At 36.9% G+C, this 56,549-nt stretch overlaps 2 protein-coding genes across 2 annotated transcripts in view; both read right to left on the bottom strand.

The window, feature by feature from the left end:
* Positions 1-3,279: 3,279 nt before the first annotated feature.
* fndc4a (fibronectin type III domain containing 4a) lies at positions 3,280-24,879 on the bottom strand (the record flags this gene model as incomplete). Its single annotated transcript, XM_083899243.1, has 6 exons — positions 3,280-3,321; positions 4,774-4,907; positions 7,355-7,444; positions 14,976-15,180; positions 16,616-16,731; positions 24,804-24,879. 6 exons carry the CDS (start codon positions 24,877-24,879, stop codon positions 3,280-3,282), a joined length of 663 nt encoding a protein of 220 aa, XP_083755369.1.
* Positions 24,880-50,891: 26,012 nt separating this feature from the next.
* The window catches only part of blk (BLK proto-oncogene, Src family tyrosine kinase), a gene marked incomplete at both ends in the record, with an annotated part of 6,177 nt that continues 519 nt past the window's right edge, over positions 50,892-56,549 (bottom strand). Inside the window, 10 exons of the mRNA XM_083898546.1 lie at positions 50,892-51,094; positions 51,186-51,317; positions 51,707-51,857; positions 52,460-52,536; positions 53,467-53,646; positions 53,750-53,902; positions 55,124-55,273; positions 55,380-55,483; positions 56,295-56,393; positions 56,488-56,549. The exon at positions 56,488-56,549 is cut by the window's right edge and continues 32 nt beyond it. Of these exons, the coding sequence (XP_083754672.1) occupies positions 50,892-51,094; positions 51,186-51,317; positions 51,707-51,857; positions 52,460-52,536; positions 53,467-53,646; positions 53,750-53,902; positions 55,124-55,273; positions 55,380-55,483; positions 56,295-56,393; positions 56,488-56,549 (1,311 nt within the window). The remainder of the gene's footprint in view (positions 51,095-51,185; positions 51,318-51,706; positions 51,858-52,459; positions 52,537-53,466; positions 53,647-53,749; positions 53,903-55,123; positions 55,274-55,379; positions 55,484-56,294; positions 56,394-56,487) is intronic.

Below are 56,549 nucleotides of genomic sequence, written 5' to 3'. Positions count from 1 at the left end.
TAGTGGGTTTCTGACTATGTCGTAATAGGATGAGAGGAATTTGTGAATAAAACCACGAGCAGTTTAGTGCTAAAAAACTGTGTAATAAAGATTTGTACAGCCTTTGGAAACTGTTATGGTTTGTTACATATTTATGCATAATAAACGACTTTGTACAAAATAAAGTCATTTGACTGGACCTTTTATTGAAAGCTTATAATAAAAGTGTCCTCATTACAATGTAGTAGAAGTGTTATTTTGACATTTAATTCTGAAATCACTCGGTAATTTGGTCGGTGTTGACTTTTTTCACTAAGAATTAAATGAAGTGTGTACATTTATGGCTCGTTTGGGTTGAAGCAGCAACATTTTCTTGTTGATGTTTATTTTTATTCGACCTATTAGTATATAAATGTATAACTAGTATACCTACTAGTAGGTTTTTTTGTGTACTTGTACTTTTTTTAAAAACTGTTTTTAATTAAAGGCAAACATTTACATGTACACACTGAATGTATCCGTCAACAAGGGTCAAAGGTCACAAATGCTTTAACTTTCTCACTCGGGGACCTTAATTAACAGAAATTCACCTATAATTCAGGCCAACATTTAAACATTTGAAACTTTTTTTTTTTTTTTAAAATAGCGAGGTACAGTACTTCCACAAAAAAACATACTTGAGTAAAAGTAAAATTAGAAATTTGAATAATAACCTGAGTAACCCAAGTAACTTTTTCCTCTGAGTAATGTTAAACAAGCTACTTTTTTATTTTTACTTTAACTTGAGTACATTTTTATACCAGTACTTTTTCTTGTACTTAAGTAAAATGTTATCAAAGTAGTGGTACTTTTACTTTAGTAGAATATGTCAGTGCTCTTTCCACCTCATGAATAAGAAATGTCCATAAAGATTCAGCTGTGATATTTTTTGTGGGTTAGATTGTAGTATGTTCTGATGAGTGATGTATTATAATATAATATTACCCTAGAAGTTGTAGTAAAAGGCTGAAGCTTCAATAGTTGTAGTATTTCCATAGCTTTTGATCGTTTTATGTGCACACATGTCATTATCAGAATAATAATGTGATGCTTATTATATGGTGAACTCCAGGTACCTTGTTGTGCATAATCCTCCTCCACTCTGTCAATATATTCTTATTGTTATTCTCTTAATTTAATTGTGCTGCAGCTGCCGCAACATCACTGTATGAGTATGAAACCTCATCTGAGCACTTTGAGGACTGGACTCTCCAGAGAGCGTAATGAGACCAGTTTGTCTTATATCACATTCAGAAAGCTGTGTGTAATCAAAGCCTCGGTGAAAGGTGACATATCAGACCTGTAAACACCAACAACACTGGCTCACACTTCACTGAGCAGCAGCCTCTGATAACAGAACTCACTGGAGTATGAGGAGCTAAATTTGGGGGTTATTTCATGCAGCACCTGCACCTCTCTGTTTTGGCTGAGTTACATAATGGTACTACACATATTTGTAATATGAGTGGTTTTCCTCTGTGCTTGACATGCTCTTTACTCACCTCTGACAGATCTGAGCTCTCGTCAGTCAGAAAGTCTGCACGTCAAATCGCCCCCAGCCAGCTGTGAAGTGCTTCATTCATGAAATAGGTGAAAGTAAGAAGAATGATTCCCTGTTACGGCAGCAGTGTATATATACTATATTTAACGCCACGAAGAAGAATAACCTATTTTCATTTCATCCTTACTTAAGAGCGAGTGCAATATTACCAATTAATCCCTAGGAAGCTGTAATTACTTTCTATTTAAAGCTTTGTTCTTTGTGTATAATTAATATTTTTTATTGGGAGCGTTCTCATTTGAGGACCAGGTGAAAGGGCTCCCATTGGTCTTATAGCTTTCAGCTGGTTATAGAGAAATTATTTATATGAATTCATTATAACTTCTTTTTGCCTTTAGTTTCATATAGACGTGTTTGTTGTCAATGGAGAAAATCATCAAATCGTTGGCAGCTCCAAGAAGACCTTTTATTTCCCTTTATCCCTCGCATCAAATCACACATAAAGAATAATACAATTAGCATTTTCACAGTACAGCAATTGTTTTTTATTTCTTTATTTTTGGCATCGAACTCGGCGCAGACATCAAATGCTATTCTACAGGCAAATGACCTGCATGCAACTTCATTTCGTAAATGAATGATTTATGTACAGTAGATGTAAATATGAAATGTGAAAAAATACAATGCTTATCAGAAAATGGTATTTTAATTTGAACATTTGGGGAAATCTAAGCGAAGCAGTTGTTTCTACACATAGATTTATGACACATGTATTGTGTTTTCTCTCCCTTTTAAAAATCTGCCCGTAGCATCCGGGCAATATAATATAATATAATATAATATAATATACAATGGAGAAAATGTTGATTGTTCTTTTTGTCTGTAACCAGTGAATCTTAGGCTAATATCAAAAATACACTGTATAATTAAAATCATATAGACTGGCCTCACAGATATGATATTATGATGTTGTGGTTTTTTCTTGTATTGCAATAAGATACCAAGCACCTGGTAAAGGCATCAGAGTTAACTGAATCACTGCTTAGTGCCTGAGCACCGACTGGGGTAGATTCCTCTATTTTTCTTATTCTTTCGCTTACTTTCTGGCACACTTTTGACGGCCTTACCATGCACAGAAACTCACCAAACTTGGTGTGGACATTGTGATCTGTGGGATTTGTGATTGGGTTGAGTTTCAGGGCGAATTTTGCAGGAATTATATTTAAAAATACATTTTCACATTTTGTGTTCCCACTAGCCACACAGCAGACTCCATATGGTAGTGGCCAAAGGTACAGTATGTTTGCAGGAACTGTGCCCTCCCCCGTCTTTATTCTTGTTATGTCTCCTTTTTCAAGCCAATAGGTCCACAGTGATAACCTGCAAAGTCATTGTGCCACCTACTGGCAGCAGGAAGTCCATTTTCAGTAACAAACATTCTTTTATTTACATGAAGACTTGGTGGCGTCCCTCTTGGGCCACACAATGGTCACACCCCAGCATGCATGGGGGGGGGGAGGATTGAGGTCTGCTGCTAGCTACTGTGTGGTGTGTATCTATGTGTGTGGTTGGTTAGATTTATATATGAATGTTGGATGAGTTTCCCAGTGTGTACCTGTATGTCAGTGTTGTCTTTTTCTACAAATGGTGTGTGCACGTGCATGCGTCCTCTGCAAGACGGTCCTTGTCCAGTCTTTTTCTGTTCGTCAGTGAGAAAGGTTGAGAGTGCTGTTGATGGTAGATGATTAAATCTGGCGTCCTCAAACTTCAATGATGTTGATCGATGGCACCGAGGGATGGAACTGCAAAAGATGAGAAAAAGTCACGACTGTTGAATGTTTTAGATGTTGCTTTATTTATCAATTGAATTCCCCTTTAAATACTCCTTACGTCCACTCTGCGTCATGTTGAGTGTTCGTCACATCACTTATAAACACCTCGTGACCTTTCACTGATTTGAGACGGAGCGAGGTTCTACGCAGTATTGACTGATAGCGGGAAACAGTCTTCTTCGATATAAAACTCGCTTTAACATTTTGACCACATAATGAGGACTGGGATGATGGATGCCACTGACCCTCGGCTAGTTTAAATGATTGAACTCCTTTAAATCCCGGCCCTCCCATTACAAATAATCCCAATTATCGACTCTTCATGACTTCCGTGGTTGTACATCTGACTGATGCTGATGCGTGGTACTAACCCTAAAGGAATGTTGTACATTTAAATCCTCACCATTAAATTGTAGTGACAAATCAGCCTCTGGAACTAAAATCATAATTTACACAGTTTAAAGACAAATGTTTGTGGCTACATTACTCATATTATGGTTGAGTCATGGATTTATTATGATTTTATCTGTAAGAAAGATATATTTTGCATTTGGTGCCCAATTGAAGACAGTTTATATTGTATAAAATGTAATACATTCATGAAATAACAAGTGATAAGATAGGTAAGAGTGAAGCAGTGGGGAGAAGGTTCTGGAAGATAAGCCAGGAGAGGAATGTTTTATTTTGACCTGAAAAGCTATTCAACATAGAGCCTATTGTTCCTTTTTTTATGCAACATAGAGGCTTTTGCTTTTCAATCCAGCTGCAGCAACATCGTAGTGATCTATTTTTTATGCCTCCCTTTGAAATGAAATGTATCAGAATCACTGGGCAGCATTTGAGTGATTGATTAAGCATAATAATAATAAGAACATGTAGATTAGTTTTTAATACAACTACATATTTTAGCATAATCACAGTTATTAAATTAATTTAATTCGGTCCTTTAAAACAATCAACTTCAACTATTGGTTGACCTAATAGTACAGATGCATACAGCCTATACATAATGCATTTAATTACAACATGAATGTTGATTTTTCTTGCAAAAACTTAAAAATAATAACAGTTTTGGTCTGTTGTGAGTTCAGTTCTGGGGAAAAGAAGCCTGTCCAATGCACAACATTTGTCAGCTGTGCTATTGATAATCCAGAGGCGTGTAACGGTTGCATTAAATCACAGCGATCCAAAAGGGAATGGACACGTAATCACTTGTGGATGGGCATTTGCATGCACGGCATGAGCTGGTTGAGCATAATACTGTTGATTAGTTCACAATAACGTGAACATTCAGATCGATTCTGCTGCAGAGCGCACTGCAAGAGGCGTCATTTACTGCACAATGGAAAGAACCTTGAAAGAACCTTTTTCGTTCCAGACTCAGTCTTGTTCTCAAATACACACATAGATGCTCCTGCTCACCTTGCTCCTCAGCAGTCCTCCGCTGTGATGCTCCGGTGTGCTCCTCTCTGACGACGGCTTGGCCTTCTCCTTATTGTTGCTGGAGTCGTTGTCCTTGATGATGTCATACTGCCGGCAGAACAGGGCAATAACAGCTGCCAGGTGGCGAGAGATAGACACGTGTGCCACACACACACACAGAGAGAGAGAGAAAGACTATTCAGTCATGAGGCAGCAACTGTCACTCCCAAGACATGTCGCCACTTCCTCTAGCTTTGCACGTTGAAAGGCCATGTGGATAATGTGATTCTGTTCCCCGAGGGAGAGTGTGATGCCTGAGCCTTTATCAGAAGGGTCTGGAGGACAGATATTATTCCCCCGTGGAGTCTTCTTTGTCGCATTTTACGCTCTGCGGGATGCGGTTCAGGTTTTTAGCCTGGATAATACTGTATTGCCACTGTATTGTGAATTTTGAATATTCAGAAAGTGATGTGTGGTTCTGGTAATATAAACTAAGGAGCTGTGAGAAACACACAGACGTATGTAGGGCAATTCATTCACAAGTTGTTCTCTTCAGGGATGTTGATGCGAGCCAGTTCCACTGCTTACGTGACCAAAATACCGTGGCTTTTCCCTGGATTTCTCATATTTTTAAGGTAGTGACCACATTTTACACAAAAATAAAAAAGGGTGATAAGTTAAATGGCTTTAGTATTTCACAGTTATTGATTCATATCAACAATCAAAACATGCCAACATGTTTCAGGCATGAAGAAGCAAACCTAGCTACAGAAATGTGACTTAATACGGCAAATTAAGTTAGATGGAAGGCAAAGCAACAGAACACAAGAGAGGAAAACCGAAAAGACTAATAATATGAAGCTATATTTACAGTTATAATTCTTTAAAGATCCCATAGAGTGGTCCTATTGCATATATGTGAGCACATTAACTTGTTTTTATGGTAAATTCGCGCTGTTTCAGACTGAAATCTCAACCCCAGAAGAGTGTTCTTCTGGTGTTGTGATTGGCCAGCCAGTGTAGAGCCTTCCCAACAGTCTCGTGATTGGCCAATGCCTGGAAGTGACGTAATTAGCACACCAGCTCTCAGAAGCACAGCTCCCCCCTCTGGAACGGTGGATGCACTGCTCCTCATTATCAAAACATTGTTTTAACAGTGTTTAAAAATAACTTTGTCACGACTCCCCGCCGCAGTCCCTTTTATGACTTTGACCTGGAGTCAGACCCAGAGTCAGAAGACACTGTCGCTCGTGAAACACCTCCACAACGGACGTTATTCTTCTTCTGCGGTTCAATGTACACAACCGGATGTGCCCGGACTAGTGCCCGAGAAATGCTCTTTATGTAACCAGACTGGGTTTTTTCAGAGATCCTGCTGAGCCCGAGATTACAATAAAACACAGCGTTCTCAGCAGTGGCTGAACTGTTTGTTTTGAGCCTTCAGGGCTTCATAAACGTGGGAATGGCGCAGATACACCCCAACAAAAACAGTGCTAATTGCTACTTCCGTTCTATGGGAGCTTTAAAGGTGTCCGCTGCCTTTGAAAATGCCCAAATAAGGTAAAAACCCATTTAGATTGAACTGTCTGCGAGAAAGCAGTCCGTTATGAATAAGCCACACAAGGTGTTTTTTTATCCTTTCACTCCCACTCGTCACTGCCTCTGCATTACTTTGCCTTCTCTCATTAGTATTATTTAACATCTCACTGTGATGCTTGGGGGTGCTCAGGCCTGCTCCTGTGTTGCTGCCTGTCAGAAAACGCCACTTCTGACGGTGCCTCAACACTTCATTAATCAGCACATTTTCCTCAGAGGAGCAGGAAACGCAGCGAATGCTCAGAAAGGCGTGACGTTGGTTTCGACATCGCCTGAAGTGACGAGGCGTTCACAGTCGTCAGGTTTATTCCGGAGTGTGTGTTTGTGTGTGTGTGTGTGTGTTAGGTTTTTGACTTTAACTCCACTTAATTGGGATCATATCGATCTTTTCCGGTCCATTTATTGTGACTATATTGACAAATGTGTCACTATATTGATGTAGATAGTTTACTGTGTGAAACCTCTGCACCGTTAGTTTTCATCATTAAAGGCTGACGATAACTGGTGACACGTTGCAGAAGAGCATTTGCACGTTTTTTGCTGATCAGGCAGAATGGTGATGTCATTTCACTATCGACAAAAGCTTCACAAAAACATGAATTTATAGACATTAGACTTATTGGATATGCAATACGTCAATACCGACTTGAAGGACTCATGATCATAGGTCTCAAACTCGTGACCCCTTAATCAATTTCATATGGCCTGCCACATAGAGGCTTTTTTTTTTTTTCATACATTTTGTTGTGAACTATACTGTGCATTGTTCTGTATCGAAACAGACACTTTTATTTTGAAATAATGTGAAATATAATCGCAAATGTTGTTGCGTAATATGACCAAACTTAAACGTTAAAATCGTCTTTAATCTGCTTCATCAACATTATGTGCCGATGACACCCAGCAACTGGCACTTTGTGGCTCTCAAATCTTCTTGTTCAGTTGAAAGAGGCAAGGACAAAAACACAGCAGTCAACATACGTACCTGCCCACATGATCAAGACGACCACAATAATGATCATCTCTCCTGTCTGTAGATGCCGTGACTTGTCCAGGCCTTGCACAGTGGGGTCATCTAGAAAGAGAGGACGGGTCAGACAGCTGTGGTAAATACCACCAACACTAAAAAAAACTGAATACAAATAAGTGGTGAATAATATGTCCTTTTTGTATGAAATATAACAAAAATATAACAAATTTGATGTTACACTGAACATTAAAATGCAGTCTAACAGAACTAGGTCACAAACCATGGCCCTGAAACCCTGTTATAGACTTGAAATAACAGCCATTTGTCTCAGTAAAAGTGAGACATTTAAACTTTCGCAAAGGCAGGTCAAGTTGCAGAATGGATTTTTATACTGTATATATAAGACATTAAAGTCACATTCTTTCAGTAAATGTGGACATGATCTTTATCTCCCATGACTGTTATGCCACTTAACAAAAAACATACAAAACGTCAGTGTATTATCACATTTTAGTCAATGCTCCTCTAAGTGGATTAGGCCGATTTCCTCTCTCCAAACTAAACTCTCTCTGGCATGGAACTGGTCCAGAGCGACACTCTGACCAATTGCCTCGATTAGTGAATCAAGTTGTCAAAGAAACTGGCTCCAAATACGAGACTGTCAGCTCTCTTCACGTGATTATGCGATTATGGAATGGGTCCTGCATTGCACATTTTTAAGCCTGGGTAAGGTGAATGTGCATATAAGAGGAGGAAAGGGAACTATTTATAAGTGCAGAGTTTGCTATTCACTTGGTTGCAACTTCAGCACACAAATCACACAGACTTGCTTATTGCTATTGACAATTCTAACAACATTAAATCACAACATACATTATCTGTAGTGCTCAAAGGGAAGAAATCTTTGGCAGAACCAGACTCAATTCAATCAATAACATGCTTTTTGAAAAAATTAATATATATATATCTATATATCTATATAGATATATAGATATATATCTATAGATATATAGATATATATCTATATATATATATATGTATTGGGCACTGTGTGTTTGGAAGAAAAGGGATAATTTAATCTATGCTTTACATTTTGATGTTTTCCAGGGCAATTTAGGGCTATTTCAGGCTATTTCAGTGTAGGCCTTTCAGGATATGTCCTGGCTGTAGCTTATACATTTGTTCCAGTAAACTTCCAGCATCAATTCCATCATACTATAATCTAAACTTCCCCTACATAAACTTCTGTATCCTTCCATTAGTCCTACAGATTCCACATCTGCCGACACATTACTCTTAAATGCCAGGTCAGGTTTCAGGTCAGTGCTGCTCAGTGTGACTGCTCTCTCCCCTGCTCTCTCTGTGTGTGTGTGTGTGTGAAAATAGTCTTCTCAGTAATAAACTATTCATAAACTCATCTTCTGCATGTTTATAAAAAGAAAAAGAACAGTTTAATTCATTATGATCTCAGTGTTTACCCCAGTTTCCCATAGTCTGTCTGAGGTTTTTCCCGTTTACCTTTTTTTGGCAATCTACCAATTAACTTTTAAAGGTGTGTATATATATATATATACATATATATGTGTGTATCATACTTGTATATAGTGTGTATTCATGCATATTTGATGCAGTAGGCTTTATACAAGAGAGTGGACGAACACACTTTGAGACATTCTGAGTAGTATGTAATGCTTCTGGCTGTTTTTTATACATATTTCATGTTTTGCGCCTCACTCTGATATGCCGTATGATTCTGCACCGTGTACACAGCTTCACCAAAAGAGTGCGAGTCGATTTAATCGGCTGTAACGTCTTTCCCGGGCAAACTCTGCGATGTCCGTGCGGCTGCGAACTATCAGGAATCCGTGTTGTAACTCTTTTTACTCTTGCATTCTGTTTCTTTGAGGATATTCACTCACTACACATTGGAACCCTGTGGGGGGGCGAAACTCAAAAAGATCTGCACCAATTTGAAGTTGTTTTAACTAATTATCATTTGTGTCACCGGTTTATCACAGTCTGTGACCTTAGAGGGAGCTAACAGCGTGCAGGATGATACACCCCAGGTTTCAGTGTTGTATTGTGCGCCTACGTGCAGCGTCTGAATCGGCAAAGACAGCGCGGCATCTCTTTGAAGTGTCACTCAGTAATTGCGTCTAAGGGGACCACCTACCTCGCTGGTTTGACTCCTTCAGGCAGGAAAATATTCTGTCTTTTTCTTTTTTTTTTGTCGGAAGCAGTTTGACAGCTTGCATTTCCAGAGTTTTCGTCTCTCTATTTTATTTACTCTAAACTATCCATCACTGTGTTTTTAAGCGTTATCTAAACTCTTTAAAAGGTTTCATTTTGGAAAATGAACAAACATGCTGTAGAAGTTGTCGAAATATCGATACATTTTAATTTTATTCTGAAAGCCTCCGCCACAGTAATACTTTAATCACGAAGGGCAGGAAAAGCACATAAATATATTCTCTTGATTAAAAGCTTTGGAACTAATAGGATTGACGTGCACTCTGGTAAGGCCATATTGATCGTGAAAAGGAAAATCCACAGTAGCTTTTTTAAATTCAGATCCTTCCTACATTATTTACAAATATATATTCCGTTACATGTACACTATAATGTAATCGCATTATCAGAAAGAATTAGACAGAGGGAAATATAAAAGCATTATTGATCCACGTGTCATATGCTTCTGGCTCTTAGGAACGTCTGGTATATATCGCCGACCTCAAATCAATTGTACTTTAAATAGGAGGCTCTGAAATGCTGCTGGCAGCTAAATCAAAAGGTTTTGTGTGTGTGTTTTTTTTAAGAAACAATGGTCGGCAACAAGAACCAGAGGAAGAAAAAGAGGTCACATTAAATGCATTCACTATGGTTAATGAAGGATAAATGGAGGATGAAATGTAAACATCCTCTGCAAGTACATGCTCCATTCTGTCTTTTTTTATTTTGCCATTGTGGGAATGATTACTGTGGCATAAAACAGTGTCTCAAAGGAGTATAGTCGATATTGGATAAAAGCCTAGTTTCTCCTGCTGATGACCATGGAGGCCACAAAATAAATAATCTGGACTGTTGTCTTTCTAACTTCACATTTTCTGGCTGCCTTGTGACAAGTCCAAAATTTGACAAAAAGTCATACTATACTATAGAATTACTATTGCAACAACACATCAAGCAAGTTATCCCTGTGGTAACTTTTCTGACACCTCCTGCTTAAAACCCAAAAAGTCAGAAGGATCTTGAGGCCCCGCTTTTACAGTCTGGATTCATGTCATCCAAAATTTGACAAAAATGTCATACTATACCATGTCGTCCATAATGTGAAAAAAATGTTGAAATTTGTCCAAAATTGGTCAAAAACGTCATAGTATAGTGTGTCGTCTAAAATTGGACAAAAACGTCATACTATACTATGTCATCCAAAATTTGACATTTTTTTGGGAAAAACATTTTGGTCCAAAATTTGACAAAAAACATCATACTATACTATGTCATCCAAAATTTGACATTTTTTTGTAAAGAAAAATTTGGGTCCAAAATTTGACAAAAATGTCATACTATACTATGCCGTCAAAAATAAGTCAATTTTTTATAATACATTTTGGTCCAAAATTTTACAAAAACTTCATACTATAATATGCCAAAATGTGAAACATTTTTTTAATCTTTTTTTGTCCAAAATTGGTCAAAACGTCATAGTATAGTATGTCAAAAACACCATGCTATAGTATGTGAAAACATTTTGGTCCAACATTTTACAAAAAATATCATACTATAGTATGTCGTCCAAAATTTGACAAAATTTTCATACTATAGTATGTAGTCCAAAACTTTTACATTTTTTGTCAAAAAAATGTTGGTCCAAAATTTGACAAAAATGTCCCTGTGGGTCTGTGATGGGCTAATAATATAGGGGGAGGGGGAGGGGGGGAACTAATTATAGGCCACTATTTGTATCACGCAACCTCATTGTGGGTGGACGGTTAATGAAAATAGGTCACTTCTGTCTGTAAAGTGTTAAGTGTGAGGCAAAGAAACTGTGCTAGTCTCCAACTTTGAGAGTTAACTATAGACAGAACATATTATATAATATAACAGGTTGACAACTGTTGCTCACCAACGCCTGTCTCAAACAATTCTCCCTTCCCTTTGTTCTTTAAAACCCTTGTATATAGTAAAAAAAACAGTATTTAAAATTGTAGAATTTCTAACGGTGCTACTGTGCATCACTTATAAATACAAGGTCAGATCTCAAGATGTATCTGTCGTACAGTAAGGTATCTCTAAACTATGTTTTTTTTATTATCATACAAGCAAAATCAAAATCGTCTCTGACTTTCTGATTCAACCAATTACAAACTGTGGTTAAAAGATCATACTGCGATCTATTTAAAGGGTATTAGTCACAGGTGACTGTTGCTGCACTCGATGGCACCGTCACCTCACGCAACAAAAGGCTCTTTGTCAAAACGCGCTTGCCAAGCGAGGCCTCGCTGTGTGCAATTTGCATCTTCTTTGTTTTGATTGTCTGTTTTTTTTTTTCCTCCCCTCTGAGTACCTTTGCTTCCTCCCACATTGCAGCTCCAGTTAATGTGTGACTGAAATGACAGTAGGTGTTAATGTAAGTGTGGATGATTGTTTGCTCTGTGATCAACTCAGCCTCTCTCTTTCTAAATGTCACTGTGGATTGGCTCTACAGCTCCCTTGTGACCCCACACAGAACGCGTGTGAGACGGCTGGAAAGTCGTTCCGCACAAGCTGCAGAGCATAACTTATACATAAACAAACATTACATTTCAATAATTTGTCAAATGAGTTCACGCAATGTTGATCCATACGACTCTATATATCTCTGTGTTTCTCAGTATTGCGGGTGCTTGGGTCTTGTTTTGCCTGGTGAAATTCCTGCGCTGCTGCACACGAGAAGTGATTTATTTTATGATAAGGCACCCGCAGGCAACGGCAACATTGTGCCAATGAAGCGAGATGGCTGCGAACGCGTCGGAGTATGACTGGAAAATGCTAAAAACACACAAAAAAGATTCACTCTACAGCTCTCAAAAACCCAGTTTTTCAGCAGCATAGTGGGATATATGCACTTCTTGCTATGTTACAGTTACACCATTCCAGTTTAAACAAAGGCAACATCGACAATCTCCAAAAGTTACACACTAAAGCTTTAAGTCCACAAAGAATTGACTCACAATAACAGAATCAAAACGCAGTGTGACGCAGAGACGTTTTTGAAAAGAGACTGTGAGTAATGCACTTGAATGATGTTGTCGAGGAAAAGCTGACGCTGAAGGTTTTTCCACTCCCATATGAAGCTCATTCACTGAATTAAACCACTTGAATGATTTGGAGACGTGGATACAGATGTTGATTAATGCTGCACATACTGACTCTTTTCTAAGTCTTGAGTCTTAGGCAATACCCTGGCCAAAAGTCTTTCCCTGCTCAGCACTTTGTTCCAGTATCGATGATTTGCTCGCTTCCTAAATTCAGTCCCTTTTCACTTGAGAAATAAGCGAGAGGAGATCATTTCAACGAGCCTTCATTGTGAAGCAGAATGGAGTGTGTATTATCTTAATGGACGCTGCGCAGGCTTGAACTCGCTTGGATTTGTTTCTTTCTCTCTTGCCAGCTTAACTAATGCTTACCCAACCTGAGTCAGCTTAATAGAAATATTTATGGTGCCCTCGCATCAGCATCAGCACTTCCTGTATTCACAACCTTGATCAGACCATAAAACAATAGCGGGAAAAAAAAAGAAACAGTTTGAAGTATCACAACTCAGTCCAGTCCAAAGTCACAATACAGAGCTTCTTCTTTTGGAAACTTTTCCAGAGTCCGCCCCGGTTACAGCAGGAGTAACCGGGGCGGACTCTGCGATTTTTTTCAGCCAAGAACCAGATCAGTTTGCGGCGGAGTTTGGACAAATATGAAAAACACAAATCAGTAACGTGGCCCACTCAGACATCTTAACGAATAAAATAAAAAGAACACGATGGATGTTAACTAAACTTGAAAACAACAATAAAAGTGAGGGTTAGACTGGAAAACCAAAAAAAAAAAAAAAATACATGATTAAAACAATAATGGTAATGATTATAAAGCAGGATCCAACAAAAATAGACGACAAAAATACATGAAAACAACAGGATGAATTTAGATACACTCACAAAAACCCACGAACAAGAAATAAAAGGGAGGGTCAACACGCAATACACACACACACATTAAAATAAGGTATAAGAATATAAAAATAGAGTAGAGTAATTATACATACGATAAGCAATGACAAACAAATACCTGTTACACTCCCACATCTGAACTGTAAGGAAATTTAGAACGACTAAACCTGTTCTCTATCAGTCACTGTCTTCACATTTCCTTCATCCTATGAGTCGAGCCAGACGTCGAGTCTAAAGTGTTTTAGAGTGTGAGTCAGAATCCTGCTCAGGAGTTTGCCTTGACCTGAAGAAGCCTGTCAATAATGCAGTGGTGGATCGGGGGAAAATAAAACTGTGCGACACATGGCGTCCCTCCTGAGAGCCTCTGGCTTATACTGTACCTCATTTTCAATGTCGGGGTGCTTAAAAGTGTTCAACAGCCAGAGGAGGCTTAAGCAGAACATCAGGTCTGTAATGGTTTGCTGTGTGTGTGTGTGTGTGTGTGTGTGTGTGTGTGCGTGCGTGCGTGCGTGCGTGCGTGCGTGCGTGCGTGCGTGCGTGCGTGCGTGCGTGCGTGCGTGCGTGCGTGCGTGCGTGCGTGTGTGTCAGGAGAGAGAGAGAGAGGCCTGTGGCAGAGAGTGAAGCATTGTTGTTATGTAACAAGGAAAAGAACTGGTGCAGTGACCTGTTGTGACCTTGACATTTGTCTTGTTGACTTGAGAAAAGATGGGATTTTATACAATATAACACCTCCACACCAGGCAGACATCATTCTGTATGGCAGTTCCTACCTAGTTTGACCACATGACTACTTTTTAACATAGACTTTACATAAAAATGGAAGTAGTCTTCCTGTTGCAAAACAAACGTGACCTATTTTTCCGCGTATTGGACAATACCAGCTGACAATCGCACTAATGACTAATTGACATCACGTTCTATTTAAGATGATCTGAAACTATCGAGTGAGATCATTAACTTCTCAGGAGAATGTTTTGCTGACATTTTAAAAGTAAAAAAAAACATTAAGTGAGACGTAGACTTATTCTTCCATAGACTTCCATTCAAACTGAGGTCTATTTGCATTCAGGGGGTTCGCCCCCTGGTGGCTCACTGCTACTTTCATGCTACTATGCGGTCTTTACTTTTCAAACCAAAAGACTACATCTATTTTTATATACAATCTATGATTTGTCAGTTTGGTCCAGACTGTAGTTTTCTGATAATCTTAGTGAGCTATTTTTTTTTTTCTTTTTATCTAGATCCATCAATATTTCTTTGATTTATACCCAGATCAAAAGAAGACATTTTGGGTTGTTCTTTAAAGGATTCAGCGATTATACTAAAAAGGGCTTTATTTATCCCTTAATCTCACAAAGGTTTGAGAATATGTGAGGGAACTCAGGCACTGACTCAAGAGGGAAATATGTATCTCAGAGCAGCTTATACTGTACCTTGGTTGGAGCTGTTGGAGGGGATGCGGTCTGTTTTCTTCAAGGTGCGAAAATGCACCTTTTTGCTGGCTTGGCTCTCCCCGTAGAGACCGATCGACTGGACCTGAATGATGTAGTCCGTCTCCTCCTCCAGGTCCCAGAGAACACACGAGCGACTGGTGGTGTTGACTTCGCGGATAAATCGCTGCATGTGCCCGTCCTGCCTCTGGGTATTGGAAGAAAAAAAAAAAAAAAAAACCAACACAAACCACTGAGTGGATGAAATAATCAATACAGTGGCCAATGAGGTGATCACCCCACACTAATGTCTCCCTAAGGAAGAGACTCGCTGCCATAAAAAGGCTTGTTGCTTCAGCTAATGAATTCAGTCTTTATGGAGTGATGGTGCTTCAATGATGTGTCACCCTCCATCAATATATACAAATGTTTTTAAAGGTGCCATATGTAAGAATGTGGCCAAATAGGGTCTCTACATTCAAATTCAAAATACCAAGGTCTTTTAGGTTTCATTTTCTGACCTAACTGGCAACGTGTGGTTGCTTGGCAGCTGAGACTCTACTGACTGCAATGATTGGTAGACGGCGGTAGGTGGCGCCACATGCCAAAACATGATTTCAAAACATAAACATGATTTGCAGTCTGCAAATTTTTTTTTTTAATGCAAATAGTTTGTCTGTACTGTTGTTGTTGGTGAGTTCAGTTTGTTATATGAACATTATTCCTGAGTCTCTGTGACATATTAGGAGGATTTTATGGCCAGTTGCTTTAGATTTATTACATAATGCACCTTTAAATCATTTAATTTGGACTGTAAGCACACTGTCAAAATACGACCTTCCAACATGTTTTTGGATTAATCAAACAAATCAAATTAAGGGTTTTTAATGGTGTTGCTTGGCTCAGAGATCTGATTTAAAATATATATATATATATACTTGTTAGTCTTGATGAAGAATTAATAGTGTAATGATTAATCTAACGTATTTATATTCAGCTTTATGGTAAGATGAACAACTGTTTATTATGTATTTAAATGGCTCCACAGTGATGGGAGTTGCAAAGACAAACATCAACACGATTACGATCACAACATATGGCATTTCATCATTTAGTGGTTCATTGGTTTGCCGATTTTAAGCCTCTGAAATTTTTTCATCCCAAGGAGGATGCAGTTTGGCAGCCTCACACACACACACGCACACATTCTTGTTTTCTCTTGACAAATCGACCGTGCCAAGTTTTATTTTAACTCCGAGCCTGAAGGTGAGGTTTAGTCACCGTTGCTGCTGAGCGAAGCTTAAAGGGATTCTTGAAAAATAAACTGTATTGAAAGGAGAAACAAATCTCTATTCACTGAGGGTCTTATGCAAATGTGCCACTGTTTACTCAGTATGCTGGGCAAACTCTAAACTCTCCATCTGAAAGTCATTGAGTTGTTGTTGCATTGTCAACGAATATGACGTGGCAGAAAACTGATGATCCAGGTGTACTGTATTCCAATGACACAAGGGCTCAGAGCCAAAACACTATTAGCACACGGCTAAAAATAAAGCTCATGTCTTTCTCCTTTTACTGGTTCTGCTTATCTTTTCACAGGCTCTCCGATTTACAGATTGTGAGAAGGTTAGGACTCGGTGTACCTGTTGTGAAATGGAGAAGCCGATGATTATGTCTCCCTCTGGAACTTCCCAGGTCACAGTTGCCGAGTCGACACGCAGGTGCATGACGGACACGTTGACGGGAGCTGGCGGCCGGTCTGGAGGAAAGTGAACGGAAAAAAATAGAGGTCCGTTATTTTAGCTGCTGGGTATCGAGTTGTCCATGCCAGCGGTGGCCACTCTGCACCTGGCACTAATTTACCACAGGTGTTTGAATCAAACTCACAGAGATCAGTGTTGTTTAATTTAAATAAAATGTGTTTTGTAAAGGGCTGGTTGCTGCCAATTCACATTTTCAGTGGTGACCAATCAACAATATGTGTCAATAATATGTCATAGCTTCAAATAATCTAAGATCTTTGGTTATGTTGATTGTGTCAGTCCAACATACTCAATCTGAAAACTATTTAGCACCTTTCCCCCAACATTCCTCTAATTTAGAATTCTTCCAAATAAAATGACTCTTTAATATGATGTATATTATAAACCCCTTTAAATACATCAGATTATACATTTGTGAAACCTGATAACCACTGTTCTCTTTTAGAATCTGCTCATGAGCACACATTTATAGAAACATATCTGTTCCCTTTTCACAGTTTCTCCTCCAAACAGCCTCATAATCATCCGTCACCTTGACAGACAAGCCTTTCTTATTTCTTTCTTTTTTTTTAACATCACTGTGTCTCTTCCATGTCCATCACTGTCCATACATCATGATTTGATTGCTGGTGGAGAGAGAAGCACGCGAGGCAAAACGGCAGGAGAACCCGAGGGCGACAGATCTAACCGAGGAGGCCTGTAAGACTCTTAAGTCTCCGAGCGATCGCTCGGCTCAGATGGATTGATGAGATGGAACGCGCTCCGTAGATGGAGGAACCTGGAGGCCGTCCACATTGCTTTTGTTATTAATGTAGGGTCTGGTCTAGGGCTTTTGTGTGTTATCACAGAAGATAGCTTATACGTTATGGAGAGAGGCTCGAGTGAGTTGGAACATGCTGTCTGAAAAAAGAAGAATATTCTACCCACAACCCACCCACTCATCCAGAACAGCAAGACTACACTGGATGTGGCCTCCTGTTGCTGGGGTAAATTTTAGAGTGTCAAATTAACAGTGATAAATGGGCATCGAGTACCTTGCTCCCCCAGCCCTTGACCTGGTGGGGACTCGAACCAGCAACCTTCAGGTGTCCTATACACAACGTATGATACAGAACAAACACGCTTCACCTAATGAGTAGTAACCATAACAACTTAAAGTAGTACTACAAATACTACATTAAGTCACAGTTTTCTGTGACAGTTCAGCACTTGTTAAGTATTTATCAGACCATATATGGGCGTAGACCTCCAGAAGCAAGATTGTACTGAATAGCCACCAAGCTATTTCCATTCCATTTGAAGTCTATGGGAAAACCAGCCTTTTTGGCACTTGACTTATACTATCGTTCAAAAGTTTGGGGTCACTTAGAAATGTCCTTGTTTTTGAAGGAAAAATCACTTTTTTTCAATGAATCTTGCATTAAATGAATCAGAGATACACTCTATACATTGTTAATGTGAAAAACGACAATTCTAGCTGCAAATGTCTGGTTTTTAATGGAATATGTACATAGGTGTATAGAGGCCCATTTCCAGCAACCATCTCTCCAGTGTTCTAATGGTACATTGTGTTTGCTAATCGCGTTAGAAGGCTATTGGATGATTAGAAAACCCTTGAAAACCCTTGTGCAATGATGTTAGCACAGCTGAAAATAGTTTTACTGGTTCTTTGTAGGACAAAATTATTATTTGGAATAAAAATCATTATTTCTAATCTTGTCAATGTCTTGACTATATTTTCTATTCATTTTGCAACTCTTTTGATGAATAAAAGTGTGAGTTTTAATGGAAAAAATTGTATAGGTGACCCCAAACTTTTGAACAGTAGTGTATAATGTCAATAAACCTTTTCCTGAGGAGTTAATCACATTTCAGATAATCTCTAACAGAACATGATGTCAATTTTTCGTAAAATTATGTTCCCTTTTAGGAGGAAATGAATGATAAATGATAATGATGACGATGATAACTGTGACCTTGTTTGACAAAAACTGTCATGGTAACGGTAATTTTGGGAATCTCAAAGCTTTAAAAGAGGAGTTTGTTTGCAACTGGACTATGATTTACAGTTTTATACATGGTCTATGGGGAAAAAACAAAAAAGTATAGATACTTCTCTTATTGAGTTGGAACCATATCGGTTCTTATATGATGTAGAATTGACGATACAGCCACAAATTAAGTTTTATTAGCTCGATGCAGTGGACGTAATACATCCACAGTACAGTTAAAATGAGACGAAGGCATGTGCTGCGGGGCTCTATTTCATCTGAAAAGTGCACTTGAGAGAGAGGAAAGATGAAAGACAAAATGATGAAATTGGGAGCCATTTCAAATGATTTGCTGTTTTCAGTCGCGCTCAGATCTCTTCCCTGTTATCTCACCTTGCCTCCACTTTTATCTCTCTCTTATTTTCCCGTTTCTATTTTCCCTTTTCGCCTCGTGCGCTCCCGTCCGCTCCTATCTCGGAGACAATCAGCGCTGGCCTCTGTGTTCGGTGTAAAGCGGTGACATTGAAACAGATCATGAGACCTTCAGGTCAGATGAGGGCTATCAGTCTTTCCGTCTCAACCCTCGTGGTGAAATGGACCTGCAGGTCAAACCCTGGCGTGGCGTCCTGTCCCTGATGCTCGTGTCACGCTCAGAGATTGGTTTGTGGAGGGGTGAGCAAAGGAGCTGGACAAGAGCTATAGAGAAGAAATGAATGTTCCAACTGTGGAGCGCAGGGGGAGAATATAGGGCTAACACCTCTCAAGAGGTTAAGAGGTGACTTTTGTCTCATTTTGTCTCATCTAATGAGAAGCTCCTTCATCGAGGCTGTGCTATAGGTTAAGATGTATTATAGGTTTAGGTGAGAGGAGTCACATATAGAGTATTATACTGCCCTTGATCTTTGAAGAGCAAGGGGAATATTATACATACATTTACAGTTATGCCTTTTGTGTCCTTGTGTGTTGGTCACGTCTAAGTGGCTGCTTATTATGATCTCACTGGCTCACAACTTATACACCACTAAAAAAAATATGATATATACTGTACCATGTTTTTGACCAAATTTAGAACATCTCAAAGTAAAATTCTCATACAGTTTTTCCTGTTATTTTTCTCCCTCTTCCACTGTGTTGATTCACAGCAGTTGACGATGAAATGCAATTATGTTTTTGTTGTTGTTTGGTGTTTTAAACCAGTTGTCATCTATAATACTGCATTACTGCCTTCCACTTTTTTTCCTTTGCCCACCTATCGCTATGACCAATACCCAAACACTTATCACACCTATCCTTCTTCTTCTTTGTTTTTTTTTTTTTTATGGCAGTTGGCACCGTAATGCTGATTTTGTTGTTTTTCTTCTTTAGTAGTTTATGGCAGTTGGAATTCGTAATGTTCATTATTGTCTCATTATTTCCTTTCCTTTGAACACCTCAGATATGTCTTCTTTTTTTTGTGTTTTGCAGCAGTTTGCATCCGCGCTGTTGCTTTTTTGTTGTCATTTATGTCTAATTCTCACACATTTCACTCTTTTTCTCTTTCTTCTTTGGTGTTTTACAGCATCTGACATCTGTAATGTTGCATTACTGCCGCCCTCTTGTCTTTATTTTGCACATAATATTCATCCTTGCGTCGGCGAAGCTGCTCAGGACGTTTGATTCTTTAATCCCAAATGCGCATTTCACATTTGAGCCAAAACAACAGGTGGGAGTTAATTTGCTCTGCAAGGTCAAACCTGATTAAGGTGACAAACGAACACTGTCAAACTTTGGTCGCCGTCAGCAACACGCGCTCATCAGGGTCAGGTTTAACTGAGATGCATCACATTTATTCACATTTTGTCTTGTGAGGCTTGTTGTCCTTTAGGTAATGGGGGCTACAGTTAGCTACGCATGGGCAAAAATGCTGCCACGAGCCGTTATGTGCAGGTCGTTTACTGATGATGGAGTGAGTGATAGTTCAGCCAGAGCAGGTCATGAATCATCACTAATATATAGGTCCCTGTTTCCTATATGGTATTTGGTATTCTAGTTTATTCCCTAGTGCTGATCTGAAGCCCAGTTAAATGGGAGTAATCACAGTTGGCTCACGGTCAAACAGCGATTTTTCCTATTGCAAATATTTTTTTTATCTGATGCGATGTCCAATCATTGCCTCCTGCTGTTCCCTCCAGCCTGTTTGATGTTCCCTCCTGCAGTAATAAGGATCACAGTGTGTGCGCTTCCATATTTGTACTCTGCCATTTGTCCTTTGAAAGAATGTATTACATTACGATCTGAAATCAAACGGCCGCACTGTAGGTCACAGCGGCCAAGGAGTCTGTCAGCGCAAATAGATGGTGCGACCCCTCTGAGGATGTGTGCTCATCGTAACCGCAGCTCGGCACATTATCCTCGTCTCCTCATCTAACCAAAGTGAACAGCGAATGACTGACAGGACTTGAACTTGAATCAGAGCGAGGTTTGGAGATAGCATCTTGTTTTGTGACCTCTATATTTAACACATTCTTTATTGGTTTGGTTCACAGCACAGGATTGCATTCACGTTAACACAGCCTGTGCAGCTTTTGGACGCCAAACCATATTGGATAACCACGATACCCAAGACGGGAAATTACATCATCTCTCTGATTCATTGGGAACTCACTTTAAGAGGTGACACACGTCATCTCCACTTCTCAGTTTGATCCGATTACGCCGAAAGAAAAATGTGTGGAGGGAATTTTTCAGCCAGGACAAATCAGATATCGTTTTGTGTTTGCTTTTTGCACCTGGTGTGAGTTATTGTGATGGCTGCTTCACTTAAAGTCACTGACATCAATCAAGTAAACAGATATTGTATCAGATATTGTATCCGTATCTGACATCAAATAACAGTTTTTATAGCCAAATGATCCATTTCTGCTCCATGCCTTCCCTTGGGTGGCTTTTAAAATCAACAATACTCAACTCAGCACATTTAAGATTTGACCAAAGTGATGTACAGAATGACGTCAATAAAGATAAGTAAAATAGGAACATTAAAAAAAAAACACACAATAAAAGCAGACAAAAGGGAATCCAGCTCAACATGAATTAACAGCCAAGAAGAAAATTTAGGTTTTTAGAGATTTAATGTAATTTAGTGTATGTTAGGGAAAGAGGGGCCATGGAGAGCAGTGGGACTAAAACCAATGTCATCAGTCTTGTCATCATTTACAGTCGGGAAATCCAGGATTTGACATCTGATAAGCAATCTAGCGTCTGAACAGAAGCATTACAGTTTGTTTTCAAAGGCAGCAAAGCAGTGGAGGGTGATGTTATGTTTTAAAACAACCTAGAAGCTCCGATCAGTGAGGTACGACTGAAACTATAAAAGGGCTGTTAACATGCTAAGAGGGTTCTGTGATCGACAGATTAAGTCCAGGAGCAGCAAATAGATCCCTGGTGACATTAAAACATTTAAGGAAACACTTTTTTAAAGATTTCAATGCTGATTTACAGTTTAAGTGAGCTCAGTTTCTCTTTGAATCTGTAAGTGAACACAAAGACAGAGGCTGCTCCTGCATGATTTTTACCTAAATCTTTAAGTTGACATGCACGAGCACTCAGCTCATCGTGTGTGGGCTCATTGTAGTGAACATGAACGCTCCAGATTGATCAGCGCCCTGGTAACGATGCAGTAAAACTCTCTCGTGTGCATCATAAATATTGTTTCATGCACATGTGAAAGGCAGAACCCTGTGGTTTACCAAGGTGATGGTCTTTGTTTTACTGTATTATTGACCATATTTCAGTCTGAAATACCTTGAAGCTACAGTCCCTTGTGAAATACTATATTCACTTACATGTTATCAGTCACGGCAGAACTCCAGCAGGCAGTTGTCACAGTTTGTGGTGTTTTAAGTCAAATGATTCTCTTAAGCATGTGTCACGCTGTGTTTTTATTTCAGCTCTCCCCCATCTGCCCCTCATTTTAAGACCATTTTCTCTGAATCCCTTTCCTTTTGAGACTCCACTTTCACAGGTGATGCATTACGGGAGCGGTCAGTTTGTGTGGATGTTGCCAAAATCTCATACTCTACATCTAGTGCAGCAACAACAGTATAACATAATATGTATGTAGAACAGAGTATGAAAGCTTTGTCCAGGCAGATGTGGCTAAGTCCTTTTTCCTAATCACTTCATAGCGTTTGCAGTTGTTCCACTTCCTTCCCTTTGCCTGAGGTACATTCTGTCGTCTTCCTCAAAGACAGAGAGGCTGTGAAACAGCCGTGTGTCCAGATTGGACCAGGTGGGGCTCTAAGGTTAATGTAATCACTGGCTAAGCCCTGAGGTACAAACATCCTCCAAAATGAACAATAATGTGTGCACAAGCACGAACGAGCATTCAGTTTGGCTTTATTTTATTTTGCAGCTTTTTCTGTACATCTCCACACTGAAAAACAATGATTAAAAAAAAATGGGCTTAAACAAATCAAATAATTTGCTGACATGTGGTCTTGTAAATATCCCTGCAATTCCGTGAGATGTAATTATGACAACATGAGCAAACGCCGTGACTGTCATTCACCGATTGTCTATTTGCCAAGAACCTGCCTCCAGATTTATTAACAGCAGATTGCCAATTTAAGAGAAGAGAATGAGCCTGGCCATTCCTAAATAAATCCATTAAACTCTAATTGGCATTTGGTTATCATCTGAAGCGCTGCTCTGGTGTCCTGTGTGGGATTCGTTTCCCCATCATGCTCGTTTTCAGACCGTGCAAATGTAAATATGGCTGCACACGGTACAGTTTTCCTTGACAGTTTGTACCTGGAGAATGAAATAAATGCGTGGGTTTGCAATCAATGATTTTTTCCTTAATGACGTGTAAATATTAAAAGCTTGAGCCTCTATTTAATCCATAATCATCTGCGTAATGTGTCATTTTGTTTTGTATAAATCAGCAATCACGCCTATATCCACAAGACTTGTGTTGAAAAGCATGCTTAATGGAATTAAATCTCATTGGATCCCAGTTAACTGCATTTTAATTGTGTTGCTTACAAAATACTGCACTGCACGTCTCTTTGTTCCTGGTTATGTCCTAACAACATATTCCACCATGACCCATAAGGTTTGCACTTAATTTAAACCTTTCTCTCACTGAATCCCATAATGAAGTCACTGTTTATTTCCCTTTACTTGGAAGCTCATTACTCCAGCCAATTGTTTATTTATATCCACGTGTAAGATGTTTTCTTTCTTCTTTCTTTTTTTCATTTTAATACAAGCTTTCTCGGCAACTCCATGCAGCAGAACTCCACTGAGATCAGAGAGCGCTCCTCGCGTCTCACATGTCGGCACAGAACATGAAAAAAGCTCGGGATATTTGTCTCAGTGCAGCCACAGAAAACACTGAAGTGCCACTCTGATTCCCCCAAGACGCTATCACACGCATCCTTTCAGAGATGAAGTGATGGCATGGATGAAGAGAGTGAGAGAGAGTGTAGGTGCACGCACATACAGAGGCCAATTATTTCTGAAACCATACTCAAACAATCTTGTGATGATAAGAGTGATGTATGTATGTACTTGTACTATAAATAAGAGCTTTAGCACAAGTTATTGTTTTTCTGTGAGTTTCCGGCACGTCGTGAATAACCATGCACACGTTCACTCATTAATCCACACACATAAAATTGATTTAATTTGATCAAACAGGATTGAGAGGGAATGTGAAAATGCCTGTGGTGCAGATTATATCCCTGTACACATTTTTTTATTTAATTAAATGCATGAGTAAGTCAATCTGCCAGGCTTATTATTTTGGTCATTGTGTTGTCTTAATAATAATAAAAACATTAAAATGGACTTGTTTTTGTTAATGAGTCATAGTCTGAATCATGATGATGATGATGATCAATTTATACTTCATATATTACACATTAAACAGGTCATGATTCACGTGAGTGAATAAACGAATGACAGGTGGAATGAAGTGCATCATTGTGTAGTTGAGATGAAACTAATTTAAAAGCCTCGTTTCTCTCGGACTTGAGTCTGTCTAATGACGCATTCTGCACACACACACACACACACATTTGACTTGTACTTACTCGCTCCTACTAAGAACACGTCGCTGCCGAAAAGCAACAGGACCACGGAGTTGACCAAAACAAGCAGGCGAGCCATGTCTCCCCCGTGGATGTCGTTGCTCGTCTCGCGGCTTAATGATAAACGCGGGTTTCCTATGCTCGAAGGACAACGAGACGACTGTAGTTCATTTTCTTTTATAACAGCATGTTGAGCTCCCTTTGATGAATGAAAAGCGGGCTGAATCTGCTCACTTCTCTGAACACGTGAAACGGCCAAATTGTGCGAAGGAGAATTTTGTTTTCACAAACATTTTGTCGAGCCCGGGCGGAATGTTGAGGTTTAAATCCACGCGTGTCTCCATCCTCGTGCTCGTGCAGACTGAGAGACACGCGAGCAGCTCCGGTAGACTTCCATCCCCACGGATCCTTATCCTGGGTGAGCTCAGGTACGCACGAGTCGGTTAAAGGATCACAGGATGGACGCGACGCCGGGCGTCGGTTCAGCACCACGGACAGCGCCTCCAAGTTCCTCACCGTGTGTGTTTACCATGGATGTATAAGAACTGGATGGAGCACCGCCCCCTCTGCCTTGAAGACAATTTTGTCATGGTGGCCACTCGTGGTACTGCAACAAAAAATACTCTTGTGGCCCAAAAAGCAATTTTACCTTTGAACACAATAGTAAAAGAGTCGTCTGTAAAAAAAGACCACAGAGAAAAAAAAGTGTGCTCTTCTCTTAAAGTCCAATTTATACTTCTGCGTAAAGTGCTCTGCGTAGGTTACGCAGAGTCCTCTGCGTCGACGGATGTTTTGGTCACATTTTGGGCTAAAAAAAAAATTCTAAAAAAGGAGCAGGTTTTGGACCACATAGTATAGTATGTCGTTTTTGTCAAATTTTGGACCAACATTTTTTTTTCAAAAATATGGTCAGATTTTGGACGAAATGGTGTAGTATGACATTGAGGTCGAGGACATAGTATAGTATGAGGTTTTGGTCACATTTTGGGCTAAAAAAAAAATTCATTTTTTTTTTTCGATTTTGGACGACATAGTATAGTATGTTGTTTTTGTCAAATTTTGGACCAACATTTTTTTTCAAAAATATGGTCAGATTTTTGACGCAATGGTGTAGTATGACATTGAGGTCGAAGACATAGTATAGTATGAGGTTTTGGTCACATTTTGGGCTAAAAAAAAAAAATCAAAAAAATGAGCAGGTTTTGGACGACATAGTATAGTATGTCGTTTTTGTCAAATTTTGGACCAACATTTTTTTTTCAAAAATATGGTCAGATTTTGGACGAAATGGTGTAGTATGACATTGAGGTCGAGGACATAGTATAGTATGACGTTTTGGTCACATTTTGGGCTAAAATAAAATTTTTAATTTTTTTTTTTCCGATTTTGGACGACATAGTATAGTATGTCGTTTTTGTCAAATTTTGACCAACATTCTTTTTTTTTAAAAAGTGGTCAGGTTTTGGACAAAATAGTCTAGTATAAGATTGAGGTTAACGCAACAGTGTAGTATGACGTTTAGCTCAGATGGTAGAGCACACAACCCCCATATATTACTGCTATAGCCCTCACTGAAGGTGACTCTGGTCCAAATCCCACATCAGGCGGTTCTTTCCCACCTCTGTGGCTCCTGTGTCCTGTCTCTCTCCACTATACAATCCATAAAAAAGGCAAAAATGCCCCCCAAAAAAAGTATAAACCAATTTTGGACGACATAGTATAGTATGATGTTTTTGTCAAATTTTGGACCAACATTTTTTTTTCAAAAATATGGTCCGATTTTGGACGAATTAGTGTAGTATGACATTGAGGTCGACAACATAGTATAGTATGACGTTTTGGTCACATTTTGGGCTAAAAAAAAAAATTCTAAAAAATGAGCAGGTTTTGGACGACATAGTATATATGTCGTTTTTGTCAAATTTTGGAACAACATTTTTTTTTCAAAAATATGGTCCGATTTTGGACGTATTAGTGTAGTATGACATTGAGGTCGACAACATAGTATAGTATGACGTTTTGGTCACATTTTGGGCTAAAAAAAAAAATCTAAAAAATGAGCAGGTTTTGGACGACATAGTATAGTATGTCGTTTTTGTCAAATTTTGGACCAACATTTTTTTTCAAAAATATGGTCCGATTTTGGACGTATTAGTTTAGTATGACATTGAGGTCGACAACCATAGTATAGTATGACGTTTTGGTCACATTTTGGGCTAAAAAAAAAAATTCTAAAAAATGAGCAGGTTTTGGAAGACATAGTATAGTATGTCGTTTTTGTCAAATTTTGGACCAACATTTTTTTTTCAAAAATATGGTCAGATTTTGGACGAAATGGTGAAGTATGACATTGAGGTCGACAACATAGTATAGTATGACGTTTTGGTCACATTTTGGGCAAAAAAAAAATTCTAAAAAATGAGCAGGTTTTGGACGCCATAGTATAGTATGTCGTTTTTGTCAAATTTTGGACCAACATTTTTTTTCAAAAATATGGTCCGATTTTGGACGTATTAGTTTAGTATGACATTGAGGTCGACAACATAGTATAGTATGACATTGAGGTCGACAACATAGTATAGTATGACGTTTTGGTCACATTTTGGGCTAAGAAAAAAGATTCTAAAAAATGAGCAGGTTTTGGACGACATAGTCATCCTATATGTCGGATGATGTTTTTGTCAAATTTTGGACCAACATTTTTTTTCAAAAATATGGTCCGATTTTGGACGTATTAGTTTAGTATGACATTGAGGTCGACAACATAGTATAGTATGACGTTTTGGTCACATTTTGGTCTAAAAAAAAAAATTCTAAAAAATGAGCAGGTTTTGGACGACATAGTCATCCTATATGTCGGATGATGTTTTTGTCAAATTTTGGACCAACATTTTTTTTTCAAAAATATGGTCCAATTTTGGACGAATTAGTGTAGTATGACATTGAGGTCGACAACATAGTATAGGATGACGTTTTGGTCACATTTTGGGCTAAAAAAAAAAATTCTAAAAAATGAGCAGGTTTTGTTTTGGAAGACATAGTATAGTATGTCGTTTTTGTCAAATTTTGGACCAACATTTTTTTTTCAAAAATATGGTCAGATTTTGGACGAAATGGTGAAGTATGACATTGAGGTCGACAACATAGTATAGTATTAAGTTTTGGTCACATTTTGGGCTAAAAAAAAAAATTCTAAAAAATGAGCAGGTTTTGGACGACATAGTCATCCTATATGTCGGATGATGTTTTTGTCAAATTTTGGACCAACATTTTTTTTCAAAAATATGGTCCAATTTTGGACGAATTAGTATAGTATGACATTGAGGTCGAGGACATAGTATAGTATGACGTTTTGGTCACATTTTGGGCTAAAAAAAAAATTCAAAAAAATGAGCAGGTTTTGGACGACATAGTATTTATGTCGTTTTTGTCAAATTTTGGACCAACATTTTTTTTTCAAAAATATGGTCCGATTTTGGACGAATTAGTGTAGTATGACATTGAGGTCGACAACATAGTATAGGATGACGTTTTGGTCACATTTTGGGCTAAAAAAAAATTCTAAAAAATGAGCAGGTTTTGGACGACATAGTATTGTATGTCGTTTTTGTCAAATTTTGGACCAACATTTTTTTTCAAAAATATGGTCCGATTTTGGACGAAATGGTGTAGTATGACATTGAGGTCGAGGACATAGTATAGGATGACGTTTTGTTCACATTTTGGGCAAAAAAAAAAATTCTAAAAAATGAGCAGGTTTTGGACGACATAGTATAGTATGATGTTTTTGTCAAATTTTGGACCAACATTTTTTTTTCAAAAATATGGTCCAATTTTGGACGAATTAGTGTAGTATGACATTGAGGTCGACAACATAGTATAGGATGACGTTTTGGTCACATTTTGGGCTAAAAAAAAAAATTCTAAAAAATGAGCAGGTTTTGGAAGACATAGTATAGTATGTCGTTTTTGTCAAATTTTGGACCAACATTTTTTTTTCAAAAATATGGTCAGATTTTGGACGAAATGGTGAAGTATGACATTGAGGTCGACAACATAGTATAGTATTAAGTTTTGGTCACATTTTGGGCTAAGAAAAAAGATTCTAAAAAATGAGCAGGTTTTGGACGACATAGTCATCCTATATGTCGGATGATGTTTTTGTCAAATTTTGGACCAACATTTTTTTTCAAAAATATGGTCCAATTTTGGACGAATTAGTATAGTATGACATTGAGGTCGAGGACATAGTATAGTATGACGTTTTGGTCACATTTTGGGCTAAAAAAAAAATTCAAAAAAATGAGCAGGTTTTGGACGACATAGTATATATGTCGTTTTTGTCAAATTTTGGACCAACATTTTTTTTTCAAAAATATGGTCCGATTTTGGACGAATTAGTGTAGTATGACATTGAGGTCGACAACATAGTATAGGATGACGTTTTGGTCACATTTTGGGCTAAAAAAAAATTCTAAAAAATGAGCAGGTTTTGGACGACATAGTATTGTATGTCGTTTTTGTCAAATTTTGGACCAACATTTTTTTTCAAAAATATGGTCCGATTTTGGACGAAATGGTGTAGTATGACATTGAGGTCGAGGACATAGTATAGGATGACGTTTTGGTCACATTTTGGGCAAAAAAAAAATTCTAAAAAATGAGCAGGTTTTGGACGACATAGTATAGTATGATGTTTTTGTCAAATTTTGGACCAACATTTTTTTTTCAAAAATATGGTCCAATTTTGGACGAATTAGTGTAGTATGACATTGAGGTCGACAACATAGTATAGGATGACGTTTTGGTCACATTTTGGGCTAAAAAAAAAAATTCTAAAAAATGAGCAGGTTTTGGAAGACATAGTATAGTATGTCGTTTTTGTCAAATTTTGGACCAACATTTTTTTTTCAAAAATATGGTCAGATTTTGGACGAAATGGTGAAGTATGACATTGAGGTCGACAACATAGTATAGTATTAAGTTTTGGTCACATTTTGGGCTAAAAAAAAAAATTCTAAAAAATGAGCAGGTTTTGGACGACATAGTCATCCTATATGTCGGATGATGTTTTTGTCAAATTTTGGACCAACATTTTTTTTTCAAAAATATGGTCCAATTTTTGGAACGAATTAGTGTAGTATGACATTGAGGTCGAGGACATAGTATAGTATGACGTTTTGGTCACATTTTGGGCTAAAAAAAAAAATTCAAAAAAATGAGCAGGTTTTGGACGACATAGTATAGTATGTTGTTTTTGTCAAATTTTGGACCAACATTTTCTTTTCAAAAATATGGTCCGATTTTGGACGTATTGGTGTAGTATGACATTGAGGTCGACAACATAGTATAGTATGACGTTTTGGTCACATTTTGGGCTAAGAAAAAAGATTCTAAAAAATGAGCAGGTTTTTTACGACATAGTATAGTATGTCGTTTTTGTCAAATTTTGGATCAACATTTTTTTTCAAAAATATGGTCCGATTTTGGACGTTTTAGTTTAGTATGACATTGAGGTCGACAACATAGTATAGTATGACGTTTTGGTCACATTTTGGGCTAAAAAGAAAAATTCTAAAAAATGAGCAGGTTTTGGACGACATAGTCGGATGATGTTTTTGTCAAATTTTGGACCAACATTTTTTTTTCAAAAATATGGTCCAATTTTGGACGAATTAGTGTAGTATGACATTGAGGTCGACAACATAGTATAGGATGACGTTTTGGTCACATTTTGGGCTAAAAAAAAAATTCTAAAAAATGAGCAGGTTTTGGACGACATAGTATTGTATGTCGTTTTTGTCAAATTTTGGACCAACATTTTTTTTCAAAAATATGGTCCGATTTTGGACGAAATGGTGTAGTATGACATTGAGGTCGAGGACATAATATAGGATGACGTTTTGGTCACATTTTGGGCTAAAAAAAAAAATTCTAAAAAATGAGCAGGTTTTGGACGACATAGTATAGTATGATGTTTTTGTCAAATTTTGGACCAACATTTTTTTTTCAAAAATATGGTCCAATTTTGGACGAATTAGTGTAGTATGACATTGAGGTCGACAACATAGTATAGGATGACGTTTTGGTCACATTTTGGGCTAAAAAAAAAAATTCTAAAAAATGAGCAGGTTTTGGAAGACATAGTATAGTATGTCGTTTTTGTCAAATTTTGGACCAACATTTTTTTTTCAAAAATATGGTCAGATTTTGGACGAAATGGTGAAGTATGACATTGAGGTGGACAACATAGTATAGTATGACGTTTTGGTCACATTTTGGGCTAAAAAGAAAAATTCTAAAAAATGAGCAGGTTTTGGAAGACATAGTATAGTATGTCGTTTTTGTCAAATTTGGGACCAACATTTTTTTTTCCAAAATATGGTCAGATTTTGGACGAAATGGTGTAGTATGACATTGAGGTCGACAACATAGTATAGTATGACGTTTTGGTCACACTTTGGGAAAAAAAAATTTTTTCTAAAAAATTAGCAGGTTTTGGACGACATAGTATAGTATGATGTTTTTGTCAAATTTTGGACCAACATTTTTTTTTCAAAAATATGGTCCGATTTTGGACGAATTAGTGTAGTATGATATTGAGGTCGACAACATAGTATAGTATGACGTTTTGGTCACATTTTGGGCTAAAAAAAAAGAATTCAAAAAAATGAGCAGGTTTTGGACAACATAGTATAGTATGTCGTTTTTGTCAAATTTTGGACCAACATTTTTTTTTCAAAAATATGGTCAGATTTTTGACGAAATGGTGTAGTATGACATTGAGGTCGAGGACATAGTATAGTATGACGTTTTGGTCACATTTTGGGCTAAAAAAAGAAAATTCTAAAAAATGAGCAGGTTTTGGACGACATAGTATAGTATGTCGTTTTTGTCAAATTTTGGACCAACATTTTTTTTTCAAAAATATGGTCAGATTTTGGACGAAATGGTGTAGTATGACATTGAGGTCGAGGACATAGTATAGTATGACGTTTTGGTCACATTTTGGGCTAAAAAAAAAAATTCTAAAAAATGAGCAGGTTTTGGAAGACATAGTATAGTATGTCGTTTTTGTCAAATTTTAACCAACATTCTTTTTTTTTAAAAAGTGGTCAGGTTTTGGACGAAATGGTGTAGTATGACATTGAGGTCGACAACATAGTATAGTATGACGTTTTGGTCACACTTTGGGCAAAAAAATTTTTTTCTAAAAAATTAGCAGGTTTTGGACGACATAGTATAGTATGATGTTTTTGTCAAATTTTGGACCAACATTTTTTTTTCAAAAATATGGTCCGATTTTGGACGAATTAGTGTAGTATGATATTGAGGTCGACAACATAGTATAGTATGACGTTTTGGTCACATTTTGGGCTAAAAAAAAAGAATTCAAAAAAATGAGCAGGTTTTGGACAACATAGTATAGTATGTCGTTTTTGTCAAATTTTGGACCAACATTTTTTTTTCAAAAATATGGTCAGATTTTTGACGAAATGGTGTAGTATGACATTGAGGTCGAGGACATAGTATAGTATGACGTTTTGGTCACATTTTGGGCTAAAAAAAGAAAATTCTAAAAAATGAGCAGGTTTTGGACGACATAGTATAGTATGTCGTTTTTGTCAAATTTTGGACCAACATTTTTTTTCAAAAATATGGTCAGATTTTGGACGAAATGGTGTAGTATGACATTGAGGTCGAGGACATAGTATAGTATGACGTTTTGGTCACATTTTGGGCTAAAAAAAAAAATTCTAAAAAATGAGCAGGTTTTGGAAGACATAGTATAGTATGTCGTTTTTGTCAAATTTTAACCAACATTCTTTTTTTTAAAAAGTGGTCAGGTTTTGGACGAAATGGTGTAGTATGACATTGAGGTCGACAACATAGTATAGTATGACGTTTTGGTCACATTTTGGGCTAAAAAAAAAATTCTAAAAAATGAGCAGGTTTTGGAAGACATAGTATAGTATGTAGTTTTTGTCAAATTTTGGACCAACATTTTTTATTCAAAAATATGGTCAGATTTTGGACGAAATGGTGTAGTATGACATTGAGGTTGAAGACATAGTATAGTATGACGTTTTGGTCACATTTTGGGCTAAAAAAAAAAATTCTAAAAAATGAGCAGGTTTTGGACGACATAGTATAGTATAGTATGTCGTTTTTGTCAAATTTTGGACCAACATTTTTTCTTCAAAAATATGGTCAGATTTTTGACGCAATGGTGTTGTATGACATTGAGGTCGAAGACATAGTATAGTATGACGATTTGGTCACATTTTGGGCTAAAAAAAAAAATTCTAAAAAATGAGCAGGTTTTGGACGACATAGTATAGTATGTCGTTTTTGTCAAATTTTGGACCAACATTTTTTTTTCAAAAATATGGTCAGATTTTGGACGAAATGGTGTAGTATGACATTGAGGTCGACGACATAGTATAGTATGACGTTTTGGTCACATTTTGGGCTAAAAAAAAAAATTCTAAAAAATGAGCAGGTTTTGGACGACATAGTATTGTATGTCGTTTTTGTCAAATTTTGGACCAACATTTTTTTTCAAAAATATGGTCCGATTTTGTACGAATTAGTGTAGTATGATATTGAGGTCGACAACATAGTATAGTATGACGTTTTGGTCACATTTTGGGCTAAAAAAAAAAATTCTAAAAAATGAGCAGGTTTTGGAAGACATAGTATAGTATGTCGTTTTTGTCAAATTTTGGACCAACATTTTTTCTTCAAAAATATGGTCAGATTTTGGACGCAATGGTGTAGTATGACATTGAGGTCGAAGACATAGTATAGTATGACGATTTGGTCACATTTTGGGCTAAAAAAAAAAATTCTAAAAAATGAGCAGGTTTTGGACGACATAGTATAGTATGTCGTTTTTGTCAAATTTTGGACCAACATTTTTTTTCAAAAATATGGTCACATTTTGGACGCAATGGTGTAGTATGACATTGAGGTCGAAGACATAGTATAGTATGACGATTTGGTCACATTTTGGGCTAAAAAAAAAAATTCTAAAAAATGAGCAGGTTTTGGACGACATAGTATAGTATGTCGTTTTTGTCAAATTTTGGACCAACATTTTTTTTCAAAAATATGGTCCGATTTTGGACGTATTAGTGTAGTATGACATTGAGGTCGACAACATAGTATAGTATGACGTTTTGTTCACATTTTGGGCAAAAAAAAAAAATTCTAAATAATGAGCAGGTTTTGGACGACATAGTATAGTATGTCGTTTTTGTCAAATTTTGGACCAACATTTTTTCTTCAAAAATATGGTCAGATTTTGGACGCAATGGTGTAGTATGACATTGAGGTCGAAGACATAGTATAGTATGACGATTTGGTCACATTTTGGGCTAAAAAAAAAAATTCTAAAAAATGAGCAGGTTTTGGACGACATAGTATAGTATGTCGTTTTTGTCAAATTTTGGACCAACATTTTTTTTCAAAAATATGGTCCGATTTTGGACGTATTAGTGTAGTATGACATTGAGGTCGACAACATAGTATAGTATGACGTTTTGTTCACATTTTGGGCAAAAAAAAAAAATTCTAAATAATGAGCAGGTTTTGGACGACATAGTATAGTATGTCGTTTTTGTCAAATTTTGGACCAACATTTTTTTTCAAAAATATGGTCCGATTTTGGACGAATTAGTGTAGTATGTCATTGAGGTCGACAACATAGTATAGTATGACGTTTTGGTCACATTTTGGGCAAAAAAAAAAAATTCTAAAAAATGAGCAGGTTTTGGACGACATAGTATAGTATGTCGTTTTTGTCAATTTTTGGACCAACATTTTTTTTTCAAAAATATGGTCAGATTTTGGACGAAATGGTGTAGTATGACATTGAGGTCGAGGACATAGTATAGTATGACGTTTTGGTCACATTTTGGGCTAAAAAAAAAAATTGTAAAAAATGAGCAGGTTTTGGATGACATAGTATATAGTATGATGTTTTTGTCAAATTTTGGACCAACATTTTTTTTTCAAAAATATGGTCCGATTTTGGACGAATTAGTGTAGTATGATATTGAGGTCGACAACATAGTATAGTATGACGTTTTGGTCACATTTTGGGCTAAAAAAAAAAATTCTAAAAAATGAGCAGGTTTTGGACGACATAGTATAGTATGTCGTTTTTGTCAAATTTTGGACCAACATTTTTTTTCAAAAATATGGTCCGATTTTGGACGTATTAGTGTAGTATGACATTGAGGTCGACAACATAGTATAGTATGACGTTTTGGTCACATTTTGGGCTAAAAAAAAAAATTCTAAAAAATGAGCAGGTTTTGGAAGACATTATATAGTATGTCGTTTTTGTCAAATTTTGGACCAACATTTTTTTTCAAAAATATGGTCAGATTTTGGACGAAATGGTGTAGTATGACATTGAGGTCGACAACATAGTATAGTATGACGTTTTGGTCACATTTTGGGCTAAAAAAAAAAATTCTAAAAAATGAGCAGGTTTTGGAAGACATAGTATAGTATGTCGTTTTTGTCAAATTTTGGACCAACATTTTTTCTTCAAAAATATGGTCAGATTTTGGACGCAATGGTGTAGTATGACATTGAGGTCGAAGACATAGTATAGTATGACGATTTGGTCACATTTTGGGCAAAAAAAAAAAATTGTAAAAAATGAGCAGGTTTTGGATGACATAGTATATAGTATGATGTTTTTGTCAAATTTTGGACCAACATTTTTTTTTCAAAAATATGGTCCGATTTTGGACGAATTAGTGTAGTATGATATTGAGGTCGACAACATAGTATAGTATGACGTTTTGGTCACATTTTGGGCTAAAAAAAAAAATTCTAAAAAATGAGCAGGTTTTGGACGACATAGTATAGTATGTCGTTTTTGTCAAATTCTGGACCAACATTTTTTCTTCAAAAATATGGTCAGATTTTGGACGCAATGGTGTAGTATGACATTGAGGTCGAAGACATAGTATAGTATGACGATTTGGTCACATTTTGGGCAAAAAAAAAAATTGTAAAAAATGAGCAGGTTTTGGATGACATAGTATATAGTATGATGTTTTTGTCAAATTTTGGACCAACATTTTTTTTTCAAAAATATGGTCCGATTTTGGACGAATTAGTGTAGTATGATATTGAGGTCGACAACATAGTATAGTATGACGTTTTGGTCACATTTTGGGCTAAAAAAAAAAATTCTAAAAAATGAGCAGGTTTTGGACGACATAGTATAGTATGTCGTTTTTGTCAAATTTTGGACCAACATTTTTTTTTCAAAAATATGGTCAGATTTTGGACGAAATGGTGTAGTATGACATTGAGGTCGACACTATAGTATAGTATGACGTTTTGGTCACATTTTGGGCTAAAAAAAAAATTCTAAAAAATGAGCAGGTTTTGGACGACATAGTATAGTATGTCGTTTTTGTCAAATTTTGGACCAACATTTTTTTTTCAAAAATATGGTCAGATTTTTGACGCAATGGTGTAGTATGACATTGAGGTCGAAGACATAGTATAGTATGACGTTTTGGTCACATTTTGGGCTAAAAAAAAAAATTCTAAAAAATGAGCAGGTTTTGGACGACATAGTATAGTATGTCGTTTTTGTCAAATTTTGGACCAACATTTTTTCTTCAAAAATATGGTCAGATTTTTGACGCAATGGTGTAGTATGACATTGAGGTCGAAGACATAGTATAGTATGACGATTTGGTCACATTTTGGGCTAAAAAAAAAATTCAAAAAAATGAGCAGGTTTTGGACGACATAGTATAGTATGTCGTTTTTGTCAAATTTTGGACCAACATTTTTTTTTCAAAAATATGGTCAGATTTTGGACGAAATGGTGTAGTATGACATTGAGGTCGACGACATAGTATAGTATGACGTTTTGGTCACATTTTGGGCTAAAAAAAAAAATTCTAAAAAATGAGCAGGTTTTGGACGACATAGTATAGTATGTCGTTTTTGTCAAATTTTGGACCAACATTTTTTTTCAAAAATATGGTCCGATTTTGGACGTATTAGTGTAGTATGACATTGAGGTCGACAACATAGTATAGTATGACGTTTTGGTCACATTTTGGACCAACGTTTTTTTTTCAAAAATATGGTCCGATTTTGGACGAATTAGTGTAGTATGACATTGAGGTCGACAACATAGTATAGTATGACGTTTGTCAAATTTTGGACCAACATTTTTTTTCAAAAATATGGTCCGATTTTGGACGTATTAGTGTAGTATGACATTGAGGTCGACAACATAGTATAGTATGACGTTTTGGTCACATTTTGGGCAAAAAAAAAAAATTCTAAAAAATGAGCAGGTTTTGGACGACATAGTATAATAATGTCGTTTTTGTCAAATTTTGGACCAACATTTTTTTTCAAAAATATGGTCCGATTTTGGACGAATTAGTGTAGTATGACATTGAGGTCGACAACATAGTATAGTATGACGTTTTGGTCACATTTTGGGCAAAAAAAAAAAAATCTAAAAAATGAGCAGGTTTTGGACGACATAGTATAGTATGTCGTTTTTGTCAATTTTTGGACCAACATTTTTTTTTCAAAAATATGGTCAGATTTTGGACGAAATGGTGTAGTATGACATTGAGGTCGAGGACATAGTATAGTATGACGTTTTGATCACATTTTGGCCTAAAAAAAAAAATTGTAAAAAATGAGCAGGTTTTGGACGACATAGTATAGTATGTCGTTTTTGTCAAATTTTGGACCAACATTTCTTTTTCAAAAATATGGTCAGATTTTGGACGAAATGGTGTAGTATGACATTGAGGTCGAGGACATAGTATAGTATGACGTTTTGGTCACATCTTGGGCTAAAAAAAAAAATTCTAAAAAATGAGCAGGTTTTGGAGGACATAGTATAGTATGTCGTTTTTGTCAAATTTTAACCAACATTCTTTTTTTTAAAAAGTGGTCAGGTTTTGGACGAAATGGTGTAGTATGACATTGAGGTCGACAACATAGTATAGTATGACGTTTTGGTCACATTTTGGGCTAAAAAAAAAATTCTAAAAAATGAGCAGGTTTTGGACCACATAGTATATAGAATTTATTTTTTTCAAATTTTGGACCAACATCTTTTATTCAAAAATATGGTCAGATTTTGGACGAAATGGTGTAGTATGACATTGAGGTCGAAGACATAGTATAGTATGACGTTTTGGTCACATTTTGGGCTAAAAAAAAAATTTCTAAAAAATGAGCAGGTTTTGGACGACATAGTATAGTATAGTATGTCGTTTTTGTCAAATTTTGGACCAACATTTTTTCTTCAAAAATATGGTCAGATTTTTGACGCAATGGTGTAGTATGACATTGAGGTCGAAGACATAGTATAGTATGACGATTTGGTCACATTTTGGGCTAAAAAAAAAATTCAAAAAAATGAGCAGGTTTTGGACGACATAGTATAGTATGTCGTTTTTGTCAAATTTTGGACCAACATTTTTTTTTCAAAAATATGGTCAGATTTTGGACGAAATGGTGTAGTATGACATTGAGGTCGACGACATAGTATAGTATGACGTTTTGGTCACATTTTGGGCTAAAAAAAAAAATTCTAAAAAATGAGCAGGTTTTGGACGACATAGTATAGTATGTCGTTTTTGTCAAATTTTGGACCAACATTTTTTTTCAAAAATATGGTCCGATTTTGGACGTATTAGTGTAGTATGACATTGAGGTCGACAACATAGTATAGTATGACGTTTTGGTCACATTTTGGGCTAAAAAAAAAAATTCTAAAAAATGAGCAGGTTTTGGACCACATAGTATAGTATGTCGTTTTTGTCAAATTTTGGACCAACATTTTTTCTTCAAAAATATGGTCCGATTTTGGACGTATTAGTGTAGTATGACATTGAGGTCGACAACATAGTATAGTATGACGTTTTGTTCACATTTTGGGCAAAAAAAAAAAATTCTAAATAATGAGCAGGTTTTGGACGACATAGTATAGTATGTCGTTTTTGTCAAATTTTGGACCAACATTTTTTTTCAAAAATATGGTCCGATTTTGGACGAATTAGTGTAGTATGTCATTGAGGTCGACAACATAATATAGTATGACGTTTTGGTCACATTTTGGGCAAAAAAAAAAAATTCTAAAAAATGAGCAGGTTTTGGACGACATAGTATAGTATGTCGTTTTTGTCAATTTTTGGACCAACATTTTTTTTTCAAAAATATGGTCAGATTTTGGACGAAATGGTGTAGTATGACATTGAGGTCGAGGACATAGTATAGTATGACGTTTTGGTCACATTTTGGGCTAAAAAAAAAAATTGTAAAAAATGAGCAGGTTTTGGATGACATAGTATATAGTATGATGTTTTTGTCAAATTTTGGACCAACATTTTTTTTTCAAAAATATGGTCCGATTTTGGACGAATTAGTGTAGTATGATATTGAGGTCGACAACATAGTATAGTATGACGTTTTGGTCACATTTTGGGCTAAAAAAAAAAATTCTAAAAAATGAGCAGGTTTTGGACGACATAGTATAGTATGTGGTTTTTGTCAAATTTTGGACCAACATTTTTTTTCAAAAATATGGTCCGATTTTGGACGTATTAGTTTAGTATGACATTGAGGTCGACAACCATAGTATAGTATGACGTTTTGGTCACATTTTGGACCAACGTTTTTTTTTCAAAAATATGGTCCGATTTTGGACGAATTAGTGTAGTATGATATTGAGGTCGACAGAATAGTATAGTATGACGTTTTGGTCACATTTTGGGCTAAAAAAAAAAATTCTAAAAAATGAGCAGGTTTTGGACGACATAGTATAGTATGTCGTTTTTGTCAAATTTTGGACCACATTTTTTCTTCAAAAATATGGTCAGATTTTGGACGCAATGGTGTAGTATGACATTGAGGTCGAAGACATAGTATAGTATGACGATTTGGTCACATTTTGGGCTAAAAAAAAAAATTCAAAAAAATGAGCAGGTTTTGGGCGACATAGTATAGTATGTCGTATTTGTCAAATTTTGGACCAACATTTTTTTTCAAAAATATGGTCCGATTTTGGACGTATTAGTGTAGTATGACATTGAGGTCGACAACATAGTATAGTATGACGTTTTGGTCACATTTTGGGCAAAAAAAAAAAATTCTAAAAAATGAGCAGGTTTTGGACGACATAGTATAGTATGTCGTTTTTGTCAATTTTTGGACCAACATTTTTTTTTCAAAAATATGGTCAGATTTTGGACGAAATGGTGTAGTATGACATTGAGGTCGAGGACATAGTATAGTATGACGTTTTGGTCACATTTTGGGCTAAAAAAAAAAATTCTAAAAAATGAGCAGGTTTTGGACGACATAGTATAGTATGTGGTTTTTGTCAAATTTTGGACCAACATTTTTTTTCAAAAATATGGTCAGATTTTGGACGTATTAGTGTAGTATGACATTGAGGTCGACAACATAGTATAGTATGACGTTTTGGTCACATTTTGGGCTAAAAAAAAAAATTCTAAAAAATGAGCAGGTTTTGGAAGACAGTATAGTATGTCGTTTTTGTCAAATTTTGGACCAACATTTTTTTTTCAAAAATATGGTCAGATTTTGGACGAAATGGTGTAGTATGACACTGAGGTCGAAGACATAGTATAGTATGACGTTTTGGTCACATTTTGGGCTAAAAAAAAAATTCTAAAAAATGAGCAGGTTTTGGACCACATAGTATAGTATGTCGTTTTTGTCAAATTTTGGACCAACATTTTTTCTTCAAAAATATGGTCAGATTTTTGACGCAATGGTGTAGTATGACATTGAGGTCGAAGACATAGTATAGTATGACGATTTGGTCACATTTTGGGCTAAAAAAAAAAATTCAAAAAAATGAGCAGGTTTTGGACGACATAGTATAGTATGTTGTTTTTGTCAAATTTTGGACCAACATTTTTTTTTCAAAAATATGGTCAGATTTTGGACGAAATGGTGTAGTATGACATTGAGGTCGACGACATAGTATAGTATGACGTTTTGGTCACATTTTGGGCTAAAAAAAAAAATTCTAAAAAATGAGCAGGTTTTGGACGACATAGTATAGTATGTCGTTTTTGTCAAATTTCGGACCAACATTTTTTTTCAAAAATATGGTCCGATTTTGGACGTATTAGTGTAGTATGACATTGAGGTCGACAACATAGTATAGTATGACGTTATGGTCACATTTTGGGCTAAAAAAAAAAATTCTAAAAAATGAGCAGGTTTTGGAAGACATAGTATAGTATGTCGTTTTTGTCAAATTTTGGACCAACATTTTTTTTTCAAAAATATGGTCCGATTTTGGACGTATTAGTGTAGTATGATATTGAGGTCGACAACATAGTATAGTATGACGTTTTGGTCACATATTGGGCTAAAAAAAAAAATTCTAAAAAATGAGCAGGTTTTGGACGACATAGTATAGTATGTCGTTTTTGTCAAATTTTGGACCAACATTTTTTCTTCAAAAATATGGTCAGATTTTGGACGCAATGGTGTAGTATGACATTGAGGTCGAAGACATAGTATAGTATGACGATTTGGTCACATTTTGGGCTAAAAAAAAAAATTCAAAAAAATGAGCAGGTTTTGGACGACATAGTATAGTATGTCGTTTTTGTCAAATTTTGGACCAACATTTTTTTTCAAAAATATGGTCCGATTTTGGACGTATTAGTGTAGTATGACATTGAGGTCGACAACATAGTATAGTATGACGTTTTGGTCACATTTTGGGCTAAAAAAAAAAATTGTAAAAAATGAGCAGGTTTTGGACGACAAAGTATAGTATGTCGTTTTTGTCAAATTTGGACCAACATTTTTTTTTCAAAAATATGGTCAGATTTTCGACGAAATGGTGTAGTATGACATTGAGGTCGAAGACATAGTATAGTATGACGTTTTGGTTACATTTTGGGCTAAAAAAAAAAATTCCAATTTTTTTTTCCGATTTTGGACGACATAGTATAGTATGTCGTTTTTGTAAAATTTTGAACCAACATTTTTTTTTCAAAAATATGGTCAGAACCCCCATATATTACTGCTATAGCCCTCACTGAAGATGACACTGGTTCAAATCCCGCATCAGGCGGTTCCCACCTCTGTGGCTCCTGTGTCCTGTCTCTCTCCACTATACAATCTATAAAAAAGGCAAAAACGCCTCCCAAAAAAAGTATAAACCAATTTTGGACGACATAGTATAGTATGATGTTTTTGTCAAATTTTGGACCAACATTTTTTTTTCAAAAATATGGTCCGATTTTGGACGAATTAGTGTAGTATGACATTGAGGTTGACAACATAGTATAGTATGACGTTTTGGTCACATTTTGGGCTAAAAAAAAAAATTCTAAAAAATGAGCAGGTTTTGGACGACATAGTATAGTATGTCTTTTTTGTCAAATTTTGGACCAACATTTTTTTTCAAAAATATGGTCCGATTTTGGACGAATTAGTGTAGTATGACATTGAGGTCGACAACATAGTATAGGTTGACGTTTTGGTCACATTTTGGGCTAAAAAAAAAAATTCTAAAAAATGAGCAGGTTTTGGACGACATAGTATAGTATGTCGTTTTTGTCAAATTTTGGACCAACATTTTTTTTTCAAAAATATGGTCAGATTTTGGACGAAATGGTGTAGTATGACATTGAGGTCGAGGACATAGTATAGTATGACGTTTTGGTCACATTTTGGGCAAAAAAAAAAATTCTAAAAAATGAGCAGGTTTTGGACGACATAGTATAGTATGATGTTTTTGTCAATTTTTGGACCAACATTTTTTTTTTTTAAATATGGTCCGATTATGGACGAATTAGTGTAGTATGACATTGAGGTTGACAACATAGTATAGTATGACATTTTGGTCACATTTTGGGCTAAAAAAAAAAATTCTGAAAAATGATCAGGTTTTGGACGACATAGTATAGTATGATGTTTTTGTCAAATTTTGGACCAACATTTTTTTTTCAAAAATATGATCAGATTTTTGACGATATATTGTAGTATGACATTGAGGTCGACAACATAGTTTAATATGACGTTTTGGTCACATTATGGGCTAAAAAAAAATATATTTTTTTAATTTTCTGATTTTGGACGACATAGTATAGTATGATGTTTTTGTGAAATTTTGGATTGCACAGTGTTGTGTGACAAATGTGTCAGTTTGGACCAAAAAAAAAAAAACTCAAAGAAATTGCCAACATTTGGACGACATACCAATATTTGACTTTTGGCTTATTTTTGGACAACATACTAAAGTCTGACTTTTTTGTCAAAATTTGGATGACATACCTTTACTTGGCCTTTGACAATTTTTTGGCCAGCCAAATTCAATGGCCAAAAGCTGGCATATACCGGCTACTGTAAACTCTGGTCTGAAATTCCATCCATCCATCCATTATGTACCGCTTTATCCTCCACCGGAGGGTCGCAGGGGTGCTGTGCCCATCTCAGCTGACATAGGGCGATAGGCTGTGCACGCTTCTACGTGTGCTTTAAAATTTCAGTAGCTGTAATACTTACTCCCAGCAGGCTAAGTGAGCAGTGTTGTTTTTATGGGTTGTTGCAGGAAACAGCAGGGGGTTATAATTCACCTTGTGTTGAACTAAAGGGACATCCCATCACCATTACCATAGCACTGCTCTCCCTATTCACTAGAACTGACAAGGATGGATACTGTATAATAAGCATGAAATGTTTGTTTTTTTCAAGCCAGTCCTCCCCCGAGTCCTCCCCCATAATACAGCACTAAATTATCAGGAGGATGAATCATGTTGATAAGATGAGTGCTTGTCTGTATGAGAATCTGGCAGCACATGATGCAGCCCACGGTGGTCCACTTTCTTTTAATAAGAGCTGAGAAATTGTTGTATGCTGTATGCAAATTTAATAAAATGTACTACATACATGTTGGGATCAGTCGAGTTAATATTTAGACGGTATCTCATGTGGTTTTGCTCCATCTTGTCTTAAATAACAGTCAATAATGAATCAAAGCATGAACATGTACATCGTAATTTGAATATTTGTTTTATCCAATAGTGGAGAATGAGCCTGTATTTTATTTATGAATCAAATTATGGAAAAATGAAAGGTGTTTATTTTCCCTGCGACTGTGCCAACCAAATTAAGCCCTCAAAACCTTTTAGTGGTCAAGGGTAGATTGTCTTTACTCTTTCTGAGTTGTTGCCATGGTTTCTGTGTGTGTTCACCGGTCCTGTGTGAGCTGGAGCAAACACTGGCTTTAAAAAAAACAAACAAACAAACAAAACAAATAGGACGTCAAAACTTACTAGATATTGGTGTTACCATGACAGCAGCCTATTTGTATTCTGTCATTTCTGTGGCACTTACCTCAGCATCTCTCAGTTTCCACAGCACAGAGATTTGAGGTAATAATGGTTGACACTCATGACTATTTACCTAAATGTGAAATTAGTACAGACACAGAGGTTCAGTTTGGTGTCAAACAGTGCTGTAATCAACTGTAATCAAAGTATGATCCTTACATAAATGCCAGTTTACAATTCACACGTTTTCAATTAGAGTTACCCGAGAGCTTGTTTTGTTGCGAAAAAATAACCTGCTGTTTAAATCAAGTCTCATCAAAGCGTTGTCTCAGTGTGAGACTCTAAATCAAGATGAAGTCATTTTGCTGATGTAATTATGATGTAGGAGTTTCAGAGGAGATAGAGTCTCAAATACAGCTTTGACTGAAGGCCCGTATAGAGAATGATGTTATTTTTCTCGAGGTAGCCAGGACAGTACATACTTCACGAGAAACTTAAGTGCAGAACTTGTAATAGATTTATGGGATTTACACTTTCCTTGTGGGTCATTATTGCAACAAAAAAAAGTTGCTGTGTTACTTTAGGTTGGCCAACAAATATTGATGTGTTTACTGAGCCAAGCAGTTTGGAGTCTGTTTCCGGAAGTAACAAAGTAAAGATCCAAAACTCAGCGAAGGCTGCAGTTAACTTTTCAGTGAGAATGACTTCACATTATAGTTGAAAGGCCTGTTACAGACACAAGGAGAGAACATTTACACTATTTATTTAAATGGAACAGAGAAAATATCAATAAACCTATGGGTTTTTAACTTATTTTCAACATAAATGCTTGAGTGCACCGCTGGCATCACGTGATATATATATATACAGTATATTTTCTTTAAATAGTAAGCGGCCAGTTGAATAGCACGCCTCTTATTTCTGTCATGATGAATTATGCACAACCTACAGGTGGGAATGATGAGTGCAGATCTGATGTTTTGTCTCAAAAAGCCTCAGAGTAAGTTTTTTTTCCCTCTGAACTGATTCAATTCCTTTCCGTTCAGAGTCAGATGTCAACGTCTTCTGCTTAGAAGAACAATTTTTTACAGAGTGTAGATGTCAGCGGTTTGTCGACGTGCTCGCCAATTCCTCTGCCACCAAGTAGATTTATCCTTTCTTGTTCGCTTCTGACAGCATAGTTCATTAAACCCTTGAACAGTTCCTGTGCGTGTGTGTGTGTGTGTGTGTGTGTGTGTGTGTGTGTGTGTGTGTGTGTGTGTGTGTGTGTGTGTGTGTGAGTGTGTGTGTGTGTGTGTGTGTGTGTGTGTGTGTGTGTGTGTGTGTGTGTGTTATTTATATTAATGCAACACTTCATGTTGCTGTTTCTACTCAGAAAGAAACAGGTGTAATGGAAAATCACTTGGGTCCAGTCCTCACCGTCACACTGTGACAGAAACAAGGGCTAACACACACACACACACACACACACACACACATCTGTACCTCGCGCTGTATACATTAAAGAGTGTGTCACTTCACCGTTGGGCTGTAGCGCAGGAATTTGATGCAGGTGGTGCCTTAAAGAGCTTGTTTTTAATGAATAAATCAGCCGTACTTAGGTGTGTGTGGGTCACCTCAAAACCTGGAATCCTCAATTCATTTTAAAATGAGTAAAAAAAAAATATAAAAAATATCTACCAGAAATAACTTCACTTGGCACGAGACAATGTTAATTGCTTGGTGTTCTGTGTTCAGTTAAATGCCTTCATTGGGTAATGAGAGGGCAGGAAGATGGCAGGGTTTTAATAAGTGGAGAGACATGTGGACTGTTTATGGGTCATTTAATCTGTCCTCCTAACGGCACCCAGGCAATTTAAGTGTTAGACTGCAGCATTATATTGAAGAACATGCTCCAAAAAGTCAAAAAGTCAAATTTAATTTTTAATTAAAAGAAGAAAAAGAAAAATGAATGGTCATTTTCTTATAATTTGTGAAATGGAAAGTCTCTGACCACAACAGCCTTAGCTACAGGCTGCGACAAACCCAGTGATCCAGATGAATCTGTGCTCGACGTCTTCAACTTCCTTTCTTCCTGAATCTGAACGTACAAAGTGGAACTGAAAACCACTCAAGGTGAAAGCCACACATATATGAATATTTACCTTGACATATACTGCACGTCTGTCTGTCCAGGGAGTGCCTGTGCCTGAGAACCTGTGGTTCTCCCTAAGATTTCCCTGATATAAGGGATTTCCCCGATAGTTTTTCCTTACCCTGGTCGAGGGTCTAAGGACAGAGGATGTTACCAACCCTGTGAAGCCCCTCGAGACAAACTGTGTTTTGTAAACTGTGGGCTATATAAATAAAGATTGATTGATTTATCTTTGTTGTATTGACTGGATCTTGTGTTTAAATTGTGCCTTCTTGCCAGGTCTCGCTCATAAAAGGGATTTTAATCTAATGACAGTTTACCAGTTTAAATGAAGGATATGTATTTACATATAGGGGGGTAAGACAAACATTTACAAAACACAACTCTGCATAATGTCATGATAAAGTCGTCGAGAAACTTTTTACCTCCTTGTTTTTCCTGCTCTTTAGATCTCATGTTTCCAGTAGACCTTCTTCCACTCTCACATTACGCTCCACGTCTTCACCTTCCTTTCTTCCTGAATCTGAACATACTAAGTCTAACAGAAAACCACTCAAGGTGAAAGCCACACATACATGAATATTTACCTTGACTTTTGGTGCAGACGCCATTAGGAGAGGAGAGGACAGACGGTGACAGCTGGACAGAAGCGCGCCGCTGCATACAGATCAGGGATGATGAGCTGGAGACCAAACAAAACATTCATACAGTAAAACCGTGACGCAGTGTGTCATGTGTTACATAAGTCATAACATGTAGCAGCCATGAATATTAGTCTTTTTTTTACTGTCCTGTGAACAGTTTATGTGATTCATGCAGCTTCCTGCTCACACTGGGATTCATTAATGATCCTTCAAAAGTGACCATTTGCTTAGAGCTAATCCGATTTCCTCCTTTAACGCTTACCAGCGGAGACAGAGAGTCGAAGAAAAAACGCCGAACGGTCATATTTCAGCCCACGTCGCGTAGCCAGCAGTAAATCCTACTCTGGTACTTTCGTTTCTGCACCAGTGCACATATAATTAAATTTCCCTGTAGTTACTGGTGCCCTTGACTCATCGTTGAGCAACAGCCATGGAAGTCAATTACCAGATACAATTGGAGGGTGAGCGGAGCCACTTGCTACCTCAGGCTTCCTTACAGTAAATGAATTGACGTTGAGTCATAAATCAGGAGAGAGTTTCTTAAGAAGCAGGTTTGTAGGAATTGTATTACTTTTTAAGACAAAATAAACCTTTTTTTCTCCTAATTAATCTAGATATACAATGTTGATATGCAGCACAAACATACAGTATGTGTATATTCCTACACACTGAGGAACTATTTGATATATTTATCCAAACACAGATTTAGATTGCTTCAGGCGATTTCCTGCAGAAAATAGAAGAGCAGCAGCTGTGTACTGTATATTGATTTCCAAGTATGTTCACGCACAGTGCAGAGGTCTGGCCTATCGTGACTCAATCGTATAGAATTAATTTTAGAATGGAACATTTCCACAGTGTTTCATGTGCACCAAACATCCATGTAGTTATTTTTTCACACACGCAGGAAACGCGATCAATGTTTTAAAACGGCAGCAAAATCGTTGTCGTAAATCTAACACAGCAAATACACAGCATTATCACCCCGCGCTGTGTTAAACGCTTCAGTGAACCGATGCATATTCAGCGAATACAATTCCGTCATTAGTATTCGTTTGGAGTCGTCAGGTTTGTGTCTGCAGAACTAATTAAAGTCCATGATTATCTCAACGTTTACTTCAGTTTGGGGCCTCCGAGGAGGGAACTACTGTTTTGATTTTAATCGCATAAATGACTAAAACACACACATAAAAGAGACTTTGCAGTGAAAAGAGTCAGAACTAAAATAAAAGTGATCATATAGTTGTTTTGTTTGTACTGTCAGAGAGCAGACCAGTTGATTAAGGACAATGTGAGATCAAGTGGAATTCATTCATTCATTCATTATCATTGTCATTATTATTATTATAGTACTATAATTAACGTTGATATAGGTATATTTTTTTTACTCAACAATCTCTTCTGTTGCCAGTATAATGACAGTGTAGTACTATAAACATGTCATTAATGATTCAGAAATGTCTTGTCTGTCCCCCATTTTTTTCTTTCACCCCAACCTGTCTAGGCAGATAGCGCTTGCTCATTATGTGAACTGTTGGGTTTCTCTGCTTGCTATAATAATATAAAGGTTTTTTTTCTTACTGTGTACAGTGCCTTGAGATAATGTATGTTGTGATTTGGCGCTATACAAATAAAATTGACTTGAATTCATCATGCCACCTATTGTAGTTTCCTCCATAGTTTCCCATAAAGAAAAACATAGCATCATTCTCTTTGATGATCTACTTTACAGCCGCTCACTTTACAAAATCTGCAGACACCTTATGCCACAGTTTCAAGAGCCCTCAAATCTATTGGACCAAAATGCTGCCTGCCTGCCTGATGGATTCCATTAATGTGATGACATCAAAGCCCAGAAGAGAAAACATCATGTTTATGAGGAGGATAAAGCCACGCTGGAAACAGCAGACATTATTCGGAGATGAAAGCGAAATCGCTTCTCATCTGCCGTGAAGTGCTTTTTCTTTTCCCCCCAGAGGACAGCGTGGGATTATCCTCACAAGATGCTAATGATGATGTTTGCCTTCTGCAGGGATCAGTCATCAATCTGTGTTATTGTTATCATAAGTAAATAAAATAAAATAATAAAAAATGCAAAATCATTTTTACTTTGCTTTTGTCTTGGTGTGCACCTTAAAGGGTTGGGAAATATCCATTCATGCTTAACAAATATTTGATTAACTAAATATTGATCTTGTTTGGTTCGGTCGCCAAGGGGAGAAAAGCAAAGTAGTTTGAGTATAATGTATTTGACAATTTTAAATGAAAGATCATCTCTTTTTTCATGTTTTTGGGCTTTTAAGAGTTTGTGAGCTTAGACACAGTTGGACACTGTGGCACAAAGTAGTTCATAGTTACCAAGTCAATGTTTTGAGGGAGCATTTTACCTGCTGTCAAGGATTCAGGGGAACGTGTTGATGGATTGACTACTGGGTTGCATGTCCATCTTTCCTTCTTCCCTCGTTTCCTAAATGGCATAAAATGACCATTGGACTTTAAATGAAACAGCTAACTGCATAGAGTTAAAGTTTCACCTTTCTTGACATAAAGGAAAAGCACCATCATTCTTCTTTCTTGAAGAAGCAGCATGACTTCTCCAGTGCATGTACAAAACGTTGCAACACTGACCTCTGCTGGATGACAGGAATATAGCAATACTTGAAACTTTAGGAAATAAAACATGTTGCACTCTTAGTTTTTAATGTCAGCTGGATATATTCTATTGCTGTATATTGTATAATTAAAAACAGCCCTATATTTAATGACAATTTGATAAAAATGTAACCTTTCACCCTCACAATTCAAAATTAAATTAACTATATTAACTCCCCTTGGAATGTCTCTCAATGATTAAATAATCTACAAACAGTCTAATAATTTTTTTTATTTTCCAGCATAAATAAATAAATGTACAGCAATTTTGTTTATGTGAGTACATCCTAGCTGTGTGGCATTTCAGGAATGCTGACTCACACTTCCTGTTTCCGGTCCATTCAGGAAACAGTGGCGTTTAACCCCTGGCTACTTGAGCCACTCCACGCTCTTATCTTCGAGATATTGTCTGAGCCTCCAGGGAAAGTTAGACCATCAAAACTCACTGTAATTTCCCAAAAGCAGTTGCTTTTAAAGGCTTCCTGTTGGCTGCTGTGGGCTCTCACACTCTGTGCTGAGGTAAACATAAACTCAAACATGCATGTGCCTCTCTTTTTGTTCGTTTACATACAGTACAGACAGTATTTCAAAGTAAAGTTTGACCACGACTTTAATTTGGTCTGCTGGGTAAGTATTTATATTTATATGTCACATCCTGTGCATGAGCGTCATTGTCTTTAAATATCACATTTTTGACACACTTTGAACACATGATTCATATAAAGAGATTTAAACTAGAGTCATTTTAATGTGAAAGTATAGGTTTTTTTTTTTTCAAATTTATCACACCATATTTCGCATAAATGGAATTAAAGACAAGACTGAAGCAGCTCAAAATCATTTTAACATTTTTATTTTCAAAAAACAAAGTGATGCAAATATATGTATTTGAATTCCCTGTCTTTATATAACTGAATGAAGGAAAGGAATTTTTTTAAAAAGTGCAAAGTAGTTGTGCATGTCATCTCGGGCTACTCATTTCTGTACCATGCAAACCTTTAAATAACATGTACATTTGTTTTCATCATGCGTGAACTGTATTTGTATTTCCAGATTTACGTCTCTGTGAAATTTAGCGAGAATATGAGCCACAAATAGGACGACAGTCGGTGTGAATATGCAACAGAAATTTTTTTTTTTTTCTGACTGTGACATGAGTCTACATGCGAGAGGAAGCCATAAATAAGTAGCTTTTCTATTCACACACATACACACAGTACATGTAAAAAAAAAAACATTATGTCCATTTGAAATTATAAAAATAAAAATGCATACATCACAAAGATGCTTGCTTGATCTTCATTACACTTTTCTTACATCACGGCTGCATCTCATATTGTCCCTCTGTGGCGATGAAGAAGTCGTTGAGAACGTTCTGCAGAAACTCAAAAGTGGGTCTGTTTTCAGGTTTCTGCTTCCAGCACATCTTCATAATGTCGTAGAGCTCCTCGGGGCATTTCTCCGGACACGGCATCCTGTACGACTTGTCCAGACTCTTGATCACCTCCGGGTTTGTCATCCCTGATAGAAAATATAAGAATGCAGCTAAGTAGATGTGCTTTGCAACGTACTTAACATTTGGATTAGAGTGTTTAAGATACTCATCCTGTACCTGGGTACGGTATTCTTCCATACGTGACCATCTCTGTGAGGAGGATCCCGAAGGACCAGACATCTGACTTGATGCTGAACGTCCCAAAATTGATGGCCTCTGGTGCCGTCCACTTGATAGGAAATTTCGCACCTATAGTTGTCAGATGACGAGAGTGAGAAAGCGGATGAAAGTGGTGTCAAATTGGCAGGAGATTGAGAATATGTAGGCGTGAGCGCTTGTCTTCCTGTGTTCAGAAATTATAGTAGACAGAGTTTTCCAGGACACATCTCTCTATGCCTTCATTGTATTTTGTCAGTGCTGCATGGCTAACATCATTTTTACAGTATATTATTATATAGTACATTTTAAAGTACACCATCATATACTGTTTATATTGCTAGTCTACAAATCATACGTTTATGGAGAATGAAAAGACGTTATAAAATATAATTTAACAGTTCCCTGACTAAAGAACGGCATATGTAAATGTAAAGACCTTTCAAGTCAAAAGTGTCCCAAGATTTATGCTCCTCCCGTACCTTCTTGAGCTGTGTACTCTGACTCGATGATACGTGCCAGGCCAAAATCTGCTATCTTGCAGTGCAGGGTTTCGTTGACCAATATGTTGGCCGCGCGCAGGTCTCGGTGGATGTAATTCTTCCTCTCGATGTACGCCATGCCTTCGGCTATCTGACGTGTCAGGAATAGAAATCGGGAAAAGAAACAGGTTTTTAATTGGGAACAAGAATAAGAATTTGAACTCATTTATATATTATTTTGTTACAAGAAATCATTAAAAAAAAATGTATAAATGAGTATAACGTTCAACATGAATACTTGTGTTTACATGTATCATGTAATGGCAGCAAAGTGGGTTGAACAGGATATGACAACTATCAGGAAGAGATGGGGCGAGGGGGGTTGGGGTTGGGGTTGGGGGGGTTGGGGGGGTCTACTGTGGTGGAAAAATAGCATGATTTCCTGTCCGGATGTTAATAATTGATTCAGCGCGGGGCTTTGAGCCAGAAAAGCAAGAGTCTCACAAGAGAAACCGCACAGCTAGTGCTGACAGTTTCCACGTGTATTCAAATCCTGACTGCAAACATTCATAGTGGTAGACGTGTGTGTATGTGTGTATTTAAATAGAGTGACAGCAATATAGTGCCGCTGTAAAAAAAAAAAAAAAAATTCCACAGTAAAGACAGAGTTCAGAGAAGCACAGAAATATGTGACGGGGAAGCAATGCAACGAAAACGTCACAATATGATAATTTAAAAAATAAAGTCTTTAACCTGCGCTGACATGTCGATCAGCTTATTGAGCTGGAGCTTTTTCCCCTCGTCTGTTTTTAGAAAGTCTAGAAGACTTCCTGCAGATGAGAAAAAGGAGAAGTGGCTTCATGTTAAAAAAAAAAAATAAAAAAATGAAATGAAACACAAAAGCACTGAAAAATTCCAGTTAAATGATTCAAATTATGCGGAACGACGACATTACAACATCTCGTAATAGAGAAACCAAACACACGTGGTCGTGTGGCATGTTAATGTGTCAGGCTCCAGCAGATGGATAACAACATAAAATAACAATATACATTATTACATAAGAGTATACATTTAATATAGTGTAGTTTATAGGGTTCCTTTAAGGACTCGCAAATAACCATAAACCATAACAGTCATTTAATGTGAATATAAGCAAATAATCATCAAAATATCAAATATTTATCACAAATGTTTTCATTTAACCCTTTAAGGTTCTACTCAACCATTTGGTCGACCACACTTTAAGTCACTATATCTCATTGAAAAATGCATCAAGCTGAACTCACTAACACTTAATTAATGTCACTTGTTCTTAATGTTGTACTATATGAATTATGCAAACCAGGTTTATTATGAACAGACGTCTCAACCGTTTGGTAGAGGCCTGTTTCTAAAATACTGTAGGGTCTATTAAAAAAAAAAAAAAAAAAATATTGATTTTCATTATTGTTATCATAAGTAAAAAAAAAATGCAAATAATTTTTCCTTTGCTTTTTTCTTGGTCCGAACCTTAGAGGGTTAAATAAATATTTGTTGCTTTTTATGTCACAATGTATTAGTGATAAACTATTTGTAAAGATTTTAGGATAAACTATTTATTATTTATTAATTAAATTCTCAAAGTATCATTAAAATCTGTTCAAATAACAACATTACAGACCAATAAAATGAATAATTAGTTGCTTTAATTTTTAGCTGATATTACCTCCTCTCAGAAAGTCGCCGTATTGATTTATTTATTGACTTTTTTCCCTCACCATTGATCATGAACTCTGTGACAATGAGAATGGGCTCTTTGGTGACCACAGCGTGAAGGCGCACCAGCCGTTCGTGCTGCAGCTGCTTCATGAGGTTCGCCTCCTGCAGGAAAGCCTCGGGCGCCATCGTTCCCTCTTTCAAGGTCTTAACGGCAACCTTCTGCGTGTTCTTGTAGTAACCTGGAGTAAGAATTAAGACACAGAGGTGTTGGTGTGAGTGTCACACTGTGCTGTCTTTGACAGTAGCGTTGCCTGGTAGACTCCATGAACGTTATTCTCTTACCCATCCACACTTCTCCAAACTGCCCCGCTCCAAGTTTCTTCATCATTTTCAGCGTCTCTCTGGGAATCTCCCACTCATCTTGGGCCCACGGCAGCTGCGGGGCTTTAGGCCGACAGGGAGCATAGAGTCTGTGACACAGACCGTCTGCAGTACCTGCACGCAAAATATTCAGAATGATTATGCTTAAAGGCGCCATATGTAAGAGTGTGGCCAAAAAGGGATACTACATTCAAATTCAAAATACAGAGGTCTTTTAGGTTTTGTTTTCTGACTTAACTGGCAACCCGTGGTTGCTCGGCAGCTGAGACTCTACTGACTGCAATGATTGGTAGACGGCGGTGGGTGGCGCCACATGCCAAAACATGATTTCAAAACATAAACATGATTTGCAGTCTGCAAAATGTTTTTTTTTAATGCAAATATTTCGTCTGTACTGTTGTTGTTGGTGAGTTCAGTTTGTTATATGAACATTATTCCTGAGTCTCTGTGACATATTAGGAGGATTCTATGGCCAGTTGCTTTAGATTTATTACATAATGCACATTTAAAGCTGTACTGTGTAACTTTTCAGGATTTTGTATTTTACTTGAGTACATATTGACTCAAGTATTGTACTTTATTTGTTACTTTATAAATCCTATCCGTTACTGAGTAAAAATAAAAATTCAGCACAATGAAGACCTACAGGGGGGAAATATACACCAGCACCAGACGAATGATGATGTGATTATCACCAGCACTGGCGCGCGCCAAAAGTGACGTAATATCCTGTGTGAGCTCCAAAATAGTTTTGGATTTCTGACCCCTTGTCATATTTCTACTACCCTCACACCCCACGCAAAGTAACTAAGTCACTTTAACTTAAAGTACATTTCAAATGAACTACTTTTTACTTCTACTTGAGTACATTTTCAGATGACTACTTTTACTTCTACTTGAGTAATATTTCATCAAAGTATCGGTACTTTTACTTGAGCACAATATTTTAGTACTTTTTCCACCTCTGGCAGCAACATTAGCAGCGCTTTAATTTAGTTACACACACACACTACAGCTTCAGCGAGTTCTCATTTCTTTAAATAACCTTAAACATGTTTTTGTGCTATGTTGGCAGCCAAATAGAGAGATTTTGGTCTTCTTATCTTGTGGGTGGAAAAACTTCTCACTTCTCACACAGGAAACGTCACATGTCAGGGTTTAACTCGTCGGTGCAGATTAAAATACTCGGCCGTAAATAGAATCCACATCAACACACTCACTTTTAATGTTTTTTTTTGTTTTGTTTTGTTTTTTTAATATGTGCAGAGTAATGCTAGTTAAATTATAGGTTCCAAAAAAACAAAAAAACATAGCTTATTTCTGTTCATGACTTACGGGTGTAATATGTGACCAGTTCCTGTAGAGACGGGAATGACGTGGAAGGAGAGATGTAGTAGCCACCTTTGTCCAAACAGCGGATCTTGTAGTGCTTCACCACATCTCCATGTTCTGGTACACGATCTCTGACCGACAGTGAGAAGGACCCTGCAGGGAAGTTAAATAAGTTATTAATACACGTGTGAATATTCACGTCGAAGCATTGCCTCTGATATGTGTGTCATTATTTAAAGAGTTCTGTTGGGTGAGTCACCTTTACAGGTCTCGCTCTCTCGAACTAGAAAGGAGCCCGGTTTGTTTCCGGGAGCCAAAAGCAGTCGCTCGGTTTCTTTGCGACTCAGATCTTTGAAAAACCACCTGCGGGAGACAGCGCCGCAGAACGTATACTTCATTGGTTCTCAAAGTGCGGCCCGCAGAAACATTTCTGGTGGCCCGCAATGAATTACAGTTGATAGTTTTAATCCAGGAGCTACTAAGCTTGTTAAATGTTTATTGGACATTACTGGATACAGACCAATAAGTGTAAACAAAAATACTGGGTATTTACCTGGTTTCTATATGGTGAATTTTATGGTGTATTATTGTGTTATAAGGTGGTAATAAGCAGGTAGCTACAGCCCCCAATTACTAGCTATTTACCCAGTAAATATATGGTAACAGTAATGTGTTACTTGGTATTAACCTGGAATTAGAAGGTAAGAACAATGGCCAAAATACTGGGCCAATCTGGTCATTAAAATTATAACAAATGGGATTTCTTTCAGTTTTTTTTTCCTTTGGCAGCCTTCAGTCCAATGTTGGGTTCCTAAATTGGCCCTCAGGTATCAAAACTTTGAGAACCCCTGGTATACTTCATCAGAATAAGGAGTAGAATGTTTTTTAATGCGTTAATTATTAACACACAAGGTGTTTTGATGCAGAGCAAACACAGTAACAAGAAAATATGAATTAAGATAAAAAAAAAAAAAAAACTCAAAATTGGTGAAGGTTAAAGCAGATTAAACGTAAAGAAGAGCAACTATTGTACAAGAAACAGGAAATGGCGTGTGTGTGTTACTTTAAATAGGTTGCACTGTTTAAAAGCATTAAAACTTCATATATTTTGTTTCAGTGTTGAATTACACATTTTTTAATACTGATAACTGTTGTGTCTTTGAGTGTTACGTACTTTTCAACCTCCAGCGTGTCGGCTCTGGCCACATAATTACATGGAATGTATCCCTCTTGTCCAGATACCAGTGATTTAGCCAGCCACCATTCTCCATTCCTTCAAACAGTCAAAAAAAAACAATATTTTTGTATGTCAACAGAACTATGTAGACTGTGTCACTATTACAAATATATAGCAGGGGGGGCCTTACTCTTGCAGCACAATGAGTTTGTCTCCCTTTTTGAAAGGTAGATCTCGTTCATTCTTCGCTTT

Source organism: Microchirus variegatus, assembly GCF_963457635.1.
Source record: "Microchirus variegatus genome assembly, chromosome: 12".
Lineage (NCBI taxonomy): Eukaryota > Metazoa > Chordata > Actinopteri > Pleuronectiformes > Soleidae > Microchirus > Microchirus variegatus.
Note: the sequence above shows the minus strand (reverse complement) of the source record. Positions and strands in the feature narration are given on the sequence as shown.